The sequence below is a fragment of the Polyodon spathula genome, chromosome 12 (genome assembly GCF_017654505.1).
Source record: "Polyodon spathula isolate WHYD16114869_AA chromosome 12, ASM1765450v1, whole genome shotgun sequence".
Lineage (NCBI taxonomy): Eukaryota > Metazoa > Chordata > Actinopteri > Acipenseriformes > Polyodontidae > Polyodon > Polyodon spathula.
Genome location: NC_054545.1, coordinates 9053015 through 9125103, shown reverse-complemented (window position 1 = coordinate 9125103; position 72089 = coordinate 9053015). Strand labels below are relative to the sequence as shown.

The 72089-nt window shown below is 35.0% G+C and overlaps 2 protein-coding genes and 1 pseudogene across 2 annotated transcripts; 1 reads left to right on the top strand and 2 right to left on the bottom strand.

The window, feature by feature from the left end:
- The first annotated feature begins 34422 nt into the window (after nucleotides 1–34422).
- LOC121323940 (complement component C1q receptor-like) lies at nucleotides 34423–36053 on the top strand. The gene has a single exon (XM_041265277.1). It carries the CDS (start codon nucleotides 34476–34478, stop codon nucleotides 35796–35798), a length of 1323 nt encoding a protein of 440 aa, XP_041121211.1. The 5' UTR covers nucleotides 34423–34475; the 3' UTR covers nucleotides 35799–36053.
- Nucleotides 36054–37938: 1885 nt separating this feature from the next.
- LOC121324705 (somatostatin receptor type 1-like) lies at nucleotides 37939–39703 on the bottom strand. Its single transcript, XM_041266826.1, has one exon. The coding sequence runs from the start codon at nucleotides 39301–39303 to the stop codon at nucleotides 38200–38202; it is 1104 nt and encodes a 367-aa protein (XP_041122760.1). The 5' UTR covers nucleotides 39304–39703; the 3' UTR covers nucleotides 37939–38199.
- A 19806-nt stretch (nucleotides 39704–59509) lies between these two features.
- Nucleotides 59510–64412, bottom strand: LOC121324320 (annotated as a pseudogene).
- Nucleotides 64413–72089: the final 7677 nt, after the last annotated feature.

The following is a 72089-nucleotide window of genomic DNA, read 5'->3' as shown; positions in this document are numbered from 1 at the left end:
GCTTAAAACCACCTGACCAACAATTCTGATAATTCTTTTGTACATATGAGAATTCCCCACATGATGAAAAGTGTTGTGTGCATACAGTGTCAGTATTTAGCAGATTAGAATATTCTCATGAAAAAATAAAGATATTAAAAGATTAGCGAACAGAAGTAGCTTGCTTACAGTAATGTGTACTGTGAAATCCTATACTGTAAGTTGTACCATCAGTAGTTTGACAATAATTCTCAAGACGACAGATAATCTGGATCAATCTATGTGATAACTGTCCACATAGTATGGGCTTGAGTCACCAATCCCTACTGTTTCCATGGTGAATCAGCTTTTTCATTATATTATTGTAACAACCCAGGGGTCTCCTGTAACCGCATTCAGGAAGGTTCTGTGATCCAGAGTCCTGGTTCAACTGCAGCAGGTGTTCAGGGACGCCAGAGATGGGAGAATCTCCACCAATCAGCTTGGCGCTAAAGCAGGATCCGGTCGCAACATTGTTGTCCCAAGTCAGGGGATAAAATGTCGCACCAATCAAAGGACTGAGAATGAGTAAGCCGTGTATTCTTGGAATTTGTGGCTGGTGCACCGAGGGCATGGCCTGGACAGGGGGATAAGTAGGAGTGAGGACAGTGGCAAGTGGCTGCTGAGACGAACAGGCTGTGGAGACAAAAGAGAGCGCTGAAGGATTGAGAGAAAGATTGGAGAGAAACAGCCAAGGAGAGCCAGAGAGAAGCAGGCGTAAAGAAAACCAAGAAACCAGAGACTGGACGCTTACCTCGTTTCCACTGCCGGCACGGCTGGGTCATGGTGGCCCCCTTTTCCTGAACTTTTTGAAAAGCTGCCCATTGTCAGAAGTTCTCTTGGTGTAGGAGGTCCCAGAGGGAATTTGTGATAGTATTGTGTTCCCTTTTTTATAAAGCATGGACAGAAAACAACACTACGAGCGATGGAGGATGATGTGGAAAGGACTTTTGTGTATATTTTTTTTTTCTAGGTGCTTTACAGACAGTGTAATAAAAACCCAGGTCACTGATCCAAAAAGAAGACGTGTTGATTGTTCTACTTCGGAAGACAGTAATGATGATTTCATTCACTGCCGCAACACACCTGTGGTAAGTAATATGTTTGTTTGTGTATTTATTAATTTATGTTCACAACCTTAGCAAGAGCTAAATGTGTATAGACATTTTATTCAGACTAGCATTAAATCACAGAGGAAGGCTGAAATGGTGTGTTAAATCACAGGGATGAAAATGATATTGTGTTTTGTTTTTTTTTAAATACAATATACCTACATAAAAATATAATCAGTCTGTATATACTTAGGAAAAAAAGGAAAATTGATCTAAATATTAATTTAGTTATTTATTGTGGGTTTCACAACATCAGGTTTAAGTTTTGTTCTATAAATCGGTAAGCTTCACAACGTATAAACAAAAATGTTTGTTAAACATACCTTTAAAAAATAACGTTTGTGTGCACCTGTTGCTTCTGCTGTGGTACAGTTTTTACATTCTGGTTTGTTTGCGTATTATTCTGATACAACATCTTATACATTGAGAGGTTTGATGCTTTTAGATGGCAAAGTGAGCCAAGAAAAACAAGACGCGTCTGGCCGTGGCCGATTGAGCCGTCAGTGGAAACGCCCAACTTTAAGGGCCTGGTGGTCAGTGGAAACAATGCATTACTTGGCTGTAGCACATGGCAAAAACAGTGTGCTTTGGACTTATTTTCTTTTATTATTTGTCACAGTCTGAGTAGCACTATGCTACTCAACTACAGTTGTACCACTGGCTGGTAGAGGCATGCTTTACCTGTTAAGTCCCGTCTTAATAAATCGCTTGAACCTGAAAAGCTGGTGTGAGTCTGCCTTCTTTTCCACTCAATGCTACATTGGTGTTTCAGAAGTGTGATTAAGGTTCCAACACTGCAGGAAATGAAGGCAAGGAGCTGAGCAGAAGCAGAGACGACACTGTCACCAGGATGAGTCGGGAGATCAGAATGGAGCCGTCTCCGAGAAAATAGCTGCGGCAATTAGGGGCAGAGAGCAAGAGAGACATGGCTGCAGTGAGAGCTAGGTGCCCCAGAGAGCAAGCAGACGGAGACAGTTAGCTCAGAGTAGTGATGGACATGCTGATGATGGGACAAGCTGAGAAACCAAGGGAGGAGTGACCTCATCAAAATGGATGCGGAGCTGCAACACACAAGGAGAGCAACACTGGAGTCAATATGGTGGACTGAACAGAAGTAGAGCATTAGAGACGGAACAGGAGCCAAGAGGGACAGGAAACCTCTTACCGACAAAGCCCACACCACTTTGCTGCAGTACGACGGTGTGGCTGTTTGACAAGCTGTTGTCATGCAATTTTGAGCTGGTTTATTGGCTGGAGGAGTGGATTGAGCCAGAGAAAGCTCTGCAATTGGTCGCTAGCCAGATAGAGGAAGCCTTGCCTCTGTATGCTAACATCGGAACACTGCCGGGACTATGGGGTACTGAGGGAATGATTGTCATGCTGCTTCGGTAATGGGGATTGAGCTCTGAGGTGAGCTCCGTTGCTGGGACTCTGCCTTCATTTCCACTCAAAGCTACAGTATTTTTTTGATGTGTTTTGTAGGAAAAAAGATATGGTTATGATATGGTTCCCCGCAATACCTTCTATGTGCAACAGTAAATTACAGTTTTGTCAACATTTATAGTTTTAATGAAATTAAGGTAATTTTCAGTGCTGCTGTTTTTCCTGGAATTTTACATTGCCAGAACATTGTCAGTTAAAATACCTGCAAGTGAATACAATTTCCTGTAAGAATGTGGAGTTTTCTGGGTAATTCCTGCTGTGCCTTTCAAGATGACATGTACAAGTGAAGTCAGTGCAGGCTGCTCAATCGAGATCCTTCATTGACAGGCAATAGCGATGGGGGGTGGAGCTTGCAGCTGCTTGAATGGAGATTCTGTCAGCAGGTGTTCTTATTAATCTGCAGTCATTGTTGGGCTCTATAGTGGAAAATTAAAAATTACCTTCAAATTTATAAGTGTGTGGTGTTTTTTATTTATTTTTTTTAAACACATCTTTGGAAAGCGCTTTTAATTCAATATTACAACATTCTCAGACTGAATTCTGAAAGTATGATTTCATACAAATACGTGAGTCTCTATATCTATTAAGTGTTTAATAATTGATTATTTAACAAAATATGCAGTATTTTGTTTATTAATCAATTATAATTTCCATTTTTCCTTTACATTTGAACAGAGTTATGAGAATCCTTTACTTTGTTTATGTATAACCCTATCCAGAAACAACACTTTCTGTTTGTGCTTGCTCAGCTGCATCAAGGTAATGACATTACAAAAGCAGGCTTTTTTGTTCATATTAAATATGGCTATTGGTTTTGTTTATCCAAGGAAATTTTAACATAATAGAAAAGCGAATTAATGCTGCCTCTATGTTTATTTGCATTGTTTTATGATTATTATTGTTATGTAATGTATTTGTGTTATGATTGTAATTATTTAAAGTAATGTATGTGCTGTTATTATTATAGTTAAATGTAGTTGACAGGGACGATATTTGCTTCTTACATCCCTGAGAATGTATGGTTGGCATCTAATAATTTCTGGATAAATTGGCTGTGACCACGTGTATCAGAAAACCTGTGAGGAATGTGGTCTAGGGATAAATTAGGTAATTGACAACCAGTTAATCCCTCGGCCCCTAGATATATACCGGAGGTTTTAGAGACGGGAGACGAGAGAAAGAGACCAATTGCTAGGCATACTGGAGTGGAACCAGCATGGTACTTCTTTTGTTTTGTGTATGTCTGTTTGTTTGTTTGGCCCTCATGCTGTTTTGTTTATTATTTAAAGTTTATTTTGTTTAATAAAAAATAGCGCATTAGCGTCTCAACCCGCAGTTATTTTTTCTCATTTTATCCCCAATTTGAAAATCCCAATAATTTTTATTTCAAACCGGCTCACCGCTGAAACATGTGCCGTCAGCTGTCTGCTTCTTTTCACTCTGCAGGCCCGCCATGCAGCCACCTCAGAGCTACAGCGTCGGAGGACAATGCAGCTCTGGGCAACTTACAGGCAGGCCTGCAGGCGCCAGACCAGTCTACAGGGGTTGCTGGTGCACGGTTAGCCGAGGACACCCTGGCTCAAATAAGCACTCCCCCACTGGGAACTCCCAGGCTTTAGGGCGTCTCCTGCACTTCACGTGGAGTGCCTTTACCCATGGGGAGCCCCCTTCAGAGCATTTTTATAGTGCTCTAAATGACATTGTTTGAACTGATATGCAAATGCTTACAGTTAACTAACTATAGCCTTATTAGAATCTTACGTAATAGAAAATGCTAAAAACAAGAAAAAGTAAATCAATATAAGGGGAAAAAAATTATACAAATGTTTGTGACAGACTAGTAAACAGAAATCACAAGAATGGAGAGAACATCAAGATAGTTACATTCATTTGAGAAATATTTCTGTATGAGCTAGCCTGCAGCTCCCCTTTTGTAAAATGGTGGACTCAAAATAACTACGTCCCTGACTTGAATACATTTATTGGAAGTCTTTCCCTACAATAAGCAATGTAACAGGACTAGGTTAATTGTCTGTCCCATAATAAGATACAGCATTCACATTCAAGTTTTAAAGCTACAGTGTCCTGCAATTGTATAATCACTAAAATATTTTTTTACTATATTCCTCAAGTGTTTATATTTCCATGCTATATATCTAGCATATCAGTTTGGTTATAGTCCACAAAAGGAGTTCTAATTGTAGGAACACAAAATTCTTTACTTGTCAACTAAATATGTTCAGTACTTCCAGCAAAAGGCATCTTAAAAGTTTAAAATGCGGCATGGTAAATAGCCCACTTAATAAAATTGAAGTTATCTGCGGGAGAAAAGCTTGACTGAGACACAGTAATCACAGTGCAGCTGATTTTGTTGTGTAAATGTTCTTGACTTTAAAAAGTGGCAAAAGTTATAAATGGAGTGTAAATTGCCTTCAGTGCTTACAACAAATGTTAAAATATTCAGTATGTGTGACACTCTTAAACCTGCTTGGGTTTTCATCACAATTTCCTCCATTTCTCACAATGTGTTGAGAATGCAGAAGTACATCACTCAGTAAATCAACAAATAAGCTGATTAAACTTGATTCCACTTATTGCTTGGGTTCTGTTATATCAATTCTGCTTTGGATGAGGGAAAGGGTGTCTGAGCAGAGAGAATTCTGAGGAACATCTGCCTGCTATTTGCTTATGGAACACAGTATGTTAAATGAATATAAATCATCTACAATTTTGCACTTTATTTGTGCCTTTCTGCTTCCCTTTTCATCTCATTCCCATCTACATTCTACTTTTTCATAGAGTATTACTCACTCACATCGCCTTCAGTGTGTTTTCTTGTATCTGGTATATTCTAGTTCTTGCTGCTATTTATGTCATTGTACCTTTGACACTATCTTAGATACTTTTAAGGCTTTTACTTCCTAACATTTCTACCTGTTTTTTTTTTTATTTACAGAATACATTTTTTTTTCTCCTCCATCAATTTAAATAATGTCACAAAGAGTGGAATTGCAAAAGCAATAACGGAGGATCATGTGCCTGTATTCGTTAGTGTAATTTTCATTGCCTCCTCACAGGTCAGAGATAACCATAGGTGGTAGCATAATGTCTCGCTGTTAATCACAAAATTCTGTCGTGCAGTAAGACTCATTAAACTAGATCTAAAACTCTGTTTTTTGTTTTTCCTTCAGGCAAGGACTCATTTCCAATGACTTTTACCTAATATAAAATAAAATAATAAAAGGCTGACAAGAAAAGTATCAGATGTGTCATATTGAACCTTTACTAAGTAGGTGCATACCGCAGAGGAATGAACATATAATTACTTGGAACTGGATAGTAAATGTTTGACACTAATGATGCACTTTTAGCTTTCACTGTCTTTATAATAACTTTTAAGTGTATTTTTTAATAACTACCCAGTGGCCTTTATGCTAAATTGAACAGATAATGGAGTCGCATTATTGGGCAAACCAGTCACAATTATAATAAATCTGAATGTCATACATGTCATTCTCAGTATCTAAGCAACCTTATCCAATTACTACAGTCCCATCTATGCTTAATTGTTCATTCTCAATCCCTAATGAATTGCTTTTAAATTAATCATGATTGTGGTTTCCTAATTTTATTTCCCCTGAAGCAAAACACTTTCGATTTGGATTGGTATTCTTTCTTTCTTTCTTTTTTAAGTAGTTTTTATGTTTAATATGATTTTTACTTTCAAATACTTTTTTTTTTTTTTTTGTTGAATAGAACTGGGTTTTTCAGTGACTGGAAAATATTAGTTTGTTGATCATAGTGGTGCCAAAGTACCGACATGAAGCAGCAGCTTTGGGTAGGGTACTCCCAGTGGCTTAACTCTCTGGAGTGCAGGCTGAGTCATAAGATCAGGTATTTGCAGGTTTAAGTTGTGGGTGCATCTTCCCTGCACTGTTGTTATAAGTATCTTCACTTGAGCTCCTGCTTTGACAGTTCCTAGATCTCAATGACATGATCGGCCCTGCTTTAATAAATAATTAAAATGAACAGTTAATATGAATTTTTCTGATTTCACGCAGCGCTCACTTTAATTTTCTCTTAATATCTTTCCTATCCTTCACTTGAAGACTTGTGAAGAACGGGCTTGATAACAATCTCTTGAAATGGACATACAAATCAATCAAGTCTACAGGAAAGATAAATGAGTGATAATGCCATACTCTACTTTTTTTAAATAAAAGATACTTTTGCTTCTACAACTAACCAAATGAAACATATATTTAATCTTGATTATTATTAAGAACATAAACTTCTATTTAAGACTACAATGTCCTATTTTTTTATGTGCCCCCCCCCCCCCCAGTTATTAAAATGCTGTTTTATATAGCAGTTACAGGTTACCATGTATTGAGCATTATATAAGGTTGTTGTTTGTCAAAAACTGAAGAGAAATGTAACTCCTTAAATCAACATGGTAGCTAGTTTTCTAGCTGTTGGTTAATTTATAGTCTCAAGTTCTCTCTCGCCCAAGAAAGGAACGTCAGCTAATTAGGACCATTAACAAGCTACAACAAGCAGATTGAGATTGCTTATTCAATCATTATTGATTCGTGTCAGTTGTATGACAGGCCTCTTATTATCTTGGACGATCTACTGTGTAGAGAGCTGGCCCACACTATGAAGCTGTATATGCTGTCTGTATTAACGAAATTGTAAGATGTTACTACAGTCTGCTTGTGTTAACTGAGGCAGAAAACAAAAAGCTACAATACTTTTAGTCTGCAGATCTCGAAAAAGCTGAAGAGAATTTAGTATGCTTTTGCAATATTTCTCTAATGAAGGAACAATCCCCCAGTGACTTTGTTTATAAAATACAAGGAAAAGAGGGCACATTCTGGACAGCTGCAATTTATAGATTCAATAGATTTAGGCAGGAAGGAAATAAAGCTTTGTGTTGGAACAGTGTGGTTAGCAGTGTGCCATTTTCAAGGAAACACAAACAGACTGTACTAATTAAGTGCTGAATAAATCTGCTGGCTGATTAAATCAGTAGAACGCAGAACCATTTTACATTTAATATTCCCTTATGAATAATAATTTAGTCCTGAACAATTAGTAAAAATTTCACAAATACAACCATGTTAAAAAAAAGAGCACTGCAGAATGTGAAGCAATGATTATGTATTATTATTTCTGCTGCATTTAATATACCTTTATTAACCCTGTAGAGTTACTCAACAACTGTGTGCTTTCTATAAGGATTAAACTGTCTAGATATACAGCATCATTGTGAGACATTGCTAAGACCACTAATACAGGAAGTGCTGTATTATACTGTATGCATAAAACTGTTACCTATATTTTCATATACCGGCATAACTCTGTGTCTTTTTTGTAAACAACAATTTTTATGTTATTAAAATGAAAGCTGTGTGACTTGATATTCTATACACTTGCATTCACAACCTTCACACCTGATTAAGAAGACCTCAATTTCAATCAGCTTGATTCTGCTCAAAATTATAGCAGTGCAGAAGTGGCAAGAGCTTATCTTGGAATATGTTTCAAGATGTTTAATTTAATTTGAAGATACAGCTCCTGTTTGATTGGCAACTACAAGCAATATATTTTATTCATCTGTGAACTACAATAGCTCTCTAAATCAACAATGCAGCTAGCTAAACTAGATATCAGGGAGTCTGCGGAGATAAGTAACATGCACGTAGAAACCAGAAACAGGGATGCAAACACTTTAAAGCCTCATCTGTAAATTGCTAAAGACAAAAACGTTATTAGCTGAGAAACACGGCTGCTAAGATTATCTGTCATTATTGACACTTATCTGTTTAGCCACTTTCCGAATGTGGATAAGGTTAATCAGCTAATGGATGAAGAGAGCTTTGCCCAATAGTGATTGCAGTAATAGATTGATGATGGCCACATACTCACTGCACTCAGGCCAAGAATGAATAGTATGAAATAATTCACCCACACAATCTTTTCATTTAGTAAATTAAACTCCTGTTGACCCTTTGGGATACTAGGGTGCTATCTTAAACCCTTAAAAGAATAAAAGCCTGGGTTTTCCATTTATTAAACTGTGTTAAAATGCCATCGGATTTGAGTTAGACTTTCCAGTTCAATGGACGTGCCATTAAATATCATTTAGAAAAATATGAGACAGGGATTACAATATTAAGTACATTTTTGACCACAGTAAACTACATTTGTCATGCCTTATCATTACAGCACTGTGGAAACACTGTCCACTGTCCCCATATGATTTGGCATTTATTACACTTGGCTTATCTTTGCATTTACCATATCAACTGTATCTTACTTAATTGTTTTTTTGTTAGTTTATTAAAGCTAACCATACATGCTAGATTCATTCAGCCTTGCTGTAAAGTCAAATACTGAAAATGGATATCATTACTGATAAAAATGTAACACTGGAGAGACCTAAGTCTACTATAGCTTACAACACAAGAGGCAAAATATTTCCTAGATAAATAGCTAATATTTAACTATAGGGGTACGTTTAAGTATTTAGCAAGCCTGAAAGGTTCAGAGGAGTACTGCACCCTCTTTCCAGTGTAACAACCTTCATGATCTTTCTGTGGAAAAAAAAAAAATCTTTTTCTTTGGGGTTGTAGAATCTATTGTACAACACTGGAATGTACTGCTGAAATAAACAATGGGCAAGATTTCTGTCATTTGCACAACAAAAATAAACCTTCATCATTACAGTGGTAACACATACGAAACAACTTAACTCTTTTTAAACTGTCCTACATTAAACTTCAGAGTTAGTAGTTTGGTAACTTTTTATTAGGTGCACTTAAATTAAATTAAATAATAAGACCAGAGATGGTTTACTTTACGTAAGATCCAAACTTCCACAAGAAGCAACAAGTCATTCCAGACATTATCTAGTAACACTTAAAAGTAGCTCTTATGAAAACGTGACTTTGTATATTAAATAGCTCTCCCTTTGTATTCCTTACAGTAACATATAACACATTAGCGTTATTTCAAAATTTGGCATTATCAAGTAACCAATTATTCGTATTTAATTTCTAGATTGTTCTGTGTTATAAAGGTTTCGATTTGTTGCCGTTTCATGTCTTGTTGTTTCCGTTGTTGTAAGCTTTTTTTTTTTTTTTTTTTTTTTTAATTAATAGATCATGTTCCAATACAGATGCTCAGTATGAGCTGGATGGGTTAGTGGCACATGTGTGCAGTCTATTTCTTCCAACACACTGGGGAAAACAGAAATGCCATTGAAATTTGTTTTCAAGGCTTGTAAGTACACCCTGCCTTTAGTGAAAATTAAGTACTTGGGTGTTCGTCTCAAAAATGCTTTGAGCACAACTAGCAATGCAAGAGAAATAGTGGACTGTAAAATGCCAACAACAATTGCTACTGTTTAAAATGTGCTTTCAAAAGTGCTTAACAAATTGATGCAATTGTAGGTGTCGCATTGTCGGCAGCTTTAGTACATCTTATTGTAATATTTGATATCCCTGATTTGATACTCCCTTTTTGAAAATGTATGCAGGAACGCCCATAATTACATATTCATCTAAGACTGAACCGCAAAGAAAAACTGCTGTTGCAAAAGCATTCCCTAAAAAGTCACGAATACCATAGTACTTGTTTAGTACATTTCACCCTAGACTTCTGACTCATTTGCAACTGGTTTGTGACAACCACAACACTTGAGTACATCTACCCCACAGTGTCCAAAACACAGCAGTATTTTGATAAAATGAGGTGTCTAGGGTCTCACTGTAAGTCTGAGCAGCTCAGCTGCATGATTCATCAAGACTTGTTGTCCTTACTGCCTCCTTTGTTTGTACAATAGAAAATCCTACAGGGAGAAAAATATAGATTGCATTCCTTTAACAATTACATGCAGACTTTTTGGTTTTGATGTTCCACTGGCAGCTCTTCTAAACTGGTCTGGCTTATAAGACATTGGATTTAAAAAAAAACCCCAAAAAAACCAAAAAAAACCCAAAACTTCTAAGCAAGTGTTATGTGGCTTACATCCTATTTCACTAATGCTATGATTTTGTTGAAGGGCTATTGTTAAAAAAAAGAAATACAGCAGTCTGCCAGTTGTACTGTGCACATTATTAAGCCAGCCGCATATCGCAGCTGCATTCTCAGAAGGCATGGCGAGGCACATGGCATATCAATTACTACTACTGCTCCTCTTAACCTTAGATATTTCAACCGTGAACAGGGCTGCTCTTTAATGAATGAACTGACTGACAGTAGAAAACCAATCTGATTGTTACTGACAATTGTCCTTTGCTTGTCTCCAAGGAGACTTGATAAGTGGAGGGGGTTGTTAAAGGCCGACATGTTTTTTTTTTTGTTTTATTTTGTTTACAGTAAACTAAAACAAATTGACAAGGATAGAGGACACTGTATATACTAGTTACATAATTAACTATGTAATAAATGGCATCAGACACTCATTAATAGATTTAAATATAAATAAATGAGTGTGGTTACCATGGCATCAAAGGTCTATAAATACCTCCACTGTTTGTTTTCCAACTCGCTTATTATAATAGTTGCAGCAGAAAAAAATCATAGAAATATAACAATTCTCCACCATTGCAGATGGGCTAATGTACAATGTATGTGAGGGGGCATACCCATCCAAGTTGTGGTCTCAGTTTTTTACCTTACCGATGTAAAATGTGATGTTGTTTTTTTTGTTATTTATTCTTTTAGTTAATTACTACCCACAGACTGGGAACACCTCCAGATGACAGAGTTTAGCAGCTTAAGCTTAAAAGACAGCTGCTTTATATATCTACCGTGTAAAGAGGTCAATTCAAGTTACATTTTAACAACTCAGGTACATAGTGGTTCATTCCAGCCAGTACATTTTCTCAGCTATCTGTTATTGTAAAAAAAAAAAATGATCTAATTAAAATTGCTTTTCTCTGGAAGCAGCTGGCTGAATTTCTTAGCCATACTTACTATACTTCTACATGTAGTTAAACAGTTTTGTGCTGTCAGTAGCCAGAGGCATTTTATCCACTGAAATCCAAAACTATATTTTCTCAGTGTACAGATTCACTTGGAGAACCTTCCTTCTGTTATCTGTACAAAGCAATCCCCCAAAGTGGTTTTTGGTCAGAGGTTACTTCAACCGTGAACAGGGCTGCTCTTTACAAATGAATTGACTGACAGTAGAAAACAAATCTGATTGTTGCAGCGCGCTCTCCTCTTATTTAGTACAATAAATACTAAAGTGAATTAGTCTTGTTTAGTATGTATTCTACTAACTAAGATGCTGTATAACTGAGACATTGGTATACTGTGTTATTTAGTACACATTATATTACTGTACATAGCAATTAAGACACTTATTTCGGATTAGGGTTAGGAGTAATTAGTACCATAAAAATTATAGTGCATGAACAATATCACTTATTAATTGAATCTAAATATTAGTAATAGGGACATCTACTGATGTTTATGGTATGAGTCCACATTTCTTTATTAATACCATGGCAATGAAACAGCATTGCCTCTATTTTATTACCTTACATACTAATTAAGGGTATTTCACCTATACTATTAAGCAGGCTTGAAAATGGGGTGGATTGTTATTGTATTGAATGTGTTCTTATTGCTTCTCTGTGGCTTTCACTATACTGAAACAACTTCACTATACGGTAGTATACACAGATAGAAGAATATATAACCAAAAAATAAAAAAGAGAACAACTTTATAGGCAAATGTTCAAATATGTCCTCTCTCCTACAGTTCAGCTGATAGGCACCTTGCTTTTAATACGCTGTTATCAGCATTTAATCAGCTGCCCCATTGAATAAAAGCAAAAAAAGAAGATGGCATTTTTCTAAATGGTTATTTCCAGACCTGGCACGTATCATTTTTAGGGTTCATTTCATTTTTTTCAGAACAACACATAGAAGAAATGTTAGATTTAAACTTCACAACTGAAATGTTCGCTCCTATCCCAATATGCAATGTTGGATCACTTTGAACACTACATACACAGATGTGTGTATAATGCATGTTAGGAAAAGATCCAATAACATGTGTTCAACAACACACATAGGCATTTATACATATAATATCCAAATAATTTACATAACAGACTACTTAATAAAAAGCCTGAGCAATGGATTTCTTGCATATATTGATATGCATAAAGACAAACTAAAACAGTTGAAAATAGAAAGTAGAAAGGATATGCATTTTTTCAAAATCCATATTTACAAGACATGTTTTTTTTTTATTTTTTTTTATTCCAAATACTGATAATCAACATTCATGCCAAGTAGCATGGGCACATACAATTAAAAGTTAATTATCTGAAATTATTTAAATTAGCTAATGTACCATTTTCTCCTCACTTCTACTCTAAATCATTCTGCCTTGTTTATAATGTAATTCCACTGTCACGTTTTTAAATGTACTCATTATTTCTTGTTTTAGCCCTTTAGTGGTCCGCAAACTGAATGATCAGCTTATGGATCTAGCGAGGGCCTTTATTGATCCTTTGGGAATTTTCGGCAGACCATGGTACAGGTATGGCATCATTCAAGTATTCAACACGTAATGGTAGATTATAATGTCAAATCTGAAAAGCAAATTAAGAATAATACCATAATTCAGTTGCTAAATGAAATAATTGACAAATCACTTTCCACCATGAGCTAAACTTCTCAATTTGCTATTCTAGATAATGTGATAAGCTGAGACAAACTCAGACCATTTAATACATTTTTGTATAATTGTGCCCTTGTTTCATGATAGTTCTATAAATTATGTAACAACTGACCTAATCTTAAATTAGCTTTCAGAAACATCTCATTATTGAATTTAAGTGGGTGTCACATAGATAGTAATGGCTCATACAGTGTAACTCTTGATTTTGTGAGTTACTGGTATTGGTGAGACATAAGAGTCCAGATGTGTCTTGCCCCTTGTCCAACCCCTGACTCGCCAAACCACCCAGCAGCCAGTCAATGCTGCCACACCTGATCCTTAGAGCTCAGGAACCTATCCTGTTTTGTTCTATGTCTTACACAATGTTGCCCAACCATACCTGCCTCTTAATCTCTTCTCCCTTGCATCTACATACTCTTAATGGTTTCAGAGGTACCCATTGAATAAAAAATATAAACCAATTTTTTATTAACGATAGTACTTATATCTGAAAGCGCACTGATGTTGAGATCATATACTGTGCAATGGCTGGACAAATATGATTTACAGATAGACTATAGAGGCAAAGCAGTTCCACGCTGTGCTTATTTCCTGTCTATTTGATCAACAGGATTGGCAGCATCTGCTTGGATTTTTGCCAGAAATGACGTATCGCACAGATAGAACGAACAGAACCAAAAGCAGACACAGCTTCAGCTTTTTACTTACCTTAGCGTGCATAGAAGAGTAAACATTCATGTGTACGCACATTCTACCTCAATACATGGTAAAGAGAAGCAGCTTGAGAGGCTGATTTTGTGGATATCGTGTTCCTCTGACACAGAGCTTGAGCATCTAAAAGGAAAAGCATTAACAATCTTTCTTTCATACACAGTTGCACAAAAAACAAAAACAAAATAATAAACTAATATAAAAAAATCTACATTTTTATTTTTATTTTAAGGCAAGCAGTGCCTACCTTGCCTACCCTAGTTGCACGTCCCTGACTAAAAGTAACTACGACAAGTCAAAAGCGCTATTTTTCATGGTGGAGGCTTCATTGACAGGCAATTTCTCTTAAATAAATATAGACAAAAAGGGTCATATTGGATCCAGATTCTTAACACAATTTCTGCTAAAATTGCACATGTATGGTTTTCAAAATAGATTCTGTCATTTCTTTAGCTACCCAAACGTCATTGGTGCCTTTGAGCTGAGGATTAGATGACAGTGCCAATATTATGTATACAATTTGTTTTCTAGAAAAGATTGGTCAGATGTCCAGAAATGGTACTGAGCCTGTATGCTTGTGAATTTTCCATTGGCCAGTGAAAGCATTATCAAACAATAGTTACATGTGGTTTATAGTTTTATACATGTATGTGTCAGCTTTCCTGTCAGTAAAGTATGCACTCGCTCACGCCCACTGATTTTTTTAATGCTTCACATATTTTCATCTTGAAGTGCTTAAGAGGTATTTTTATTGCAAAAGTGGAAAAGAATTTCCTGGATGACATACTATTCTGTTTCCATGGAGACTCAAATTCTTCTTGTCCCTCCGTTTAACTCACTATTAACAGTATTGCTAATTGCAATTGCTAATTGCTTTATGTTTGTGCTGCGACTGGCGCATCTTAGTATATCTACCCCTGTAACTTTTTCATTTAAAAAAACAAAAACTCGTGGTACTTAGTTCTTTTAAATTTGTGACCTCGGTGTAGTATTACTTAAAAGAGTGCTCACAAAATTTCCATTTCATTCTATTCTTCCATCTGATTATTGCTATTGCAAATTGTTGTATGTTTGTGCTGCGACTGGCCCATCTTAGTGCATTTGCACCTCAGGGATAGGTTTAGTAAGATGGGCCAGTCACAGTGCAAACATACTGCAGTTTCCATTTATATATATATTTATTTATATTTATTTTGTTTTGTTGTCTTTCACAGGCATGTCGTTTTTCTTCCAAGTCTACATGACGCTTACGGTTCATCAAGTTTTCATGGTCTCACGGATATTTTGTTTGATATTGAGAATGATCCAGACCAAACCAGATGCTGGGAACAGGTTAAGAAGGAAGTATCGGTGATTACATTCATAATCCATTCAGCGGCTAGCACCATAAAGGGTGTCAATGATATTGGTGGACTCTGAGTCACAAATAACATTGTATCTTACAATCACACTGGATTGAATTATTTTATGATTACTGAAGTGACCATAAAATGTAACTATAAAAACAGCCAAATATAGGCAGTGTGCTCGGTGGTTTTATATTAAAATTGTTGTTATTAGAAATGGCTGCTATAGATTTATTAATCAATGCTCCAGACTTCCTAAGAGAAATCTTTCTTCGTTCGTATTTATTCAGTGATAAATAGGTAGGCTGTTGTTTTTTTCATGTTGTAGCAGATAATACATTACTCTTATTTTGTTTGTTGAAGATTTTTATTGTATGTGAAAATGTAAAACAAAAAAAAATAAATTGAAAAAAATTATGCAATTGATAAATCTTTAGTTTGTATGTACCGTAATCTGATTTTTTCCAGTATGCTGGCTTAATATAATACAAATAAAGCACAGCTGAGCACTGATTCAGTATGATTTATTTAGTGGAATGCAGGTTTATGACAGCATAATAAGTATTTACATTGATTCTGTAGATTTAAAAGTTATTTAGTTCTCTAGCTCACAATTCTGCATTTCAAAATATCTAATACTAATAGGGTTAACTTACATCACACAATACATACAGTATTTGCAAAGCAACTAATAGAACAAATACCTGATGTGAAATTTACAAGGTGATATAACAGTTGAGAATCACCTCAATTCCTCCATCTAATCAATCATTTTCACTGTTACTGATAATAATAATAATAATAATAATAATAAATAATAATAATAATAATAATAATAATAATAATAATAATAATGCACCAAGGGATACAATTTTTAAAACCTGTTTGTGCACTAAAATGAAATGCCACTTCATTACGAATGTGACGTTTCATCTTAATGTGAATGTCAGCTCATGTTTCCACCCCTCAATGTAACCAAGCTCAGATTGATGCTCAAGCATCTTGTTACTCAGTAATCATGACTATTTACAAGGCAGTGCAGTCGAGTTCAGAAATCGGATTGTGTTGCTAGGTAAAGATAAAGTGCTTGCAGGGAACTGAAGGATACACTGTCAAAGAAAGGACTGACACCAACTGGAACAGCATGCATATTGGCAATGGTTTCCAGAATGAAAATGCAGCATAGAAATGCTTAGGTCTTTATTGGTCTTGAATGGCCAATATATGTATCAACAGTATGCGCAGAATTAGCAATGAAATGTTTAATCACAATTTGATAAGCAATTCTCCATATGCAAAAATATAAGAGTAACATACAGACAGATGGAAGAACAAAAAGACACCTCAACAGCTTATGATAACCAATTTCATGACAATTAGTTCTCAACATATTATTTATTTATTTATTTATTTATTTATTTGCAGATGCCCTTACCCAGGGTGACTTACAGTTCTATACAAAAAATGCATATTGAGAAGGAGCAGGCTCTGGAGGCAGGGAAATGTAGAGGAGGTTCAGCCAGTCTTCTTGTGCAGGCAGAGCGGAGAGGTCGGGTGGGGGTCTGGAGGTAGCTGGGTGCAATCTGGTCAAGGCATCGGTAGACGAGTAGAAGAGTCTTGAACTGGATGCGAGCGTTGATCAGGAGCCTGTGGAGTGAGCAGAGCAGTGGAGTAGCGTGGCAGAAGCGAGGCAGAGAGAACAACAGGCAAGCAGCGGAGTTCTGGATGAGCTGGAGCAGATGGGTGGTGGACGCAGGGTGGCCGGCCTGGCAGGAGTTGCAGTAGTCTAGGCTGGAGAGTACCAGGGCCTGAATGAGGAGTTGCATGGAAAAATTGGTGAGAAAGGGTCAGATTCTTCTTATGTTGCTCAGGAAGAAATGGCAGGTGCGTGCTAGAATGGAGATGTGCTGGGAGTAGGAGAAGCAGAGGTCCAGGGTTACTCCGAGGTTCCTGGCTGAGGAGGAGGGGAAGAAAAGGAGGTCAGATTTAAGTTGAGTTTGAGGTGATGTGAGTGCATCCACGAGGAGATAGCAGACAGACAGGTAAAGATATGGGTGGGGTCAGAGGGGAGGAAGGAGAGGAAGATCTGAGCATCATCATATATACAAACATTTCATCCACAGTGGCAGATAATAAGGAATACCTTTAACTCAGCTCAGCATCTATTAATCATACTGTGTAATTGACTGATCATTACAACAAATACCAACACACATGCAGGATCATAACTGGTCAAATAGATGTTTATGTTAACGGACATAATCTGTTCTCAGGGATCAATTACTTCAAACAAATGTTATCAACAGTGCTACTGGAAACATTGCAATATACTGTAAGGAATTGTTCAAAACCCTCCTGTTTCTGAAGTGCTGTTATTTATAAATCTGTTTTTAAATATCTACATGTTTCAAACAGAGGATAATGTCAGAAATAACAAGTTATCAAGTATAGATTGAACAGTTAGTATACAGCAATTCCTGTGAGGTGCATATACAGCACTGTGCAAAAGTTTTAGGCAGGTGTGAAAAGATGCTGTAAAGTAAGAATGCTTTCAAAAATAGACATCTTAATAGATTATATTTATCAATTAACTAAATGCAAAGTGAGTGAACAGAAGAAAAACCTAAATCAAATCCATATTTGGTATGACCACCCATTGCCTTCACAACAGCATCAATTCTTCGAGGTACACTTGCACAAAGTCTGGGATTTTGTAGGCATATAGTCAGGTGTATGATTAAACAATTATACCAAACAGGTGCTAATGATCATCAATTCAATATATAGGTTGAAACACAGTCATTAACTGAAATAGAAACATGTGTAGGAGAAATAAAACTGGGTGAGGAACAGCCAAACACAACTAACAAGATGAGGTTGCTGAAGACAATTTACTGTCAAAAGTCATACACCATGGCAAGACTGAATACAGCAACAAGACACAAGGTAGTTATACTGCATCAGCAAGGTCTCTCCCAGGCAGAAATTTCAAGGCAGACAGGGTTTCCAGATGTACTGTCCAAGCTCTTTTGAAGAAGCACAAAGAAACGGGCAACATTGAGGACCGTAGATGCAGTGGTCGGCCAAGGAAACTTACCGCAGCAGATGAAAGACACATCATGATTACTTCCCTTCGCAATCGGAAGATGTCCAGCAGTGCCATCAGCTCAGAATTGTCAGAAAACAGTGGGACCCTGGTACACCCATCTACTGTCGGGAGAAGTCTGGTCAGAAGTGGCCTTCATGGAAAACTTGCGGCCAAAAAGCCATACCTCCGAGATGGAAACAAGGCCAAGTGACTCAGCTATGCATGAAAACACAAGAACTGGGGTGCAGAAAAATGGCAGCAGGTGCTCTGGACTGATGAGTCAAAATTTGCAATATTTGGCTGTAGCAGAAGGCAGTTTGTTCGCCGAAGGGCTGGAGAGCGGTACACGAATGAGTGTCTGCAGGCAACAGTGAAGCATGGTGGAGGTTCCTTGCAAGTTTGGGGCTGCATTTCTGCAAATGGAGTTGGGGATTTGGTCAGAATTAATGGTCTCCTCAATGCTGAGAAGTACAGGCAGATACTTATCCATCATGCAATACCATCAGGGAGGCATCTGATTGGCCCCAAATTTATTCTGCAGCATGACAACGACCCCAAACATACAGCGAAAGTCATTAAGAACTATCTTCAGCGTAAAGAAGAACAAGGAGTCCTGGAAGTGATGGTATGGCCCCCACAGAGCCCTGATCTCAACATCATCGAGTCTGTCTGGGATTACATGAAGAGAGAGAAGCAACTGAGGCTGCCTAAATCCACAGAAGAACTGTGGTTAGTTCTCCAAGATGTTTGGGCCAACCTACCTGCCGAGTTCCTTCAAAAACTGTGTGCAAGTGTACCTAGAAGAATTGATGCTGTTTTGAAGGCAAAGGGTGGTCACACCAAATATTGATTTCATGTAGATTTTTCTTCTGTTCACTCACTTTGCATTTTGTTAATTGATAAATATAAACTGTTAACATGTCTATTTTTGAAAGCATTCTTACTTTACAGCATTTTTTCACACCTGCCTAAAACTTTTGCACAGTATACTGTATATATATATATATATATATATATATATATATATATATATATATATATATATATATATATATATATATATATAGAATAAGGAAAACATACACTGTATGCATTAAGAAAGTAAGTTTTCCAACTATTCCTAAAGAATGATCCACATCTCCCTATACTCATGGCAAAGATAATTTGTCGTATTTCTTCATTCAGAAAAAGATCCCTTAGTTTTACAGTCCTGAGCAACTTTATCAGAGACCAATTTACACTTGCACTACTTCAGGTCAATCACAGAAAGCTTGGCAATTAGGGCAGTGTGTTAAAATAGCTGAGAAATGGCTTGGCACTCTCTGTCTTGATTTTCTTTGGTAACGATTCATCCTAGCTCCCTGTGCTTTCAATATGTTTTCATATGTTTTCATTGCTTAGGTGACAGAGAAATCGTCCTGTCTTTGATGATCCCAGCAGTTGGTACAACTTTATGTTTAGTGCAGTATTACTGTGTAAGTTAACTCTCAAACTTCAAATACTTTAACATATCGTAATCCTGTACTTGAGGTTTTCAAATTAAAATGTCTTCCCTGTCCTATTCTACTTATTTAACTGTGATCCTCTTTTTCTTCGTCACAGCCTGTAACTAAATGAATTTTTAGTGAAAGGTTATTTTTTGACTGGGTATACATTTAGTCTAAATCAAAACATAAGGTCAAGTCTTTTTTTATGTTTTTCTCAATAAGAGTTAAAAACAACATGACCCAGCTGATAAGGCTGCTGGAAAATATCATTCCATGCCAACATAAGTTGGCAGTTGGATGCATGTCTTCCTGTCAGAGAGATAAGTACTGTATTATTTCCTTTTACTTGATTTCTAATGTGCAGCATGTTACATTGTAAAACTTCTGACCACCATCTTAGAATTATGATGTCCGTTGCACACATGACTGAAGCTCAGTGTTAATTAGTAATGCCTCTATTGTGCTATACAGAGTTATAATAAAATAAAACATTATAAAATATACAAGAACAGTGTAACACAAAATGTCACTTTTAACAGTCTACTGCCTCTGAATCTATGGCAGTGCTGAAATACACATTATATGATTCATTCTGTGACTCAGACAACAAGCAATTCATGTTTACGAGGCAAACAAAAGACACTGGATTGGGAAACTGGGATTAATTGGCTAGGGTAAATTTACTTCATGGGTCTAGATCTCCTACCTGTAGATTTAAATCTGTTAAAAACATGGGAGAAAATTTGCAGACATAACTAACTGTGTAAGTACATATAAATGTATACAGTTTAATTACTGTGCTAGAAGTGCAGTATCTAGTTGTTATGCATATGAATACCAAAGGGAAAAAAACAAGTTGTATTTCAGTGTTACAAAACTTCAATTCTAGCACAGAAACATTCTTGAATCTTGTTCTCTTCACAAATCTTATATTCAAAGGAGGGCAAGGTCATAGTGGATTATAAAATCAAAACATCAAGTCCAGAAAGGCCATTTATACAGTTGCAGTATAATCTCAAAATTGCAGGTTAAACCTGGTTAAAACACTTACCATTTACCAAGGAACAGATCACTTGCACTACGCCCCCTATTCATACCCTCGTTCATGACCCCTAGGTTAACGAGCGCATCAGCTCCTCCAATCCTCGGATACCACACCGTCTCCCATCATTGAGCTTGGGTGCCGTAGCTCAGCCCCCTTCCTAAATGACCGACTTCCATCTACCCTAAGGAATAAATTGTCATGCCATTTGATTAAGGGTACGCTGTTCCTTTTACAGAGTGGTCGGGAAGGAGATCTAACACCAAGAATCGTTCGATCTCTGTCACAGTATACATTTTATCTACATCAAATCATTACAGCAAGCCTTGATTTGTCTTATGTTTTTCTTAATAATCCAAATGTATTTTTGTCTAAATCAAATCATAACAGGCTTTTGTATGTTTTTCTTAATAACCCAGGTGTATTTCCACAAAAAATTAGAAAAAAAAAAAAAAAAAAAAAAAAATTAATTTATTATTTATTATATAAGCATTTAGCTTTTGATAAGAGTGCTTTTACAGGGTTGGCTGAGATTGAGAATCTCTGGCAAGTGCCCAGCACACAAATAATGCATGTCTAGCTACAAAGCAATACACCAATTGATGTTACTGCAACAGTCTATACTTTTTGTGGGAAGTTTTCTCATTAAGCAGTTGAGAGTTTACTGCAGAATCACTTTGAACTTAATGGGATGACAAGCACTTTCTTTCTTCTTCAGCTCAGAAAGGCTAACTGGCAATCAAGCTTAATTTTAGAGCAATTATTAAGGGTAGGGTTGGGTATAGAGATACCAGCAAAACATTAGGCATTACTAAGAATTCTCTGTTAGTGACAGTGGAGCAGCCTGCTTTTTTATTGTTGAATTTGTATGCTTTTAATGGAAAATTGCAAACAGATACTGAACCTTTTTTGTGAAAAAAAAAAAGTGCTGCATTTTGATTGCAATTCTTCAGCGGGATTTCAGTACATACTGTACTTTTTGGAGTTCTGCTATAAGGTTGTAATTAGGGCTTGTAGTTTTCGGGTTTTATTTTTGATCATGTGATGTCTCTTTAAATATATTTTGAGCCGATTCTTTTTCTTAATAAAACACTAATTACCGAGGTAAGTTGTTTCTTCTTGATTGAGTTAACAAACGACGTGCATCAATCTCACCTGATTCTATTTGAACCTACATTTCGTTTGGGCTCTAATCACCGAATTCAGCTTATTAATGTCCACTGCGTTAGTTTCTAGTAGTGCGTCGCTAATTTAAACAATCTGGTATTCAGTAAGGCTTAACAGCTATTAATTAAGGCTTAAAGGGAGGCGGAGAGGTGGAGAAGCCCTAGTTCTAATGTTCTGGAGTGTGATCATTTGGGGATGAGCTGGGGTTAATGACAACATATATAGTTGTCTCCACCTGGCACAAGTGAGCTAAACATTTTTTAGGGTGACACGAGTGAAACTTCAACTGAACATAAACTTTTTATGTTCACTCGCTTCATTTGCCCATAAACCTATGAACAATTAATTTATGATCAGCCTGATCCATAGATGTATGGGCAAATGAGGCAAAGTCAAGTTGAAAAAATGAATCCAATTAAACAGTGAGCCGGAAGATTATGACGACAATTTCAACAACTTTTTGTTGGTGCTACACAATGTGATCATGTAGCATACTGCATACGTGTATTTTCCCTCTTAGCCTTGTAAAGCCCAAACAGATTTTGATGTATTTAGAATTTAAATTTTAACAGTAGTACTTAAAAGCTATATTAATTTCCTGATCTTGAGAAAAACAGTTATTCTTGAGTTTCTGGTTGGCCAAAGACAGTACCTGTCAGTCCTGAGGGTTAGAATCCCAAATGCCTAGCACAGTGAAACAGGCTCAGTTTTTGTTAGTTGATTCATATACTGTACCAAGTTCTATACTGTAGCTTAGTTAATAAAATGTTAGCTCTGCAAGCTTGGTAAAAAATAATATTTAGGACACTGAATATTGCATCTTTTAAATTATTCAGCAAAAAAGCACTTTGCATATTTTTATACTGCAATTATACATTTGCTACTGATAATACATTTCGACTGGCAAACAAAAGCAAATACCTACAAAAGGTGGGTATTAATGAGGGGGAAACCAACGTTTAAAATACCGACAATATTATATATTGTAAAACATCATATATATATAATTACTAGATATAGTATATATATATATATATATATATATATAGATATATATATATATATTCCTTTCACAGAATCCAATAAGCAATGAAATGCCAGCAACAGGCCCTCAATGACTATGTAAGACAAAAAATAAATAAGATAAAGGCTGAATTGTGGAAACATTCAAAATAAATTGCAGAGCATTTAAAACACATCCCAGTAATGGAAACTGCAGTCTCCAGTTTATTAAATGGCAGGAACACTGATGATGAAGTCAATCATGTGCATTCGTCTGTCGTTGAGCTGTATAAATAAGAGCTTTGCAAAGTTTGTGCGGATCAAATGTTTAATAGTAAACATAAACTCTATGCAACAGATTATAAACACGTTTTCTAATTAACCTAATAATTGACTGTGAAGTGTGTTCTTTGTGTGTCTAAAAATCAAGAAACCAAGTCTAAAACAATTCAAATGTACGGTTTCAATCCATTTCCATAAGATTTATATTTACATAATATTTAGTTTCACAGCGTAACAAGAATAAAATTTATAATAACATTACTATTCTTTTTTAAGGGTATATAACAAATAAGAGATACATGTAGAATAAGCATAGTGAGATATGATTTTGTTGGTGAAAACATGATACTACTTAGGAAAAATTGAACAGATAATTATACATTAAACTACTTTTTTTCTTATAGCTATTAATTGTACATATGTTATACAGGGTGATTATAAAAGTGCCATTGCTCTCCATTAGATTATCCTTGAACAAAGAAACATAAAATGAATGTGTTTCCGGACTTTTCAAACAGCCTGTAAGTGTAAAGGGATGAATGAGAGCGACCTCCAGTAAGTGTAAAAATAGATTTGATAATGCTGCTCCAGAGGCATGGCTTACAATACATTTCATGGAAAAACATCAAGGTCTGTATGTAGCATTGGTGTTTTCAATGACCAGACAGCTGATGTACACCCACCCTTATTGGCATCAGCTTTTCATGTGTCTCTTTCTCTGGCTGCTATTATGTTATTGTAAAGCTGCGGGCAGAAAGAAACTTAAAAAATGATTTTACATTAAGTAGATTATTTTAGAATGAGAAAACAGACTGTCTACCGTTATAAAATGTATCGTTTTATGCCCTTTGCCTTAAAGTTATAATAAATCATGGAACAATGCAAAAGACAGCTTTTGTTTAGGAAATACCACAGTAGTCTGACTGTACAGTATGTTATTGGGAAAAATATCTATCTAAACATTTAAAGCCATGTATAAAGCCTTTAAACTAATCACACTAAGTGGAATTATAATAGGATGTTGTGTGCCAATACTGTATTACTAGTAGGTGAAATACATGGGATTGTTAGGTAGCAAACATGGGGGAATAGAAATGCGAGAAACAGGCTATTATGCCTATCCCTTTTTACAGACTATTATTAATTAGTTTTACTTTGTTGGAGAGTTCTGACATTTATTTGACATACCTTAATTAAGCATTACTGTTCACCCTGCTTTATCACTAGTCTGCTTTTGAATAAAGATTAGCTTCTATGGTGCAACCTTAATGTTGAGTTGAATGATTGCTAAGGCTTCTGGAGTATCTGTATCAGAACAAATGTTTCTCATGAGAAAGACAGAGCCCTGTGTTAGTCACATGGCAAGTCATTTGCATAGCACTTGTTACATCTAAAGCCTGACCTGCAAGTATAATTAGGAATCTACAGTTTGGAAGCAGCTGTAATGCCAAAGGGACGTCTGAATGATTTATGAGATACAAACATGCATTTGAAAATAATTTTGCCGGAATAAGCGCATATATAATATGCCTCAAGGTGTTCAAACACAAACACATTTAACTGGTGAAAATGCACATTTACAAATGACAGCTAAGAATACAAATATTGAATTTTAATAAATACCAGGTCATTGAAAGCCCTCAGGTTATTAAAGATCTCAGTAGGTAAGTGTAAGTTATAGCTTGGTGACACATATTTCCTGCTGCTGCTCCCGTCAAATGCAAGCAGAAATTCTGGTGGCACTATTTAATCCAACGGAAGATATAAAGCAGAGAAATGAAGCAAATTTGATATGAGACATCTCTGATGCTGACATTTGGCAAAAACAACATGCAGTTTAAAATGTTGCAGATGTGAGACATCTTACAGCAAACACAAATCAGATCCAATATTCATTTATATTTCTCATAATAGTGAGTGTGCTTGTTTTACTGACTATTTATGGAGAAGGCACCCATGACATCTTTTCTGGATTATGTGCAGCCAAGCCATCTGTTACTTGGTGGATGCAAACCTGCATGAAATAGCCTTGCATAGCTGTGTATTAATATATACCTTGCACAGCTGTGTATTAATATATACCTTGCACATGGTGTGACTTGGTAAATGTTAAATCTCGATGAAAATTCACCGTTTTAGGGGTGACAGAAATTACAGATGCATGCCTCTAGGGGTTGTTTTAAAATCACCTCATTGTAAAAATCCATCTTTTAGAAATGAGTGGAAAATAAGATTTTTGCTGGAATATGCATGGTGAACATGATCTAAGCAGACACAAGGATAAAGAATGTTAAAGAACACCCATAATATAACATTCAACCCGTAAGAAATTAAATATTATGATATTAGGATTTCCATACATGATTTCAGAATCCGAGTGTCAGCAGTTGGGGTTAGTTCTTAATAAATGATTACTGGTATGATTATTATATTATCATAGCTGGTGCACCGATACTGAATAGGATGTGTATAACCAAAGCTAAACTACAAACATGGCTTTAACAAAACATATTCAGAGAATGAAAAGGAAAACACTACAAAATATGAATTTCAGAATAGATAGTAAGCTAGGTGGAAAAAACAATCTTAACCTAGGGTACTGCTGTTTCTTGTCTTGTTTACCATTATGCATGATGCTCATCCGCAGATCACCAGCAACCTCAAAAAATTAAAATCTTTCTTTTTTTTTTTTTTGTAAAACATAGTTAGTAATTTAAAGATATGGGTCGTTAAATTAGCCCTGGTGGAAAACATCACATGTATAGAAGGTAAAGGATGGTGCTATCTAGATCTGATGATAATTGGTTGATTAAATTAGACCCGGTTTTCCTATCTTGCATAGTAAATGATCAAGATTATACAGCACTTTGATTTAAGGGTGTATATTAGATTGGGAAAGCAGTATAACGTTATTTGTCTATCTTCAAGTCTATGTATCTCTGCAGTTTAATTAAAACAAAAAAGTTTTTACTTAACAATAGTCAGATTTTGGTCAGTAAAGAGATAAAAAGAAATCATTTTGAATGAGTTTCAGCTAAATTTGAATCGCTGAAACACTTACGCTACACACTTTTCAACAATTTATTATACAGGAAGTAATGAAAACACAAATCAGTGAACCATATCTGTTAGAAGGCAAGGCATAGTTGCAGTTGAAGATTACAAGGAGCTCTCATAATTGGCTCCTGAGAAGAGTCAAATAGGTCAGATTGAGTGGTGAGGTTGAGATATCAACCATGACACACCAGGAATTGGAGAAGCAATGCCATTATCATCACTGTCACCCTTTATAGTAAATTCTTATTATTTTATGATTGCATCCTGAATTTATACTGCACATAATCTGCACAGTCATCTAGATGAATACAATTTCCTGTACCAATGGCAGCAGGGAAGGTCATTGCATCCTAAAAAAACAGTATTCCTCTTCTATTCAATAATATCACAAAAACAATGCCATTAAACTAGGAAGCATGTTCTGTTTAATTTATTTAGTTGAATAATATCGAAAAAAAAAAAGTATTTCCTATGAATTATCCTCATTTAATTGACACAAATGATCTTTGTAATATAAGGTAACACACACTAAAGCTTGCTGTACACTAGATTTCTGCTGGTCCAAAGATAATATTGCTTTGATAATACAGGCCATTTTGCCTAATTTTGTCAGTTTCTATTATCTTTGCAATACTGAGCTACAGTAGGCTGAAAGTTGTTGTGGTTGTTTCCTCCTTTTCTACACAGATATTTGTTTTTAGGATTGCAATTCTTATCAATTCAGACCCACTTAGTCCTGTTTGCATAATACTGGCAATTTTATTTAAGTCAGCAAACAAGGGTTTAATACAATTATTGCTATGTTTATTCTACAGTGTATATAAAACAGTGGAAAATCTTGAAAATCCCTATAGAGCTTAGGTTTAGAGTAGACATAAGCAAGTCTATAAGCCAGGCAACCCCTCGAGAGATAAGCACCTATTGCAGGGGGAGGTATTTGCTTTCTAAGCCTGCTAGGTAACTCTGATTCTCTGGAGGGTTTATTTCCTTCCGAAATGTCAATGTTTTGAGAAATAAAATCAATTTCCTAATTAATATTTTGAAGAAGCAAGCAAGCATAAACAATACCTTTATAATTCACAATGCTATATCAGTTCTCTAGAATTGATATAACTAAGCATTTCTTGTTCATCGTTGAGGCAGTAAAGTTTGTTGTAGTTCACAAACAGCAATTATAAGCTCCAAGAGATTGCAGTGGGTAGATTTAGCTGTTCCCCACCGACAAACTAAAGAAATATAGCTACACGAAAACATTCCAATTAAATTCACCAGGGGCAATATTTTGATTCAGGTCTATAGTATATAACACTGTTCACTCTGAAATATTTATTATTATAAGCATACTATACTAGGAAGATATTTCCAACAGGATTTTTTGTGAGGTGTAAGTTTTGGAGCATGACAGGATTGAGGGATAGAATCTACAGTACCCTATTTCACAAAGTGGACACTTTTTAACAAACCTGGTGAATTTTGTTACAAACCATTTTATAAGGAGAGTCTTATGTTTTTCAGTGTTTCTGATAATTGGCTGATTGAATCTGAAATAATAATACAAATATTAATGAAAATAAAGTGTGTTTCTTTGTGTTTGAGATCAACATCACCTTGCTTAAAACCAATTATCCAGTCTGTAAATATACAGCGTTTCAGTAGTCCGTTATTCCAATTACTCTAGCTTCAAGCCCTTCAATTAATTTGCCCTTCATACACTGTGCTGTCAAAAACTATTGGATGTCCATAATTTGCATATTAATGCAAATATTTGCAATTCACAGAAACAATTCCTGCTGTTCCCCGAATGACATTTCTGTCAGCTGGAGACATAAAGGCAATATCTATATATGCATATAATAACAGGAAGAACAGAATGTCCCTTGCCAAGGTGGTGAATACAAAATAACACCTGCATCCACTATAGGTTGTTTGACAATACCCAGAGGTGGCCAACCCACGGCTTTCAAGCCACATGAGGCTCCCGGTTAAATACACACACAATTTGCGGCTTGAATGAACTGAAGAAAAAAATAATAAACAAAAACAAAGAGAGAAAAAGCTAAAATAAATATGAGTTTATTAGTTTTGTTGTCTGTATTCTTTCATGTTAATTATTTTTTTCTTTTCTCCTCTTCTCTCTCTTCTGTGTCCTTGAGCCTGCATGTTCACTGCAAGGATATTTGGTCACTTGATGAAGTTCGACACCAAGAGCCAGCGCAAAGAGTTTGCTTTCAGTGGAAACAGTCGTAAACCCGTGCAGTAGTCATACAAAAAAAAAATATATATATATACAGTATAAACAGAAATAAAAACAATATTGTTACATTTAAAGTTTAATACACTGTAGATCTACAGTATAATAAAAATGACACAGACACTGTAGGCTCTGCAATGTTCTATCAAGAGACAACAACTACTGCACAGAGTAAGTGCAAGATTCCATTATACTGTTCGGGAGAATAAAAAAAAAAAAAAAAAAAAAAAAAACAATGCTAGTATTTAAAATGTCTTGCTCGCAAACATTTCATATTTTACAGTATGTGTCTATGCGGCTCTCGGCCATATGGACATTTTGGTATGCAGCTCACAGGGGCAGGATGTTTGGCACCACTGATATAGACAGGTGAACAGGGTACCTTCACAATGCACTCAAATTCTCAGCAACTTGTTAAAGAATGCCCTTAGCAAGTTCCATCAAAACTTAGATAGGAAATCGATATGTGTAAATATTTATGTGTGACATACAGAATGAGAGAGGAACATAAACCAAGATTCTGATACATTCAATTAATTGTGCTGTGCTTGCTGAGAATATCCTTATTTGGATAAGAAGTCAAATATATATGCAAATGTTGATACTCTGTATAGCTGATGCTAAATACTGTCCTTAGCAATCATCGTCATAACTGGAGAAGCAGCTCTAAAGTGTCAGCAGCAGACATATCTACAATATATAAAAAAAAAAAAATGTGAAGGCTTACCCTTTAATTATAAACCCCATACCACTACTTCTGAGAATTATAAACTACTGGTGGATATCCAGCACTTCCTAGCTCAGTGTCTTAATCGCTGTGCCAAAAAGCCAGGCTTGTTTGTGTAACGGGCAGTGTTGTGTGACACTCCACCGTTACAAATTCTGTTGTGTCCCGTGTCAGCGAGATGTGATGAGGTTAAAAGCTCTAAAACCACAGATGCAAATTAGCCCGGGTCTTGCGGTACGCGGGGCCAGTGGTTCACTCCCAGCCTTCTCCCTGTTACATGTGTACAACCAGAAATAGAGCTAAACCATTGCCTATATCATAGTCCCATACTGTAGTTACATACCAGACCTAAATAAGCCTTATTCCCTGGAAATTCCTTTTGATGCAGTAAACTTGTGCAGCCCTGGCCATATATCACAATGACATGTTTAGGATGTATGTTATGAATACTTGTGATAGTACTATGGCTTTACTGAACGCACTTGTGGAATGGTATTTCTCTTGTATGTATTTTACTTTCAGTTCAATGTAATGATCTATTAATAAGTACTACCAGCATGTTTCTAACAACCAGCTTGTGTAGGTGGGGATGTTGGTATGGCTGGTTGTGTGGAGTAAAGGTTTCTCCTCAAGCAACTTAATGCATCCCATTCTTTACTGGCTGGCTGTTTGTATTCCGTTTCATGGTGTTAATAAGATTGCAGCTGTGTGGAGGTGTTGCTAGCAATTCGTTTCTGCAGCAATGATAGAGACTCCTAACAACATGTCATTAATCTGTGATGTCACAGCCATTGCTGAAGTTGTTAAGCAAATTACACTTTGCAATGTTGTGTATTTTACAGTGTAATTGCAATGTAGGCACATGTGCAGTAACAGTGTAATTAGAGCAGCTGAAGTTAAAGAGAAAGGACACATTTAAAAGAGTTGAGAAGTGTCATAAAGGTGACTTGTTGCCATGTCAACCCTTGAGCTGCCTTTTTTGCACAGACTTGCCAGACTTGCTTCTCCAAACCTTTGGAAGCTATACAGTGATCCATGTAACAAGTGACACAACAGCAAGATTGTTTGCTATACGCTTGTCTTCAGTCCAGATCACACATCTATAAGAGCTATCTAATCTTGTTCACCTATAAAGGATTGATGCAGAGAGACTAGCCAGTAAAAACAACAACTTTGTAACTTGAGAAAGTCCAGTTATTTTTTTTTTTATGTTTTTTGTTGTATGAATCAGAGGATTGTGGGCTATTTGAAACTGCAATTGTCCTTCCCGTCAAAATAAAATTCCAATGTGATGATGACTAACATCTAGTGGGAAATTAGACCACCAACTAAAGCAAGGGTTCATTGCCTCAAAGACTGTATCAGTAGAATCATCTGCAGCTATTGCCTTGATAGAGAACATGTGGCCAAACCAGAGACATGTACAATACAATAAAAACTATCTGTTTAGATTTTCAAAACAAGAATAACATAAATTGCAACTTTAAGCTTCCTATTTTCTTCGCCCTAACTTATTTGTCAAGTTTGTAGGCACTACAATATCGGTTATGTCCCGTGCGAATATGGAGGATGGGTGCTTGAACAGGTGTCGCCCTCTACAGCTGCTTCTCTTAAGAGTTATTGTATAGGATATTGACTTTGAGTCAGCATAATGAAGGTTTAATTGTATTTTGTGGCTGTAATATATTTAATTAAATGTGCTAATTATACAATTATACTTTATTTATGCATTTGTTTAACTATTACATTTTATTTAGTTGTATTGTCTTCAACATACATTTATTTAATACAACATGCAAGCTAAAAACATGCCACTGTTGTACAAGTGGAATCTTTTTGGGACTTGAATAGTCAACAATTCAGCTCATCCACTATACAGTGTGTGTTTGATTTGATTTAATTTATCATGAAAAATCTTGTTTCTATGTATATTACAGTATGTGGATCCACTTCAACATACTGGTACAATACATTAACTACACTGTAGATATGCACTACTTGAAAATCTATTACATGTATTTACAACAAAATGATATGATCAAAAAATGAACTTTTGTAAAATACATGTTATGAATGAATAGAGTCCCAATTACAGAATTGTGTGCTATGTGTAACACTGCCCTCCTATAAGCATGAGCAACATTCCCACTCGTATTTCTTGACTTGTTTTACTACAGGATATACACATTCATTCACTTCTTGTTTGATATGCTACACAGCCTGATTGCAGGTTTAATATTTGATGAAATTGAGCTGCAGCACACAAAGTGATTCTATACTAGGATACAGCAGCATCCTTCACTTCTACAGCCTACAGCTTGAAATATCTGCCTATCCCTGTTTAAAATACAACCCCTCCAAAAAAACAGAAAGAATCTTCACCAGAAGAAAAGGGAGGAATCAGTGATTATGGATATTAAAATCTTAGTTTCTAGTCCTTTAAATTGGGTGACCAGATTTTCCAAGCTCAAAACCAGGACACTTTGTTCAATAATTAATAAGACTAATTAAACCATTTAAATATAGACTATTGTAATGGTTATTTAAATAGCCGTCCTCTCACTCTTTTGTCTTTTTCTTTTTTAAGCAGCTAGCTAATTTCAGTACACTCCCAGGTGTATAATTTGAGCTAATTAGTTTGACTTGCCATATTTTGCTATTAACATAGTGCTACTTTCATGTTGAGTTTATTAAGAACAAAAGATCATAAGAAAGTTTACAAACGAGAGGAGGCCATTTGGCCCATCTTGTTCATTTGGTTGTTAGTAGCTTATTGATCCCAGAATTTCATCAAGCAACTTCTTGAAGGATCCCAGGGTGTCAGCTTCAACAACATTACTGGGGAGTTGGTTCCAGACCCTCACAATTCTCTATGTAAAAAATGCCTCCTGGTTTCTGTTCTGAATGCCCCTTTATCTAATCTCCATTTGTGACCCCCTTTTTCAGGTCAAAAAATTCCCTTGTGACGACATTGTCATTACCTTTTAGAATTCTGAACCCTTGAATCAAATCACCACGTAATCTTCTTTGTTAAAGACGGAATACATTCAATTATTTTATTTATACTAATCTCACATATCACACAGAGATCTTTTTCATTTTCTATTTTTTAAACTGTTGTGCAGTTTCTGGTGAGGTGGTAAATAAGTGTGAGGTATTTTTTGTCATATCTAACAAATACAAACATGTGATTTTTATATCCAAATACAGGTCAAAAAATACTTGTTCAAGTATTCAGATATTTGTCCCAGTACTAATTACACAAAATGGTAGAATAAATATTGAATGAAAATGCATGGCGTACTGAGGAATGAGCACGTACTGTCTGTCTGTGTTAATCACTTCATAAAAATGATGTTCTTGATTACCCTAGTACCTGCATTTTATTTTATTTTGTTTTCACTGCAGGTGACGTAAACTAAAAGCAGTTGTTTACGCAGTTTTGACAAAAGTTGCTTTTGCTACAGGAAGTGGCTAAAAACCGGGACTTTTTAAAGATTTTAAAGTCTTCTTATTATGAACAGTTTGGTCTTGAGGGGATACGATTCCTTCACTTTACATCATTCTTCCAGCCACTGACTGCAACTCTACTGCATAAAATATACATTAAATATAGATATTTGTATTGAATCCTTTGTGGTTCTACAAAAAAAAAAATGTTTTTCAATTTTTAAAACTTAAAAAAAATGGTTTTAAGGGGAGAGGTTGGTACATTATTTTAAAAATTAAAATAGATCACTAGTAATCTATTGCATTTTCTGCAATTTTACAGACTCTTTAAAAACAGTGAACAATACTTTGCTATTACTCTTCTTCTTCTTCTTCTTCTTCTTCTTCTTCTTCTTCTTCTTAGCTCAGGCAATCACTTTCATTAAAATTGCTGGTGGTGACATTTCTAATTACAATATTTTGAGAAATAATAATAATACTACCTTTAAAATAATATTCTTTGCTAGAGTAGTTTTCTCCTGTATGTTTACGAACAAACACTAATTGTTTTAATTAATAAAACTGTATCATGAAAAAAGACATTTTGAAATGACAGAAATGATATACTCATCAGATAAATTATTTCATGAAATCTTCCTTTGGGCACTCAGATGGTTATTGATGTACTGTACCATTTGTCAGGAACGATTATCTTGGCATTCCAGAAGGAGTTCTCATACATTCGTCAATCTTTTACAAAGATCTGTGTTAACAAGCAAGCACCTGTTGCTTTTCTTATGATTCAACTTCCTGGGGCCTGGGGTCTTTCATACCACCCAAATGACCCTGGTGGTCAAGATCCTGTGAGACTCCATTCAATTAATTTTCCTGCTATTTTCTTGTTTCATCAGGAAACATCTGTCTCATTCTTATAAGTCTCTTAAGAAAGCAGGGTGTGAACTACCATAGGAGTACCGGTAGTGCACAAGAACCACCATGGAAACATTTTAATCCAGTAAAAGTAACAAATAAATGGACATTTCCCTGGATTAAACTGAAATGCATACAGTAAACTAGACTATAGAGTGATTTTCCTATTAAAAAAAAAAAATACCAAACCTGCTCAACAAACAACAAAAATGGTCTTCTCTGGGACTACATAGTGCAGTTATTGCTATGCATCCAAAACTGTGTGCAAGGAAGCAGGCACATCTATATGTTCCCCCAGTATTATTGTTAAATAACATGTATAGTATAAATTACATCTTAGAAAGACTGCAAAAAGACTGATTTTTAAAGTATAATACTATTTAAAATAGTAAGTAAGTGCAATTCCAGTTTATGATTAATATGTACTATATTTTTGTTTGATTTCCTAACTTAACAGAGCGAGAAATGTTACTCCTTTGTAACATTTCCAATTCCCTAGATCTAGGAAGTTTGATTCATATCAACTCTGAACACACTTCCTACTGTTGTTTTCTTGGGAGGGTCTTGTTTAGAGGGCATGAGTGCGTAGGGCAGGAACAGATTATTTGTCCAGAGTCTGGTGAAGAAGAAGCTGTGTGAAACAAAGGCAGCTCCATAGTATATAACAGACTGAAAATGCATCTCTGGATGTATCTGGTTTTCTTTTGGAAGGCTGTTCTCTGCGAGCCTCTCAAGGACCACATGTTATGCACGGATCTGTTTACGTGCTACAGTGCGCATTACACAAGTGTGGCATATGACTCAGCATTCTGTGAGAGTAAGGGAGTTTTGACCACCATGTCCACTGAGCAAGAAAATCAACGTATCCTGCAGCTTTTAGAAAACACTAACAGTGGAAATGTTTCATTCTGGATAGGCCTCAAGAGAGAAAAGCAACAGTGTACACAGAAAGAGTTAAAACTTCGGGGATTTCGTTGGAAAGATGGGGGCAGTAGTCAAACCGAAGTAAGTAAATGGATTAAAGAACCAGCACTGACATGTACAGATAGTCGCTGTGGAACCCTTAAAGTATCACTCAACAGAAACAAAGTGCTACAGGAATGGGGCTGGGAAGACGCAAGCTGTAAAAAACAATATGGTTTTATTTGTAAGTATCAAGATGAAGAAATGTGCAAGGCACTCCAGATAAAAGGTATGTCAGCAGTGAACTACACAGCACATTATCAGTTAACGATGCTATCGTTTCAGTATTTACCATCAAAGACCTTAGCAAATGTCACTTGTCAATCTGGAAAAAATGTTGTGTTGAAGTGCCAGAATCAGGCGTGGCAACTGACATCCAATGGATACACAGATTTGGAATACATGTGCTTGTGCAAAGAAGGTCACGCTCAAAGCGACGAAGGAAAATGTGTAGACATTGATGAATGCCAAAAAAACCCATGCGAGTTTAAATGTGTCAACACTGTTGGCAGCTTTTCTTGTGAGTGTGATAAAAGCAAAGGGTATGCTCTTGGAGAAGACAAAAAGTCATGCCTCCATCAAAAAGGAATCCAAATAGGGTCTGGTAGTACAAGAATGCCTTTTGATGACATCACCAGTATAGTGAATGACATGGCTCCAAATGCTGATGAAAAACACCTCAGTGAGTCTTCTACTCGCTTATCTTCCACACATCAGCCGTTGAATGAAAGGAACCCAGCTCCAACTTCAGCTTCAGGCTTCACAACTCCGGTTCATGATGAAGACTTTAAAAGCAAGGAAACCCGGTCGAATGTGTTCATTCCCGTTGTGGTTGGAATTGTGGTTTTGGTTCTGTTGATTGTAATTGTGGTTGGTGTATTTAAGTGTTGCTTCAGAAAGAGCTCTAAGACATTGAAGTCCAGAAAAAGAAAACCATCAAATGGTTCAATGGATTTATCAGCTAAAAACAATGACTCTGCACAGCATGTGAATGAAAATGCTATTGAAAAGGAGAACAATTACATTGCAGGTTGAGATGGTGTACTCTCTAATGATAACAACAGCAAGTTTTTTGTACTAGAAAATTCATGTGTATTTTCTTTTTAGTTTTTTTTTTTTTCAGGGGATGTGTATAGAAATGGCGATGTATTATATTGCAAAGAAACATCTGTTTGTATGCCCTGTTTGAAGATTTATGATAAAGAGTAATTTGCTGTATATGTTTTTTTTATATCAATACTTTTTCTCAAAATCATAAAAATGTGTGTTTACTATATATTACGGTTTGTGGTGTGGATTTTGTGCAACATTATAAACGTTAACATACACCAGTTCTAATTGAATTGTGATATTCTGAAACTAAATGTGAGCTATTAGCTTTGGCTTTGGGCATTTTTTAAATCATCCACAGTGAAACTTTGGGTTGTAACTTTCACACTGAAAGCATTTTTAACACATTGTATATTGACAGGATTGACATGAAGTCATTTGGGGGTATAGCCACACATGCTGTGGCTTATCTGCACCATGTAAATGGCTGGATTTTGGCACAACAATAATGCATAGAGGAAATGCCCATAGAGGGGCGCTACTGGGTTACAGGTTTCCAAATAAATAAGCTGAACCCTAAAACACATTATTAGCCTCCTTCCTCCCTTACTTGTTTAAACCTATTTCGATCATTAAAATAAAAACCCCATTAGTAAATCCAGCACAGCTGACAATTCCACTGGACTTTGACTTTCATCTTATCTTTTCTGAGAAACCGTTTGACACACAGACTTTGTGTTGACAGACCTTATAGTGCGTGAAGAAAGGGGTAAAATACTTTGATTAACTTCAGAGACTCATTTTAGACATTACAATTAAAGTTGTTAGGTCAAGACGAATTATCTCAGAATCGTATTACATATGAATCTGTTAATCTGAGAACACAAAGATTTGAAATGCTAAATTTTAGGGGGCGTATTATTGCAAGCTACCAAGAAACAAACAAACAAACAAACAAACAAACAAAAAACGTAATCTGAAATATAAAAGCGTATTAATATATTTTGTCATTTACCAGAGAACCTAAACAATACAATGTATGGTCCAAGCAGGAAAAAGCACAAAATCTATCTTCGTAATTCAACTTTTATTTTCATATGTCTGCTTAAAATTATTTATTTAAATTATAATGACGAATATGTTCTTATATTTTTTTTTCAACTAGGCAGGAAATTACACTGTTTACATAAGTAAATGTCGTCTCCAGGGAAAGCTCTTTTCGGTTGCTTTGATAAAGTAAATAAACACGATGGTAAGAGAATATGTGCTCAGCCATTCGGAAGATAATCCTTTTTTTCTTAACATAAATTCACACAGCAATGTTTTATTTAACGTGGCAGTGTGATAAACAAACAGCAGCCAAGTGCGTTGCTACCTTCATTTCCACATAAATCAAACATATTAACAGTGCAGGGTGATGGGAAAAGGCAATCGCAGTACAAAGAACATTGTAGCATCCTCTATGTTGCCAGGCACCCGCGTCCACATGTTGACATTTTAAATGAACAAACTGGTCGAGCTGACTGCTGTACGTGAAGTTTAAAAGGCACATTTCAAAGGCAGTTTTGCGCTCATTGCATTTGCTAACACCATACCTGTCAACATTGAGTTTTCAAAACATTTTTGCAAACTGAATTCTCATATCTGTCAACTTTTGAAAGTACAAAATCGGGAGCAAAACAAGTGAACTTGCCTCGCGCGCTGAATGCATGCCTGTCACAGGACTCTCCTGGGTACTAAACGCCGCTTTGTGCAGATGGGAATTGCTGTAATCACACACCGGCCATGAATTTTTTAGACATTAAATGCTTGCTGACATAAGTGGGTTCAATAGTAGAATACGAGAGAAAATCTGTGAGAAGGGTCCAAAATACGGGAGATTTCTGGTGAATACGGGAGAGTTTACAGGTCTGTAATACACGTTAACCATAGCTGTTCTTTAATATTATTGTACAAATTACTTTATATATATCTATTAATATATATATAATTATATATATATATATATAGATATATAATATATATATAATATATATAATTATATGATACATGTCGACATGGGTAAGGGTTATCCTAAATATTTTAAATTACTATGGTGTACAGCTGTACCATTCCCAAAGACCATTAGACTAGGGTCCACCTACAATACATTTTACTCATTATATACCAGAAAAGAACGAGTTTAATAAATTCGCAAACATAAAGATAATAGCCACATTATTATTGTTGGTGCAAAATTTAATGACATCGAAGCAACATAAGACACAGTAAAAAGAAGCAGCAATAGCCTACACAAACACGAAACAGTCACTTCGTTAAATTTGTTCATGTGACACATGTTAAATTCTCCCAAACAATGTCAAACTCGTCAATGATTTTCCGTTCCTCACAGTGTTGTAGTCCTGGATGCGTAAGTACCATTTCGATACGTGCTGTCCGATTCCAGGTTGTCTGGTTGAAATTCATCAACACTGTAAGCTCTACTTTTGAGAGCAGTTGCATAGTAATCGATTGGCTCTTCTGTTGCATTGTCCATCCAACGCAGGCACAATATTCTTTGGAACGATCTTTTAAAATTGTCCGAAAGAAATCCATAGAGTATAGGATTGGCGCAGCTATTGGCATACCCTAGAATGACAGAAAGCTGGCTGATAGTTGCATTATGCTGCTGCACAAAGACGTTCACCAGCTGGACAATGTAAAACGGCATCCAGCAGATGACAAATACCGTCACCACCATCATCACCATGAGAGTGATTTTTCTTTCCGACTTCTTGCGTTGTTGCCAGCCCGCTTTGAGAGCAACCACTCTCATTTTAACAATGATAAGAATATAACACAGGCATATTGCGATAACAGGGAACAGAAACCCCATCAGAAATGTATAAATCACAAACACTGCCATCCACTGACGCTGTGGGTCAGGCATCTGCATGTTGCAAGCTACGGAGCCGTCAGAGTTGGGTGCTGTAGTAGAAAAAATTATTATGGGCAATATGACCATTATGGAGAACATCCACACCCCGAAGTTCACCATCTTTGCTATGGTCGGTCTCCTGTATCTGGCAGCTTTGATAGGGTGCACCACTGCAATGTAACGGTCGATGCTTAGGACGGTAAGGCAGTATATACTAGTAAACATATTGATGGCATCTACGCTAAGAACAAGGCGGCACAGTAAGGATCCAAAGGGCCAGTGATGCAGCAACGAAGAAGTCACCAGAAACGGCACACTCAGCATAAGTAGCTCATCTGCGATGGCCAAGTTTAAAATATAGATATTAGTAGCCGTCTTCATTTTAGCATACCTCAAGATCACATAAATTACCATTGAGTTACCACAGAGCCCGACTAAGCAAACGACGGAGTAGATAAAGGAGATTAGTATAGCACTGCCGTGAGTGTCACTGTAGGTCTCGTTTCCAGAGGAATTCGACGAATAAAATCCGTCCTCTAAATTCAGGTGTCTAGAGGAGTTGTTGGGCAGCATTTTGTAAACAAAAAAAAAAAAAAGCAAAACAAAAACAGAAAAAAAATCTGAAGAGCAAAATGCTGTAAATATACTCTGAGCTTTCTCTTGTCAGTCAGACCAGTCACTAACGTATTTGCACTGAGGGGTGCTCGGTATTCTGAACAAGCATTCTCTTCAATTCTCCGTTTCGAGTGGTTCAGCGCCAAGGATAGCCCCTCGCGGTAAGATGCTTAGGTAATATTTGTTTCTCCTTTGCCGGTGAATGACACCAGTCTGAACGCCCCACAGCTGCAAAAATGATGCTGCAGCTGTACACCCTGGTACAGCAATGTGAGCTATACAAGAAATCCCTCAGTGTGCGCCAGAGAAGGTTAACTTCCACTTTTTCTTTGCGCTTAGTCTTTCAGATTGATATTTTCCAGTAGAGACGTCTGATTGGTTGGAATAGGTCTGAGGTTTTATTTTTCCTGTCACTGCTTTGGTTGTAGTGTGTGTGTGTGTGTGTGTGTGTGTGTGTGTGTGTGTGTGTGTGTGTGTGTACTTTAATTGTGTGACAGACAGACGCTGATTTCGTGTCCATTGTGTTAATGACATACACAGGTGTTTATAAAGCTGTCGACCTGTTTTCCTACTCCATACGTGAGATACGTATTTCGGTAAATATATATATATATATATATATATATATATATATATATATATATATATATATATATATAGAGAGAGAGAGAGAGAGAGAGAGAGAGAGAGAGAGAGAGAGAGAGAGAGAGAGAGAGAGAGAGAGATAAATTGTACCATTTTATTTTTTTTGGAATGAGGTGCACGAAACAGCGTTTAAAATTTACTGAGAGTTTTTATCTCGTCTTCCAAATTGACAGTTTACTCGTGATACCTGAGCCACTCTCAAATGTATTTTAAGAAGAAACCGTTTGAACAACGGTCAATTCCTTGTGTACCTTAAAGAGTTAATGAAGTAATCGATATATTGCATTTTATCCAGATTCTGTTTATCGCTTTATAATGTATTGTACTTTTATGCAGGACACACATGCTTGCACATCAGCATATTGTACAGCCTTTTCCATTTCTGTTGATCTTTTTGAATAGCCTTTTATCTGAACGATATATCAACAATTTACTTGTTCAATCTGTTCCATTCATTACCGCGGCTGCACACTTCTGGAAAAACTCATTATGACATTTTCACCTCAGAGTAGTATGCCTTTCCAGCCTCTTCATGCTACATATAGATAAGATATAGAACAATGCAGAAAATAAACAAATTGATAGACGTTAATTTTCAAAACGCTCTTTACTGAAATTGAAAGCGAGTTCAACCAAGTTCATACAAATAGCACCGTCTGGCTGTTATCTTGGATGCAGAGAAAGGATGGTAACAGTGTTTCTTTGTGTTTGTTTGAAAAGCAGTAAAAACATAACGATGACCCCAGGTTTATCCTACCAGTCAACTTAACCAACCAAGGTTTTCATATTTGAAAAACGTACCGTAATCAGTAACATCATTTTGCCAATACAAACATATCTGTACATATTAGCGTCTGATGGCATTTAAGATAATTAATAATTCAATGGTCTTGTAAAAGTTGTACAATGTGTTTATTTATTACTGTAGGTACACACCAGCTGGGAAAAAAAAGACATGAACACTTGGACAGTGAATTGTTAGGTACTACAGGATGAAATGCAACAGATGTGAAATAAACTTTTAAACACTAACAAAAGACACTAATAATAGAGAAAGAAAGAAAGAAAGAAAGAAAGAAAGAAAGAAAGAAAGAAAGAAAGAAAGAAAGAAAGAAAGAAAAATAAATTTAATATAATATTTACAGTTTGGATTCTACATCACATACTTTTCTTTTGTGACTGCTGTTGTATTAAATATTGAAAAAAGGTTTGCATTACATATTGATGTTTTGCAGTATTGATTCTAGTGCAGTGAGTTTACCATGTTTTAAATGTTCAGTTTTTAACAAATAGTGTTGGTGGGGATATATCCTACGTTGGTTACAGTTCCAGGCCTGACAGACTAAACAGACAAAGAACATCCCTCCCCTCACTTTTAAGAGAAGCTTTGTAAGTTCAAACAGGATGGGGCAACAGGACCCTTCACTAGACGATTGGCATGTTGTGCTTCATTTTATAAGCTCACATATATCCCTCATTCGTTCTCTTTGCTCCCTCTTTCTCACTATTATTATTATGGGATGCTGCCTTGAAGTATTGACCATGCCAATCCGTACAAAACCCTTCTATCATATTATTTTGATAAATTTTACATTTTCTCTTTCATTTTAGGGGTCTTGATTTCACTTGAGTGGTTCAGGACCTTCAAAGCAAACCTTGCAGGAAGATTCATTTGTTTAAAAATAAATGCACTTACAGCAACAGGAACATCGAAAATGGACTATTCATGTACTTGGAAAATCAAAGGTCAAATGTAATAGCCTGTGAGTACAATGTGAACAGGGAAAGAAATCTTATGTTACAACCTTTTTTTTTCTTTTTTTTTTCAATTTGGAACCAGGCACATGTTTGTCTTTGGTGCCAAACGGGAACACAGCCAGACTTGGTGGTGGCCTTTTGTTTCTCTTGTATAAAGCATCTTCAACTGACTTTTAAATTCATATATAATATTTTGGGTTTATCACCTTTCATTAAAGTTGATCAGACAATTTACTGTAACAATATAACTGTACATTTAATGCCATTTCTTTTCCCTAAAAATATTTGGTTTTCAAAGTGCTTGTTTTCAAACTTTAATAAAATCTTTATATTAAACTTGTCACAGCCCTGAAATAAGTAATATGAGAACACATTAGGCCTATGTGTAGACTTTACTTTAATAGATGTCCTGAATGCGTAGATGAACGCTTTTAAATTCTTATTAACTACAGCAATGCCCTGAACGGAAAATTGAAGTATGTTTTCCATTAAATCCCAATTTAACATTTTAATTAGAATACTACTGGTCTATCCAGTTTTACTCTTTGGCCAGCAAGATAGTTCATACCTTAAGTAAATATTTTGTTCAGTTCAAGTGCCTTTAATGTAACAATGGAAGTTAGGATGGTGGCATTGGGTTAGGTGCTAGGGGAAAATAATTGATCGAGAAACATTAAGAATTACATTTACAGTCAACATTTTAGAACAAGCTTTATAAAGAGTGTTAAATTTGTTGAGCCACAACTACACCCACAAAACAAATCAGCCTGTACTCACATAATGTTAACAACAACAACAAAATCAGCAACATAACAAAATGGGCTGGTACCAGAATTAAACATTGCTGTTGCAAATCAAAGTGCTGTATCAGGATTTGTGAAGTCATAGCAACAGTTAGACAGTCCAGGTGAACAAAAGCCAAAGACACAGAAAGTGTAAGTTTAGTATATTCTGTTGTGCTATGCATGAGTCCAGATAAAAAATGATCATCTTAAGCCATATTCATATAAAAAAATAAAAGAGCAGCACCAGCACTGATGAAGTATTTTATCTTCTGATTTACCCACTAACACTTAACAATATTGAAGCTTCAGTGCATTTTGCAGGCTTGTCTCTATTCCCAGACAATGCTTTTTCAATGATCTACAGCACCTGCGTGGAAATAATTGTTTCTACAGCAGACGGTATTGAAAGCCGCGTTGGTGTGGGTCATATTTTTCAGCAGAATCACGAGATTAAAGGTGATGCAAAGACAATGCAAACACAATGATGGAAGCATGCATTTGAAAGGGCTAGAGCCAAGAGATACTCGCTTCTCTAGAAGGCAGCATGAAGCTGTGTTTCTGCTGTTTTTAAATTCTGTGATATATAGATGCTCAAGTGATCGTGACTAGTTTTTAGAATTAATTGTTAAGAATAATAATGTGATTACCTTAACCTGATGATGAACATGATGTGCTGGGAGCACTAGTGCGATGGATGCTAGTAAACACGGACCCCGCATATCATAATAAGCCCATTATGACATTTGCTCTTCAACTATTCAGCATAGATATCACGTTTCTTAATATGTTCTACCCGATTTCATTAGCATTTCCACTATATGTTGTACACATTTTCATTAAGCACTGTGCCATCAAGCTAAGCATAGTTTTTCTTCTTCTGTTCACCTCCCTGACTTCATTATCTGTTGATTTAGCCTGTCATTTTGATTTAGGCTTGAAATGTAACACACAACACAACATGTCAAGCACAAACAAGACAGTGAGGAAACGGGAAGTGACCTTTCACTCAACAGGGATCTGTTTCACTCCATAATGTTGTATTTGTGTTGGCATAGTAACTCACACAGCGAAAAAGATATTTCAGTAGCTCGGCCCATGGGGTGGTTTAGTGGTGGCACAAAGTGTGGGTGCTTTTTGCAGGCATAACCTATTCACACTGGAAGTGAAGAAATAATAGACTGCATCATTGCAGGCACAGACAGGGCAATGTTGTTCTGTGTGAATGGACCTTTATTTTATTTTTTAAAAGCGGTGGTGCAGTAATACTGGCAGCTTTTGGAAACTAATGGGTCAGGTGTGCATGTTTTTAAGTGCACAGATTGGGAGATTGACCTGGAAGCTTCCTGGGTGTACATTCCCACAGTCTGTACTTGCTGAAAATATGTCATCTCTCCAGCTCCACTGTCACTGCTCATCTGTGTTCTGACAAAGCTTAATTAAACTAATGTCCTGTGGTTTTACTGTTTGACCCTTTTGAACCTGCCGCTTCGGTATAAGCTGCTATTCATATTGCAAAGCAACCCTTTTCGGATATAGTACTTTACACTGGCTATAAGATACACAAACAGATTATTGCCTACATAAGGAGTATGTAACAAACAGACGATTACACCAAAAAAAATAACATATATTTTTGCGTTAGGATAAAAATAATATAGTATTTGTACAGTTTGTTTAGGCGGCAAAGGTGAAATTAATTCAAGTAGAAGTAACTGAAAGAGCCACTCAGTAGAACCCTTCCTAAACTGGTTTGAGTTCTCACATTCGATTGCATGCTCTAAGAAGTGCCCTCTCAAACACAGTGATCTGTGCGTCTCTGAGCTGATAGGCTAAAATGAGTAGCCAGTTACTGTTGACTGTCATAGTAACTGGTGGCTTGGTTATGTGTGTTCACGCCATTATACAGGACTGGCTTTAAGTATCTTTAATGTGCATTAAATGCATATCTGTAAACAGAAGGCGAAAGGGAAGAGCATTTTAGAGTACCCTTAAGTGAAATATTTGGAGATATACTGTAGCGGATATTTATCATACTTATATATATATATATATATATATATATATATATATATATATATATATATATATATATATATATATATATATATATATATATATATATATATATATATATAGCATTAGTTTGTAAAATAGCTAACTCATATCTAATCCAGCTTTCAGTCTTACAATTTCATAAGCAAGTGCTACTTGGGACTAGCAGTTCAAGTAGCAATTCTAGAATCTCCCATATGACTTATTTTGTTTATTTGAAATATTAATTAATTAATATTGAAAGATCAGTTAATTTGCATGTAAATTGTCAAGCAGTCAAGCCATGCTGATTGATTTAATATTCACAAATTATTTTCAGAATGTATTTCGGTACTCATACTCAACCTAAAACATGAGAACATAAAACAAGTTAGGGAAAAGTATGTTTTATGGTTCTATAATTTACTGTGAAAACATTTCTATATTATTTTAAAATGTTTTCACACTAACATTAACAAAAGTATGCAATTCTTGCTGTTAGAATCCATAGACCTATCAGTTTATGTTGAGGCAAAGGCTTGTGTTGTGATGCAATATGATGTGAGACTTCTTGCAATTAAAAATAAAGCAATTGCATGAATTTGAAGTCTTGCCACAGTTATAACTCTAAAGTCCATTAAAAAAAAAAAATGTAAATTAACTTGAATAAGGTTTTAATTTAAGGTACATTTTTTCTGTCCTTATTTAAAATGTAGCTCTTTATGTACTGACTGCTGTGGCTGTGTAAATAGTGTGTATGTCGTAAATCAAGTTGAAATACTTTGAATTTAAGTTTCTCACAGATGTGGTTAATTCCTCCCCTGCCAGATCCACATGTGGAATGTTGTTGTGTCTTGATTGACTAGTTGATGGTCAAGCCCCAGCTATGTGGTATACAAGGGAAACCAAATCCTTTGTTTAACAGAGAGGGTTCAGTGAAGGCAGATGCCCAGCTGGCACAAGGAGAGGTAGCATTCTGTGAAGGTGACTGCCCAGCCTGAATAAAGAAGTGTTTGTTTAAATTTATCCTTTTTAAACCTTCATTTTTTTCCCATGTTTGTTTGGTTCCAGTTTTTGTAAATAAACGCACACAACTGCTCTTCAAACTGCAGCTTTCCCCTCTTTGAATCTCCTTCCTGAGGGCAACCACCCTTGGCCGTGATGCTACCCTTTCACACTGCTTTCGTCTGCATCTGCATGCCCAGTTGTCTGCCGTGCTCTACATTGTAAACACGTGAACTGCCTTGAGTTTGCAACATTCATCTTTATCACAGAACTAATGGATTGCATGCCAGTATAATCTGATAACATTTGGATTTTCTACACGTTATTATGAGGACTGTTTGTTTATGCATTCACTGGTTAGAAGAAGGAGGAACAATTTGTGATTTCTTCTTGTAAACACCTATCTGTGCCATGAGAAGATTTCAATATTCAGTGAGATTTCAAAGTATAATTCTGTCCAGGATGTCATGGTTACTGTGATTCAAGACTGGAGGTAACAGAATATCGTAGGCATTTAGATCCCTGAAGCTGCAGTGTCTGCAGTGTCCCTGAAAATGTCAGTCTTCATCATTGTACTGTTAAATATGTATATGTGAAATTGGCTCTAATTGCACTCTATCATTTTACAACAGTGGTGTTAGATTTTCTGTTGAACATTTTAATATCAGAGCTTTGAGGGATTCTGACTCATGTCCTTGCAAACATTTGTAACGCTTGGTGGAAGGAGGCACAGAAACAATGAGTCTAAGGTTTGTATTACTCATATATCAATAACAATAGATGACCAATATTGAAAAGTAAAGATGTACACAATTAAGGACCAATTTTAAATATTTAGTGCAGATACTTTGGCCTTAATTCTTGTTCCCTGGGAGACTTGGTCCACCATCTTCTTTGTTGAGGTTCTGGTGAGTTTAGGATTTATGTCCTGACCTGAATATTCAGCAAATGACATATTTGTAACAAATCATTAAATTTAGAAAGAAGACCTCCACTTAGAGGTAAAAAATAACAGTTTATTGGTTGCGAAAGATATGCCTGATGGGGCACATGAACAATTGGCAAACAGTTATGCCCAACATGAACATGATAACCGACAGATAAATAATAAATTCACATTACAGTTTGGCCCATGGCCTTATCCATTGGAGCTCGATAGCCGCCAGCAGGCAGAGAAGTGGCACTTGGGGCCACCTTCCCCCTAGACAATGCACACAGCAGGGTGGAGGCAGGGAGGAGGAGGACCAAACAAAGAAATGACAGGGGTTTGTAGGCAGAGAGACCTATTTAACTGGTCAAACTGGTAACATATGAGATTGATGGGTGGTTTCCAAGGATTTGGGATAGGGCACAATCCTATGGTTTTATATGAGAAAGATTCCTTAGACGAGTTGTATTCATATTTGAATGCTTCCATTGCTAGCGTACAAACAGAAAAAAAGTGTGTTTTTATATGTGGTGCCAAAAGTCAGTTAGAGTAACACAGCTTATTAGTCTAATAAAAGGAAAACAATATGCTTTACTGGATTGTGAAATGTAATTTCTCTCAGCTTTATTTAGATACTTGTCTCAGTGGCTTGAAGCACATTGCACTTTAGGGAATAATCTGGCATTATATTGTAACACAGAAAAACTGCTGAATCACAAAGTCCTGAAGCTTTATTAAATAAAACAAGAAATGCTTCCTGTTATCGAGTTTTGAATAAGAATTTAATTTTATCTCTAAACCAAATTATTTAAATGCTTTGCCAAATTTGTCATGATAGATGATAAAAGCTGACAATGAAAAAGATGGCACCTCAATTGTTTAATGGGAAGCTTAATGGGAACTAAAACTTTAAAGTCTGTTTCAAAGCTCTTTTCCGCTCTAGTGCACTCGGGTTTGAGATATGTCCTCTAAATCACTACACGATTAAAAAAAAAAAAAAAAGTGCTCTGGCCTTATTGTTCTGTACCAAATCATGGATCATTATTGCTGTGTTACCTGTTTGACAATGTGGGCAATAATCCTCACACTATCTGTGCACTAGAGCAGACATTTGGAAAAGAGCTTTGAAACAGACTTTAAAGTTATGTGTCAAAAATAGTCAGGATGTTAACAATGAAAAGAAAAATGACAGGTGCGTTATTTAAACAGGTGTAGCAGCACGTGGGGACGTGGAACGCTAGATTTATCAGCACCCTGCTACTTACTCTTTAAAGTGATTATCTTAACCACTATTCAAAAGAGCCATTTAGATCTGCAATTATATACTTTGTACCATCCTTAACTGTTACACACCAACACAGCACATCACTTTAACCGATGTCTGTAAAGGTTGTGTATCAGACTACACAATGACAACACAGGCTAGCTATGTTTTAAATGACAAATGCAATTAAGAAATGTTTAGAAAAAATCTTGGTTTGTTCATGCTGTTAGCCAATGTTGCATGCTATTTTAAAAATATACTGTGCTTGAAGCAGCTGCAAAGTTTATTATTAGAAGCTGTTGCGCTTTTAAATATCATCCCCAGTCACACTTTCAATGTGCATGTGGACGGTATTTTAAAGATTACATTAATTGATTCTGCATTTCTGGGTACTTATCTAGTTTCAGACAACAAAGCCTTTACACTGTTTTGTGCTTGATTATATGTTTTACTGTATATGTGCTTGCCTTCTATAATACCTGTAATCATGTCAAGACCGCTTCCTTTAGCTTTCTTTGCAGTGCTAGATCCATCAAGTGAAGATTTAGGTTTAGAAGTGTGCTTCTTTGCCATATTAAACTACTTATTATAGAGCTTGTAACAATTCAACACACTTACGGGATTTGAATAACAAAACCGGGCAATGGAACTATGAAACTGTCAGAAATACAACAAGACAAAATAACCCGAAGAACAAAGTGACTCAAACTTTAGAAAAAGACTATATTATCAAAAAATATCTTTAAAATCTACAGGCTATGCATTATTGAAGAGAAGGTATTCTTTGAGATATCACGAGGGAGACAAGGCACTGTAATAATGGTGAACATGTAACAATATGTATCCAGAACTACTGATCTAGATCCATGATGTATCATACTTCATTTTAGGCAATACTGTATTGGACATTCTGCCAGTTATCCCTTATTGGTATATCTTATCTTATCACGTTTTACAAAGGCATAACTTGCAATCTGTAAACATCTAATTATCAGTCTGATAATTAACCTCCCGTAATAAAAAGTATAACTTTATTAACAGTTTTTCAAATGCCACAGATTGTATATCAATAGTATCTTCCACCAATTACACCGTGTAACAAATTTTATTTATTTATTTATTTATTTATTTATTTATTTATTTATTTGTTCCTGGGTAGTACTGTAAATGTACTGTATTTATATTATAATCGTAAATCTCGAAAAACTACTCACTTCTAAATCTTTTGTAGTCATTTTTGTATTACTTTAGTATAAATACATGTTAATTTGGATTCTTATTTTTTTTTTCTAAATTTATGTGAACGAGAAGACACACATTTGCCCGTTTTTTCATTGGAAATAGTGCTATTTTGAAATATCACTGTTCTGGTCACAAAAGCAAAGTCTGTGGGGAATAATAGCCATTTTCTATACTTTTGAGGCATAAGCAATTAGGAAATAACACTTACTACCCAGGAACAAAAATTGTGTTACATAGTGTTATCAAAGCTTGTGCAAAGTACTAATGCAGCAGGATTCACATTACAGTAATATTGTAAGCATGCATAAATTACAATGGGAGTGGTTTTTAAGTGAGTACCATGCTTCATTTTTACATCCCTCAAAAAGCCATTTAAAAAGCTTTGTCTGACAATCCAGAATTAAAGCTTTTATTGCTTATTATTGTTGCTATGTATATAGCAATATATATTCCAACACAATCACAATTGTGATGTTGTGGGGGTCAAACTGTACAGTAAATTTCTGCAAGATAAAATGAGATACATTTTTTTTTTTTTTACTGAACATCATATTCTTGTGATCTGCAATGGCCTCCTCTCGTTTGTAAACTTTCTTATGTTCTTGTGTTCTTATTATAGTGCCTTTCATAGTGGACTATCATCACAAAGCACTTTACAGAGCTAGGTTGTGAACTGTGCATTATATGCAGAGTCACTTACAATTGGACATTGATTTAACATCTCATCTGCAGGATGGAGCACAAGGAGGTTAAGCGACTTGCTCGGGATCACACACAGTGAGTCAGTCAATGGCAGAAATGGGATTTGAACCAGTTACCTTGTGGTTACAAGCCCAGGACGATAACCACTGGACCACACTGCCTCTTTCAGAAAATTCAATCCAAAGTGGTTTTCTTCAATCAATTTGACTTGACAATCCTAAAGCAAGGGGAGATGTGTTTTTTTTTTTGTATTTTTTTTAGTTTATTAATAGGTGACTATATTTAAAACAACCATTAAATCCAGATTGGATTGGGTATATAAAAAAGAATAGCGAAGACGGTTGGAAATGAATGCAATCCGAAGCAGTCAATAAGCAAGCACTGGAGTCACTAAAGCAAATATGTTCCTGACTTTGATAAAATGCAATTAGACAGAGTTGCTGTTCACTGGATTTTTGGGAATCGACAGTTCTGTTGCTCATTTTGTTTTGATGTCATTTTATGCCTATAAATTGCCAAGTGTTTTCTTCACCATCATTTGTCTGTGAATTAGCTGCCATTAGCTAGAGGCACAATGCAGGTCTATTTTTTACATCAATTGCACACAGCCTTTACTAATTGTGCTGTATTTTACCCACAGTGCTCAGTGATATACTTGTACCATTGCACTTATTGCAGAAAGGTTACAGGACGTTATTCCATTGTGAATGCTTTCAAGGTTGTATTTGAATGCAAATAATGTATTTAGCCTTGATCCTTGATTAGCACGTCTGCACAGTTGAGTCCCCAACATAATTGGTTTCAATGTAAAAACAACACATGCTGTCAATTCATCAGGTGAAAAAGTCTTTGGGAACATCTATGATTCCTGGTGCATCTGCACTTAACTTTTACAGGCTCATACCTTTAATCTTTCTCTGGTTTGAATGGTGCAGGAATTAGTATTCTGGGATTCCTATGTTTTGAAAGGGGGTTGTATCCAGGAGAGAGAATTAAAACGATATTGAAATTTGTCAGATTAAGTTAAGGAAATATTTAAACAGAAAATGTTAAACCTATTTTTGGTTAAAGGAAAGATATTCTGGAACCCCCAGTGTTCCCGAATCATTTCTCAACTTCTTCAACACTACAGTACAGTTCAAACTAGCCAAAAATATTAATTATCTGTAATGTTCCCAGAATACCTGCCCCACAGTATTCATTTCATTAATGTTTTGCAGTTCTCATGCAAACATGCAGTAAGAACTTTAGTTTTGGTGGGTAGCATGCCCTTCGCATTGTGGTTTTAAAATGACTGTGTAGGTGACATGTTATCAACCAGGAAAGGAGTTGGCAACGTAAGATATCAACAAATTACCATATGCATGTTTCTTTTTCATATATATATATGTGTGTGTGTGTGTGTGTGTGTGTTTGTGTGTGTGTGTGTGTGTGTGTGTGTGTATGTAGTATTACATTTTTGCTCTTTATTAAGCTTTTTTAAACATTTCTTCATTAAACATGGAGATCATCTAAATGCTATCAAATTGTCAGTTTAGTTTTAAAATGCATGTAGGTCAGTGGTGTTTATGCACAGAAGCATGTCCAGCTTTCAAGGTGTTCGATTTAGTCCTTGATTTCTTTTTAGAATAAATTTTAGTTAACTGAAGCAGCCGCTCAACTTTGCACACGAACAGATGGCACAGAGTGAATCTCATCACTGTGGGGATAGTTCATTATGCCTGCTGGTTGGAAGGGATCTAAATGAAAATCCCAGGCGTTATCTTTTTGTCTCATTTCTATGTATTTTTTTTGTTTTTATTTTGTAGTCTAACAAACTTTAATTTGCTGTCGCTTTGACTTGTTAAGCTTTATTTAAAGTTTTTTTTTTTTTTTTTTAATAGGGTTGAAACATAACTAAAAACCAAAAATTATGTGGTTCTTTTTCAAAGTAATTAAGAAACCAGATTCTTAGCATCCCCGGCAATAACATATGCTTCGTTAATACCGTAAAGGTCTTATCTTACATGGGGTCCCATTTAATCAAATTAAAATTGGCGTCCTCACGCTGATAAGAAGTAGTTTATTGTTAGAAAGTGATTGGCAAGCTTGGTAATGCCAACAAGGCACCAGGGTGTGGTTATAACAAATATAATATGCATATGATTTCTACAGAGCATTCTTATGTCTCAGTTAGTTAACATCAAGGAACAGCCTCAGTAAAAAGAAAATGATTTTTTAAACATATCTAAAGATGCTTCAAAAAATAAATTGATACTTAACATAACAGCATGTTGATCTGTGAACCTAAAGACGGGTTCCTCTATTAGATTCCTCTAGATTGTGTTATGGATGCTGATGAACCTTTCCAGTAGTTCTTTACAGGGGCGCCCAATCGATGAAGACTCTGACCTCCGAAGGTCATCAAATGTAAATTTAGTGTAAATATACTTTTGAACTGTGCAGCTATGGCCTGTATCACCTAGAATTTTAGGATTGAGACATAATTAAAACAAACAAAAAAAAAACAACTATATGGACATAATTGAGATATTTTATTTAACATCATGTAATTAAAGGAATTACAAAATTATATCACAAAACATCTACCAGAAGCCATAAGCAGTAATATTTCATGTTAGATTTTGAAATGTCACATTTTGGTCAGTTTTTCATTAAGTACATGGAAAACTATGTACTGGTATGTAATTCGATATCTTAAGGTAACATTATTCATCAGGTTTTATTTGACTTTAAGAAGCAAAATTAGTTAATTCTGCAGGGTAATGCAAAACTTTTGGCCATAGCTGTACAGTCTTGGTTTTGACCGCTGATTGTATGTGCTCGGGTTTATTTTAATAAAGGAGTGTAAAGGCTTGACTAATTTAAGAAAATATTTAAGTCCTGCAACAATTTTTTTTTTTTTTTAAATCATGAAAGATTATATTTTGCATGATGACACCAGTACTGTATGTATATTTTTGTTTGGGAAAATATTTATTATTTTTTATTTGATGTTTTGAAGATTATTTCATAGAATTTGCTGTGGACAATTTAAATATAATTACCAAAACTTGAACCTTGTGCTTTTATATTAAAGTGCTTTAGTATTTACTCCACTTTACCCCACTTATTTTTAACCGGCAATATGTTTGGTTGATCATGATTGTAAAACTGTTGAGTTGAGGGTGCAGTATTTGTCCAGTATCTCTGGGGTAAATATTTGTTCTACTTAATTACGCCAGTGAATGTTGTGCTCTGGGTTTAATTTGTTTTTTTTTATGTTAAATTGATTCATACAAAAATAAATTTTGACAAGCAGATTTGATTAGATTACTAGAATGTTTTGGAGACTTGCCAAACTTTACCACAAACGCATTTAAAAAAAAAAATATTCCCCATTATTCCCCTTAACATTATTATCATTCAGCCCACGCACCCATCACACAGATATATGATGGAACCACTTAAATCTATTTGCCTAGACGTTCCAACTGCTTTAAAAGCAATACAAATGGAGAGCCAGTAGTGTTATAAATTTTCTAATGATTTCTCAGGTTTTTCTTGCAGTTGACCATCACACCCATAGACAGGTGCTCATCATGAGATCCAAGCAAAGCCAACAAGTGGAAAGCCCCTGGGTCAAGTGTTTGCTGTTGTCTGCACAAAATGTAGATCACTCACCCCTGGTAAGTTCAAGCTAATAAAGGTAAAGACAGGTAAATATGTACATTTTAAATATACCCTTAAGAAGTCCATAACTTGAGATTGTTTATACTATGCTGGTAAAGAATAATGTTTTTTTTTTTTTCAGAGATTTCAATTAACCTTGTATTGTATAAAATGACTTTGTTTTTTAATGTGCCATGCCCAGAATGAACAGAGAAGTACAGGTGTTTGGTATAACATGACTATAGCACCCAGATTTAAAGGAACACTGGATGTGAGAACAGTGTAATTTATTTGAGCTGAAAAACCTGTAGAAGCTTAAAATATGAGGTATTATTTATTGAACTGTCTTAATTTTCTTAATTGTTCAGTTGAATCCCTGGTTGAAAAGTAATATACTTGTATTGTATTTGAAGTGTACTGTACATAGGTAATTCATTGTCTATCAAGTGCTTCTGTAGCTGTCCAAGGTGCTGAATTGTAATTCAAATGCCTAATGGAAATTCTTTTCTACACTCTTAGAACAGACTGTTCGTGATGTTCATTAGGAGGTGTGACCATGTGAATAGTAATCTTATTGCTCCATGAAGTGGAAAATACATAATAAATGAAAGCTATACTAAAAAATATATTATTCTTGTTGAGACATTGTACTGACAATTTTCACTTGTTACGGAAATAAAAACATTTACTCTACATTTATATTATCATTATTATCATTATTTTTTGTCTTAAAGAAAACTTACATTATAATCCTCTAACATCTGTAATAAAAGTTCATGGTGCATAATGAGTGATTATCATGTGCTAAACCCATATGATTGCCAATCACGTCATCCATAATCCTGTTTTCCAAATATGATGATTTTCACATTATAGCTTGAAGGAAGGTTTTAGCACATTATAATTTAATAACTACTGTGATCTGCAAAACCCATTGAAACTACTAGAATAATGTAACAACTGCACACTCTCTATGTTTGTCTTTTTACATTCTATATAGTCTTTTTACATGCTGTATTCTCTATTATGGCACACCTATTAAAACAATGATTCACAGAGAGCAATAGAAATGATTGAGTGTTTGAATCTCAACCATAAATCAATGACAATATGTTATTACTAGTGCAAAATAACAGTTAACCATGAAGCCTAGTAAAAGATCTGTTTCCACTGCTTAATATTTGACATTAACATTTAAAGAGGACAGTGCAAAGAAGAACGCTAAGCAGTGTAAGTATGTACAGTAGAGACACACAGGCACTGAAATATATTCATCATATTGGGATTTTTTTTTCTTCTAACAGCACAACTGCTCCATCAATTTTATATCCTGCCATTATGATACCCAAGAGCTCAGGCACACAATAGAACAACCTTGATCAGGAGTAGTCACCGCGACAGATAATGCTCTTTGAGAAACAAACACAGCTTTACACAGTATTTGCTGAACATATTAACACTGTATGTGGCCGTGTGCTTTCATTTTGACAGCATAGATTTTACTGCAATACTGGCTTGTAATCAAGCCCTGAAGAAACAAACCTATTTACCTGTATAGGTATCTTGTTCCATGTATGTTACAACCTATTTGTACACTGGAGGGACTCACATTCACACAATACCTTTAACAGGTGTGACATGAATACATAAACAGCTGTGCACCAGAACTTCATTATGTTTTCTTTATTTATCTCTGTTTTAAATGAAGGTCATGGAACTTGAAAAGCTGATTATAATTGCAGTACATTTGAGTATTAAATAAAATCCTGCAAAATCACCTGCAGATGTTTTACTGGTTGCTTTGCAGATGCAGTGTGGATATACTTACAGTACCTTGTGTTAAATAGGCATCCCCTGTAAAGGGGGCTTGTGTGAGTTTGCCAACCACATCTAATTCTGATGATATCTCACACCTCATTTAATCTGACAACCTCAGATTTTCAGCATTGTGGAAATTCTGCAGGAAAATTCTAATGGCACCCTTCACTTTGTCCTGTGATCCACGATTGCCACCATATTGGGGTCATGTGACTTTGTTTTCTGGATGACAAAGACAAAATGCTTTGCAGTACTGTCTTCATGCTCAGTACACATATTCTATTATTCCATTGGTCAAGTTTGATCGTGGTTGTCCTACAAGAAAAACATACTCCTTCTTGACAGCTTTTTTTGCAAAGCTACCACCACCACAATAACAGATTACAGTGGCAGAATACCATACAAAATTATATTATCTATTGCCTAATTATATTAGAAAGGTTTTCTATTTGCAGACAGATATTTCTCTGCCTGACACATCTGGTACACAGCTGTATCCTTTGATCTTACTTATGTTCCATTATGAATGTTCTATTGCTTGACTGCTGTATAAATGAAAGAATGAATAGGGCAGTGAAGGGTACTAAATCTAATTTAAGGTAGAAACATTGATTGAAAAGAACGTTTTTTCACATTTAACACCTGTGTTTAAAATTAAAATATTGTAATTTAATCTGTCAGTTTCTTGCTGTTTCTGTAGAATTAGAAAATTGTAACATTTCTTCACTGCTGTATGTTTTTGTTTTCAGTGATTCTGGACTAATAATGCAATCTGACCTGTATACTGCAATTTCCAGGATAATTTCCATATGTGCTCATTATACCCAATGGGGAATATTTGTAGGTATTATGCTAGATTAGTGTATTTAATAATTATTAAAACCAGCATACCCAAGGGAACTTGTTGGACTTGGCTTCTACTTTAACATGTCTCAAGGCACACTTTGCCTTTCACCAATCAGCCCAACATACATTGTATTTTGTATGTTACCTTTTAAATTATTTTTATTCTCTGCTGGGGACAAAATCCCCTGGGAAGGAGATATAGTGGAGGCATACATACATTATTGAGAGTGTCAGATTCTGGGGATATGTGGAAATGTCTGTCTGTTCATTCATTTATCTGTCTGTAAGTCACACTTACTGACATACTCAGAACTGTATAATAAATAAGATCAATAAAGAGCTTCTAGTATACATTGAGCCGACTTTAATTATAAATGTCTGCGTAGTTCTATTGTATATTTCCTTTATTCTTTGCATGCAGTAAAATAGTTTTAGATCTTTTCAACTGCTCAGAATACTTTACATATTGTACTCTAAGAAACGACTCATCCAAGGCTACACAATAAATATACTGGTAATTATATAATCAAGAAAAGGGTTTATCTGAATATTTTTTCTGTCTCAATTTATTGGATTCCAGTTTTCTGGATTTGTGCTATTTTAACATACAGTTTGTCTTTGATTTATTTTTGAGATTGTATATTATTGCATTGCATAGTGTGTGACATTTGAACTAGAACAGGCAGATATATAAAATAAATACTGTCTTCTTGTATTTATTTTCTTTCATCTCAGAGGAAATTGTTCTATATAAAATCTGGAATTTTTGTTTTGTAAAGAAAGCACAGGATGTCAGTGTAAAATATAAAGTGCACCAGCAGCATAAGTAGACAGTAAACTATCAGATTATAATGTGACTGCATTTTCCTTAGCAGCACACTCACTGACACATAGTCCCCTGTGCCAATGGATATTTTTGTAGATATAAAGGATTCACCATGCACCTACGAATGACCTATGCACCCCCATGATGTGGCTTGTCTATTGTTAAATAACTGCACATATATAACAAATACAAGGTATGGAAAATAAAGTTTAACACCAAATTAAACATTCCATTTTCCTTCAAGATCAAGCTCTTGCTGAGAAATGTTGGATAATTTGGAACAGTGCAACTCCATCGTGGATTTGAATAAATGAAAGATGGATTCCAAATGAGATTTGGTCAAAAATAAATTTAAAACATGCCGCATAAAATAGTCATACAGCAGCATCCAATGTGAAAAAAGTTTTTAATAAGAATAGTGCCTCATCATCTTTGTAAGCTGTACAATGCAGGTTGGAATTCCAGAGCATTTATTAGGACATGATGCTTGAGATTCCAAGTTGTTTTGAATCAGAAGAACTGTTCTTTTGTTGCAATATACATTATTACAAATGATTTAAACCCATTATTTGCAACACTGATGATGTTTACAATGACTTTTTGACTTTTTCTAGATTTTGGAAATGCGCTTTCTAAGCATAAAGTTTGGTTCCATTTCCAATTTGGTTTGATGTGTCATCTTCCAGGGAAATTGAAAAATCACCTTGTACATGCACATACTAGTGTAATGTATATATATATATATATATATATATATATATATATATATATATATATATATATATATATATATATATATATATATATTATATATGTGTGTGTGTGTAATTATTATTGTAAGTGGGGATTTAAACTAAAATATCTGCATGATGCCTGGATTCTCCTTCAACAAGCAGACAAGATAGTGATGTAAGAATGTAGCTGGACTGGTTAGTCTGGCCTGATTGGAGGGGATCTTAAAATATATGTGCAGAATGTGGCCAGGTTCTAAGTGACTGATTGCCAATTAGACCTGGCCACATTGTATAAAAGATGATCTGGGAGACAGTAGCAATAGGAAAGGCAATTCTAGATTAGGAAATTTGTTTTACTGTGCATGTATTGTAACAATACTTGTAAGAAGAATACAGTTGGCTACTGTGGACGCATCTGCCTGTTACCCAAACTTACATTCTAGAAAAAAAAAAAAAAAACAAAAAAAAACAAGGACTTCACGTCACCAGTAATATCTGTAAGTTACCCTTAGCCTTCCCTTGAGCTGATGAGACATAGGGCTACAGTTGTCTGTTTAATACAAAGTGATTATCATTAACTGCGAATGTGTTATTAGATAGACACTGCATACCTAATGATTGATACAGTTATTTGATGCTGCCATAGTTTAGGCTAATACATGAACAGTAATGTGTCTGGTTTAATAGCATTGGTTTCACTGTCAAGAAAATACCCCTTTAAACTTACTGCAACAAAAGAACTGTCAGATGACAGCTATTCACTGTTGCACAAACAGTACAGTAGAGTATCTCAAAATAGTCTTCTCTCACCACTGCCATGTTTAGAGCTGGCAGAATCACATAAAGTACCATGTTTTTTCACTAAAGGAAGGTCCTAGGCACACATCTCCATATAACATCGCAGGGATGTACTTCAAATGCATAGTATTTGACACCTTTTACTGGAATTTGTATTTTTGCTTCACTTCTGATTGTTCCAATTCAAACCTCTTAATCACCAAATGACAAACCTAACAAGATTAAAAGACCATGTCATGTTGTGTGGTGTCACAAACAAAAGGCTTCTGCAACTTGTAATCATGTTGAGGAATATATATATATATATCTATCTATATATATATATATATATAGAAATATATATATATATACCATATATATATATATATATTATATATATATATGATTACCTTATGATAGGAAAAATGTTCCTCAGCTGGCAAATAATACCCAAAGTCTTCTAGTTCTTTTAGTTCAGGTACATTTTAATAGTGCAAGCACTAATACAAATAGAGACGTAAATAGTCCATACTCATGAACAACAGTACAACAATAAAAATGATTCAGAACAGTTACTATACATAGAAAATATAATCTTAGAGAACAAACAACATCACTCTAAAAGGATCATCTAGAACAGACGTCTCCAGCCCTGGTCCTGGAGAGCTACTGTGGCTGCTGGTTTTCTTTTCAACCAATCTCTCATTTACTTAATTGAACCAATTATTGGCTTAATTAGTCAAGATTAGCGGGTATTCTAGATCTTTAGCCACTGATGATGTAAAGACACCAATAAAACCTGCTGGATAGGGGCTCTCCGGGACCAGGGCTGGAGAACCCCTGATAGGGAACCTAAAGAATTTCCAAAAAAAACAAATTATAAAACAGTAAGATAAAGGTTCGGTTATTAACAGCACTGTTAACAGCAGACAAGAATATGAGTTTATAAACATACTGCTATCCTTAAAATGTCATTTTTATTATTATTATTTTTTTTTTGTTATTTAATGTTATTCAGTAAAACATTGAGAAATTTCATTTTATTTACAAATCTGTTTTATTCTTGAATTATTAAACATCAGAACTTGTAGTGATAATATTTTAAGTATCCTTACACTACATAGTGAAAACAGGTGTATCAGTGGGGATGCTTTATAGAGGTTGGGCAGATTCCTGAAGTTCTACTGCTTGCTTGTAATCCATAATAGTTTGTTCTGTTAAACCAAGCTGACCTCATACATCAGCTCTGAGTTTATACACCAGTGCATCATGGGGCTGAAGCAGGAGTGCTGAGCAGAAGAGAGAAGTGTCATTACACTTGTCAATTACACATTAAATTGCCATTGACAACAAATCATTTCTACATTTTAAAAGCTATTTTCTAAAGGCCAATGACACTGCATTGCAAACATTAAAATTTTACAGGACAATGTTCAGGTGATTAAAACAAGATCCCACTTCAAAAGCATTTATTCATACTTTTCCTGGGTCTGTATTGCCTTTTAAGCAAAACGTATTTTATTAAAGTTACCTTTGTTCGTGGAGATGCTGTCAGACACAATGATTAAGAAATAAAAAACCTATTTGTGATGAACAAAAAGTTGTATTGATTTTGTGCCCTATAAACTGTACATACAGTATATACAGTTTATGGTTCATCCACTAGATTTAATTATCGTCTCTCCTCTAGCTGAAATGCATTAACTTGTCTAAAGCTATGCTTCCTTGAGTTAATAGGTGCCTAGAAAACTACAGAATGAACTTTTGTTCTTCACAGAAAGGCTATGTAATGCGTTATTTAGGTGTTAACTATAGGGTGTTTTGTGTGTATAAGAATATAGGTAGGTTGAGATTTTTCTGGCAATATATTTTCTTTATAAACCGCAATATATTTAAATAAAGTCCACTCATTATTCCAATCCTAATATATCACAAACACTAAATAACAATACATGTTACCAGAAATTAAGTCAGAGCATACTTAAATCAGACCAAAATTGTAAAATAACCTCACCATTATGAATTATACTGTTAAACAGTAAAAAAAAAAAAAAAAAAAAAGGTGAAAGGTGAAAGTAAAGCATGTATAGCAATGGGTCTCGTGAATGCTCTCATCACTGAGAGTAATTAAAATGAAAGTATGAACTTTTCTAGATGTATGACATCAAATAGAGTAGGATGCCTTGGAAAAATGCATTTCATTTCTGTGCAAATTAAATGGAAAGGTGATCTGACAATATATTATCCCGGTTATGTATTGAAGGACTTTATAATTAATTGCTGTGAAAATGCCAATATAAATGTCAAAGAGAATGCAGCTTAATTTGTAATAATAAAATGCTTACTGCCTCTTTAATGATTTGCTTCTATTTTAATGTATATTTCTATAGTTATATTTAAAACTAACTTTGAGTTCAACCTACTCATACAGCTTTTGTGCATATTAAACCAAACAAGACAACAAGAGCAACCCACACAACCCTTACAGATTGTAACTGGAAGCATAAACGTGAAACTGTTTCAGCAAAGTACCAAAGAATGATTAGATGAAGTTATCTAGGATTCTGGATAGACATATCCAAAGTGCATGAGACAAAAGACATGATACATTTAAATCATGACATATTGTCTGTTAAAACAAGTTTCAATCAATATCTGGACTGTGTCATCTTCTGATGGCTGAAAAAAATTCAAAGTGCACTTCACTTTGATCAACAATATAATTACGAAGAGCTGCAGAAATCCAATTCACAGGATTCTTAGAAGTGTAATCATGGTAACCCTGGTAACCAGCAATATATATATATATATATATAATTATTCTAGAATCTAATATATAATATATAAGATATATATATATATTATATAATTTAACAAAGTATACTGCTTTACTGTATCTTATACTTACACAATGCATTGGCCTGGTTTATATAGATGAATCTATGCATGTTATAAAATAGTATATGGTTGCTATAATCACTTTTACAAAGGGCTTGCATCATAGTATGGACAGATGATAACAATCTAGTTAAAACAAACTGTACCCTACACTACACTAAATAAAACAACTATTTTTAATTAACTATGTTTGTATATTTGTAGGAATGTTAGTAATAGTATTTATGAAATGCATATACATATGTATTGTTTTCCAATATGTTAATTCGGATCACTATGATTAAAATCCAATTTGCAAACTCAGTTGTTTCCTAAATGATATAAAACAATATTTGTAAATTTACCATAATTGAGTTCTGCCTTATTAATTTGTTTGTAAGTGTGGGGTTGTAGTGATTCATTTAAAAATAACAATGTCATTCCAGGTGGTTCATATGTAATGGGGAATCATTTCACATGTTGAACACCTGTACAGGAATTTCCAAGCTCTTTGTGATGCAGATTTGTAGGTCTGATACTGTATTGTTTTACTGATCATTGTTTTCATCCCACACAAAATAACTGGTGATCATCATCTTAGTGTAAAACCGATGTCTCCCGTTTTCGTGAGTTGACAAGAACCAACAACATATTTCAAAGTTTCCAATTTAGTAACATTAACAACACATCTTCTCTTTTAAAAAAAATAGGACCAAATAAAACCCTGGAGTAACTCAACAGGAAGTATGGTCATTATGTAATTATATAATGGCTCTGTCTTATAAAATCACAATGTCAAGGTCAAAAAAGATGTGAGATCATGAGATCTAACCAGTACAATCATGTTGGGATTTTTTTAAAGGATGTGGGTTGTTGAAGGCATTTTATAATAACCCAATACAACTATGAAGAATAATTATATATTTCAAGCTTTCATGCAAGTTTTGATTGAGGGATCAAAATTTTTTTTATATGTACATACAAATTTAAACCACAAATGTAAGGTACAAATGGATGGACATTGCCATGTTGTTGAGATATTAACATTTTCTGAGCAATGGTAATTTTCTTGGTTATAAAATGAAATACCACCACACATATTTGCTGTGAAAATGGGCTATCAGGTGAACTACTTAAATGACATTTTTTCATTTAATTATCAATATAGCAATAAATAAATAAATAAATAAATAAATCCCTACCTTGAGGGAGGTCATTCTCAGCCAGTTGGTACTGCTTTAGAGATATGTAAAGGTTTGCCCTGTTAAAATATATTTGAGCAGAGAATGGGCTGAGATTCAAGGTTTTTTTTTAAATGTTCCAGAGCTCCTTACACATATTGAAGCAAAGTCAGGGTAATTGCTCGATTCAGAACAGATGATTCGTTACTTGGATCAAGGTCATATGCCTTAGTATAGTACTTAGTGGCCTGCAATAAGAATTAAAATGATCATTTTAATTTAATATTTTCACATCTTTCATTGACCTAAAAATACTGTTGTTTTCAGTTTGTAAGGAAAAAAAACAAAAAAACAAAAACAAATAAGCACTGGCTTAAAGTCACTTCATTTTCAAAGAAGCACCACTTAATACAACAGAGGGAAAAGATTTTAAATATAGCATTTGTTATTTAAAAACAATAAATTTTGGATTTGCATAGTTTTTATGTGAGCAGATAGTGGATGAAAGTTTTGTATTGGATTGATTTACTCAAAAAACAACATTCATGAAGAAGAATGCTGCCACTTGGGAGCTAATTCAGTGCAAAAAGAGAATTCAATTTCTTACCTGTTCAAACTGCCTATTGGAGAAGTAGATGTTGGCAGCATTGAAGTAACCCAATGCATAATGAGGGTTAATTGTAATTGCTCTCTGGTAGTCCTTCATTGCACTGCAATGGTCTCCCATGAACTGATTTATGACACAACGGTTTGTAATCAGCTTTGATAAGCTTTATATATAAACGCAAAGAATTAGAAGTTTAAGCACAACAAAATATTCTCTTGCAATCACTAACTACATTAATACTTTTCATGTTACTGATAGATCTCATTTTACATTTATGGTTGAGATAAGTTGTTAAATACATGCTTGTTAAAGTTACATTTGAATGGGCACTGTATGTGAGATCTGCAATTGTAATATCCTACACTGCAAACCCTAACCTGTAGTGTGGATGACTGTAAGATTGTGTAGGCAAGTCTTAATTATTAATCACTCATACAGTTGCCTGTCTATGGGAGCAAATACACAAGTTACACACGCAAGAAAATAATTCAGAGTGTCAGTCATGATTCTTATTTTATGTTAGTCCAATTTTTAAATACATAACTTCAAAGCTGTATTTACATCTTAGAATGCAGTAAATGTGTTGCCCATTTGCAGGTTTACAACAGATCATCCCTCATAAGCAGTACTGCATGTCAGATCTGTATCAGCTACGACTGTAAACTGATTCCAGGCTTTCTTGAAGTTTTCAAAAACCTTGAAAGAATAACATTTTTGTGACAGCATGCCATTCATATGTCCATATACTGCAGACATCTTTTCAAAACTTTTTTAGTGGCTATAACACAGTGCAATAACTATTAAAAGGCAATTTTACAATTTATTTATTTATTTTTTAAATGTCACCTCCAAACCATAAAGCCAAATTTTAGTACAGAGCTACCGAGCGAATGCACCACAGTGATCAACCAATAAATTGGATTCATTTTTAAACTGCTATATTTAGTTTGCTTTGCATTACTACTCGGCAAGGTCAGACACAGCAGAATGTCACGGTCCTGAATTGCACAGCTCATTAAGTTGAGAGATGGCAGCAACATGTGATGAAGGCTAGTCCTACAGAAATGACACACTGCATTTTCAACTCCCATCTGGACTGATTTAAAAAGTAAAATGAAATCCTTTTTGTTCTACCAAAAATCAAACTGTTGGCACTGTGACTATCCACACACACACAAAACACAGTGGAAAGACTGCAAACAACCAGTATTAGAAGTTTAATGGTGGCAGCACCATGAGTGGAAGCTGTTCAAGCAATTAAAAATCGCACTGTTACCTGGAAGTTGTAACCAAGGTTGATTCTGGCTTTTGAACATACAGGGTTTAAGTGCAGTGCTGTAAGGAAATCTCTCTGTGCTTGTTTGGTTGCTGCTTCATGGTCGTAATCCATGTCTACATTTCCACATCCCACATATGCATCCAGGAAAAATGGCTTTAGTTTAATTGCTTGGTTAAAGGCATCAATTGCTACTGCAAGTTGTCCGAGTCTGAATACCAACAGTGCAAAAAGACAAACAAAGCAAAGAAAGGTACTTTTTTTTTATTATTCTATAATATGAACATAGATTGTTTTGTTTTTTTTACAAGGATTCCTTTTAATAATTTGAATGAGCCGTGGTCATAGAGGTGTATAAAGAGTCATATGCAGAAACGAATAAATCCAAAAGACTGCTATTTAATACACTGAAAACATATTGCATTACCAGTTCAACAGTATATGTACCAGGTATGAATTTGTCTGGAAAACTATTTAAAAATGTCAGTGTGTGATCTAGTAAAACTTCCTCTTTACAGTTCTTGTGTAGCTAGAGTTCTAATGTAAAATGTAATTCTCAAATAAGCAGTGGACACATATGAACTATTTCTTTTTTTAATATCAGTTAATCCCAATACATTATTTTAGACACCAGCTGAATACTTATTTGTTGACTTATGTCTACAAAATACCTAGAAAAAAGCTACAGAATTATGTTTCACAACAACAGTTTCTCTGTGAAAGTGGTCTCCCTGCTTGAAACTGCAAACAGATCTGCCAGTCGGAGTGAGAGCCAAGCTGCTAAGTAATGATACAACCATACTGCTTATGTCTTTAGAAGAGAACCTCATTAATATATATATATATAGATATAGATATATAATATTTGGTTTTTGGTGATGCAAAACTTTTAGCCATAGCTGCATATTTCAATCATTACAAAAAGACAATTGCTGTTACAAATAAATAAATAAAATTAACTATATAATTATTTTAGTTAAGATATACACCAAACTTTAAATTCTAACCCAATAGAAAAACAATTCACACCCTAGAGTGTCTTATATATATTCTATAGAGCTACTCAACTAATATCATTATATAAAAATAAATTGTAGGAATTAAAATGATTGTGTGTGGTTAAACCTGATGGCATGACTATTTGTGACTGTGGCAGGAAATGGCTTAGTGGTGACATCAGGCCAGAAGGAGGAACAAAAACACAGAGGTAAGGTAGTACTGCAGTTCAAAAAGACACGCTGGGCACCATTTATTTGATTACAAAAATAAAATAAAAGGTTGAACAAAAAAACACTGCTCACAGAGCACAAATAAAAGAGATAAACAAAAACAAATCTCGAGCCCAAAATAAACCACACACGGGTCAGGCTGGGCAGACTGCTGTCACTGATCCTGTAACTTTTAAATTCCTTTCTCGCACCTCGTTCGTGTACTCTCCTCCGTACACCCACCCGGAATGCAGTGAGCTGCAGGTATTTATACAGGTGACCAACATGTATTTTTTGTAAACAGACTTATTTGCTTTCCATGGGGACTTATCTTCATGTATAACTATATAATATACTATAATAATACAGTATTGAAAATGTATTGCAAATTAAACAATAAGCTACTTTTTTTGTTCTGTATTATTGAAAATAAAAATGTACTTGTTAAAAATTCTAAACAAATGTAATTCGTTGTTGTTTTTCCTAAATGATGAAGCAAATGAAATATACCATAATTTTATTATTGCTCTTGATATAAGATAAGCAAATCAATTAACTACTAAATCATTGTATTACTGACTATAATTTCATATATGTTAAACAAACATGTTTATTATAATTTTTTATTTGATTATGCAGTAATGGATACCTATGCTGTACCTGTTACAAATGTTTTATTCAAAGGCAATAATAAAAAAAACACATTGCTGGTTACAGGTAAGAGCGCCCTCTGCTGGATTTCTCAATATAATACTTTACTAGCCATGTAATGACTGAAAATGTACTTATAAATGAAAAATCAGTAAACTTAACATTTTTGGATAACAGTACTAGAACATACTTGTATCTCTAAGCCAGAGAAGCTTTCACTGTAAATCTACAGAAGCAAGAACTGAGGATTCATGCCTTGTATTTCTTGGCTTTCATCTGTGTTTTTCCTAGAAGAATGATTACAGGTGGTATGGGACTTGGCTTTTGTGTTGTTCCCTAGAAAAGGCTTGCTGGATCAGAGAAGAACCTAGAGCTGTTGGGATCACAAATGATTGCAAACATTTTCACGTCAGGAGTATATAAGTATATTTACATTTCCGTAAAGACTTAATTTTGGAAATTCAGTATTCCTATTTAGATTCTAGCATAGACATGGCTGACAGTGAAAAAAAGATGGCTTTGTCTGTAACATTTTACCTTTATTCATTTCAGCTGCATAATGGATACAGAAGCTTGCAAATGTCTTCATCTTACAAAAGTACTCTCCTCTGCAATCAAGAATACAATAATTACATTATTATAACAAAATTACTTGTGTAAGTATGATTTGAATGTTATATAAAAAAAGGAAAACATTTACTTGAAATGCGAGTTTGTCTTTACTTGTTATGCCTATGATGCGCGATAATATGAAATAAACATAGACAACAAATTACATTAAAAAGCAACACATGAAAATATATATATAACCTAGTTTGTAATATAGAAGCAACTTCTTATAAAATAGATATATAAACAAAACCATTACAAACAAGTATAAACTCTCTATTATTGTTACAAAACCCTGCTCTAACATTAAATAGAAATCTAGTGACCTTTGTTGGCCAAATACCAGAATGCTGGGGAGCCATCAACAACTATACAGCTCTCTGTAACACTGGCTTCTAATCAACACCATGGGAAGGCAGGAGCTTGTTTTAAGAACAATGTAAGATGAGTTTGGCTAACAATTGTACATGAAGTCATGTTTACTTTAGCATGGATGTTTATGTTGGTAAATGCAGAGAAAATATCTCATATGGCTTTCTTAGAAAAAGAAGAACATTCAGCGGTACCATTATACTTAAACTCATTAAAATATTTTGGTACTGTACGTTTGAGGAATGTCTGTCGTCCCCCCTCCCACCACCACCACCACCACCACCACCACCACTACCAATAGATAGCAGAGACAGCTGTGTCCTTCATAAAACTGTTTGTAAAATAATTTTTGAGGTCAAAATATATAAAAGTATTCCTAAATACTATAAAATACATATATTGCCTGTAGCCAAGGGACAACAACAGTTCAATTTAATCAAATGCATTGCTTTAAAATCTAGGCTTTTAATTATCTGAATTTCAATGACTATGAAGACAAAATAGATATGTTAACACTAGCAGTTTTGAATAACAAACTACACAACATAAGTTGTGTAGTTTGCACTGAAGCATAGCGCTGATATCGTTTTACACATTACACTATATACAGAGCATCAAAAGAAAGTTATCACTATTATAAGACATTTATTTTAGAAAAATAAGGTATATAAATGATGGACATTGACAAAATGTTTTTGGTTTCTTTTTAATCACTCAATGATTCATCCTTGACCATGACACGCTTGAGTGACTATGACTGAAGCACATGCACTTCATTGCATAATTAATGAGACAGTTGATTGGACACTGGCTATGCAGTGATTTCAGGTGTTAAATTGTAAGCTTGAATAAAAGCAATAAAGAAAATCACAGAAAAAAAAACAATATGCCACGTCTGTCAAGACAGCAGCACCTTTGTGCAATCGACATGTTGGAGGCTGGACTAGGGCAGCGTACTCTGGCTTGCCATCTTGGGTGCTCACAGCCAGCAATTTCAAACCTGGCGAGACAATATAACCAGGCACACTCTGTCAATGACAGGCCAAAAACTGGGAGACCAAGAGTCACAACACCTGCCCAAGACCAACAGATCATTTTGCAGCATCTTCGTGATGTCAATTGTTAATCGGCACAATCAAAAGTCACTGACCTGCTCTAAAACAGAGTTTGTCATTTTAGTGAATTTTATCCAAATATAAGTGACAAGTTTCTGTTGATGTTCAAATATAAGTGATATGTTTCATTGAATGCTCAAATATAAGTGATATGTTCCTTTAGACGCTCAGTATATATTATTATTATTATTATTATTATTATTATTATTATTATTATTATTATTATTATTATTATTATTATTATTATTATTAATTAATTAATTAATTAATTTATTAATTAATTTATGACTGAGAATTTTTCCATTGCATGGAATATCACACCTAAAGACTGGGCAGCTGGCTCTTCTGAGCAATAGATTATTATATCAAAACTTTGATATCTGACACGTGGAAATATCAGAACTTTGCATTAACTGTTTTTTTTCTGTAGTCTCATAGTGACTCAATGCTGCCACTTGGTGGATCACCTGATCTGCAGCAGGTATTATGTTGGGCATGAGATAAAAGTGTGATGCTCGCTGTAAATCCTGGGTCAGGATATCAGTAGATGAAATAGTACACAGGTGATGGACTGTTTTATAATTCTAAGATTTACTAAAGAAAACACAGAAACAATTTAGTGCTATGGCTCTAGTTTCACGAAATTAATCATTTAAAAGAAGATTCTCAAAAGTGTATTAAGAAACAATTTCTTTAAGACAGCTTTTTTAATAGGAGTCTGTTAATGTAAGATAGACTTACTACCAGAAAGAGTGCAACTTTTTTTTTCTTCAAATTTTGATAATAGAATTTTTTGAGAAAAAAGGTGTTAATAAATAGGGCCAATCTGACAAACTTTGGTCCTCAAACAACAGTAATATCCCTAGATTCTGCTGACCAGAAAATAAACTACAGACCAAATTATAAAGTAATATTTGCAATTAACCCTTTTGCTATAACAGTTTTCTATGGGTGGGAAAGACCCTGTGAAGTGCAAGCAAAAAATATGAATATAGGGGAGAGACTCCAGCATGCAATAGTGTAGGACCACAGCTTCAAATACTCATTGCATCTAAATGCAGCTGTACTTTTCATAATTATTATTTTCTAACAACCAAAAATAAAAAAAATACTTTTGTAAAATAAGCTTTGAAGAAATTGGATACTTTTGATAGTGTGAGAAGGTAAAAATATATGATTTATAATGAGAAATATAACATCTACTACATTAATAAGTTTATACATATTACATGCTTCTAAGATAGATAGACATATAAGTAAGTAGGAACGCTTTAACTAGCACTGGGACAAATTTGAGGAATATGCATACCATTTTTTTACGTGACTACTTCTCCTAATACCTTGTCAATTAAATTAAAATGTAACAGTGTTAATTCACAGCTCTTAAGCATCTGTTAATTACTCTTGTCAAACATTTAAATGTAACATGTAGTGTTCTATTGTAAATGTGTGCCCAAAAAATGGCATGTTACAGGTAAAGGAAAATGGTTCATTTACACTTGTTTTTCTTGCTCTAACATTTCATCACTCAATGAATAAAGACAAAAAAAGGCAATACTATGTGTGTGGCCTATTCACTTGTGCACAGACTACAATAACAAAAATGAGGTATTTGTTTTTGCTCTATTGATAAACTGACAGTAACAATTTATTGAGGTTAACATGTTCACTTTCTGGTGTCACTCAATGATTTATTAGAATGTAACTCACAAATGAACCAAGTGCTCTGGCAGATAAGTAACTGCATGCACAGGGTCACTTAAATGCCAGTTTGCTTGTTTCATAAACTGCAGCATTCCTTTACCATGAGCCTGTACTCCGCTATTCAGTTGAGAGTGCTATCCATTTACAATCTGTGAGCTATCCCTTATAAAGGCTCTCTTCCGTATCCTGCAAACCTTTCACTGACCTCAAAACTACAAAAGCTAATAATTAAAAGCTTTTTTTAACCTCAATAAAGTGGGGAGAGAATAGTGAGGTGTGTCAAAGCAACTCAGTTCAGGCTGTAAAAGAGCCATTCATGAGAAAGAGTCAAAACAGGTAAATCTCTGGCACCAGACAGACCAATTGGAGCCTAAAGTTTGTTCATCTCAGTAATTACCTGTTGCGAAGCATATGTAGCCATGGAATTCTAGTAAAGGGGTTGGAAGTTATAATGACAGCACAGTCATTAGCAGTAATATTGAAACTTTGTAGATCTCTACACAAAGTTCCCTGGGCTAAAAGCTTTGGAGACTCTTGACTGCCAGACAATGGGGGGAGTACAGAGTAAACAAAACAGATTCTATGTTGATAACTTTTCAGTTCATTTCATTCTGTCCCAGATTTCAGATAGTAACAACTAAGCATATCAAGTTAAATCAATTATTTCAGTTTGGCACAGTATTTAAATGGTAAAAATCACACATGTAGTGAGTGTTCTTAGTCAATATTAAGACTGTAGGCCCAATGTGTTGAAATTATTGGTTACATGAAATTAATCATATGAAGTTTAATAATAACAAATAATATGTTACTGATATTTGTAATTTGCACATTTCGTTAATAAAAAAAAACAAAAAACATTTTAAAAAAAGATAATTACTTGTTTGTTGGGGTCCATGTTGCCAGGAAAGAAACTTGCTGTTCTGGTTTCTTTCTCTCTGATAGAATTTGCTTTTTTCTCAATGTGATTGGGACTCCTTTCACTTGAATTATATCAGAATATGTCACCTGTGTATCACAACCATAAATAAAGCAGGTGCTCGGAATTTGCAAGACAAAGATATGGCTTAATCTGTGATGGGCATTAAAGTTTTTATACCCTATGTTATGTTTCATTGAGTACAGCTGTGTTCCATATACTTTGATGCCATATATATATATATATATATATATATATATATATATATATATATATATATATATATATATATATATATATATATATATATACATACACACACACACACACACACACACAGCTCTGGAAAAAATTAACCACTGCAAAATTATCAGTTTCTCTGGTTTTACTATTTATAGGTATGTGTTTGGGTAAAATGAACATTTTTGTTTTATTCTATAAACTACTGACAACATTTCTCCCAAATTCCAAATAAAAATATTGTCATTTAGAGCATTTATTTGCAAAAAATGACAACTGGTCAAAATGCAAAGAAAATAAGTTCATATTCATTTTTAAACAACACAATACTAATGTTTTAACTTAGGAAGAGTTCAGAAATCAATATTTGGTGGAATAACCCTGATTTTCAAGCACAACTTTCATGCGTCTTAGCATGCTCTCCACCAGTCTTTCACATTGATGTTGGGTTACTTTATGCCACTGCTGGCGCAAAAATTCAAGCAGCTCGGCTTTGTTTGATGACTTGTGACCATCCATCTTCCTCTTGATCACATTCCACAGGTTTTCAATGGGGTTCAGGTTTGAAGATTGGGCTGGCCATGACAGGGTCTTGATCTGGTGGTCCTCCATCCACACCTTGATTGACCTGGCTGTGTGGCATGGAGCATTGTCCTGCTGGAAAAACCAATCCTCAGAGTTGGGGAACATTGTCAGAGCAGAAGGAAGCAAGTTTTCTTCCAGGACATTCCCCAACTCTTAGACAGCCAGGTCTGTTAAATGGTGTATCTTTGCTCCTGATCATTGATGCAACGTCAGCTGAACCATTCTGTTTCATCAACATCTTTTACAGGGACTTGCTGTTCAGACTGTGTTTCTGTAAGCATCCTGGAAGCCTGACAGAAAGGATATAACATTATAATTATAATACAGTTATCAACAAGCAAGTTTTTAATTGCAGTTCATACTACAGAATATCAAAAATGATCATTAT

Excerpts from the sequence above, each read along its gene's own strand:
- LOC121323940 (XM_041265277.1), top strand. The coding sequence starts at position 34,476 with ATGCATCTCTGGATGTATCTGGTTTTCTTTTGGAAGGCTGTTCTCTGC.
- LOC121324705 (XM_041266826.1), bottom strand. The coding sequence starts at position 39,303 with ATGCTGCCCAACAACTCCTCTAGACACCTGAATTTAGAGGACGGATTT.